The sequence below is a fragment of the Bombina bombina genome, chromosome 1 (assembly GCF_027579735.1).
Source record: "Bombina bombina isolate aBomBom1 chromosome 1, aBomBom1.pri, whole genome shotgun sequence".
In the NCBI taxonomy this organism is placed as follows: Eukaryota; Metazoa; Chordata; class Amphibia; order Anura; family Bombinatoridae; genus Bombina; species Bombina bombina.
The window spans coordinates 130,176,408-130,248,496 of record NC_069499.1 but is presented as its reverse complement, the minus strand read 5'-3'; positions in this window follow the sequence as shown (position 1 = coordinate 130,248,496).

Genomic DNA, 72,089 nt, shown 5'->3' with positions numbered 1-72,089 from the left:
GTGTTATTGAGGGTCTTGAATGTTAAGGTCAGGATTATGGCTAGAGGAAGAGAGTGAAGGGATTTGCAGAGAGGTGCAGCTGATGAAGGGCGACTTGTAAGGAAGATCAGACTGGCAGAGACATTCATTATGGATTGTAAAACAGCTAGATGCAAGCTAGGGAGACCAGAGAGAATGTGACTGTCAAGGTGATGAGAGAGTTGATTAAAAGCTTTGTTGGAGAAAAATTTTAAGATGTTTTTTAGGTGGAAACGGCGGGAATAGATCCCAAGACATCAGACATGCAGAGTTAGGTTAAGGGTTGAAAAAACTATAGCAGCAAACAAGTAGTTATTTTATTTTAAAAATGTCTTAACTTGGCTGATATGATGTTACACTATCACAAGACAACATAAAGGTCTTGTAATTTCAAAGTGTACCTTTCAATAGTAACCTTTTTTACTGAGACAGTACATAAATAATAATAATATAATAATAATGAGCTTGTTTACTCGACAAGTAGTAAGATCTAACATTAAGGGCCAGATTGCGAGTGGGGAGCTAACCTTTACGCACAAGTGATAAAGGGTTTATCGCAGGTGTTTGCGCATGTCAGGTTGCTCACTCATATTATAAGTTAAAAGTAAACACAATCGCTTGAGTGCAATTGAACTTAAAACGCGTAGGGTTAGCTCAACCTCAGAGCTCTGGTTATCTGAAAACAAAAAAGTGTCACAAATACATAAAAAATACATTACAAAGTACACTTACATTCATAATAGCACTAATAAAAATTATTTAAAAAAATATTGCACAAAAAAGTTATAAGGGCTCAAAGATATGAGGTATCAGGTGTTAGAAAAAAAAAGGCAGGCAAAGGGCATTAACATAGTGATATATACATATACATGCCTAAATGTGTATATGTTTGTGTATGTATATATATATATATACAGTATATATATATATATATATATATATATATGTGTGTGTGTGTGTATATATTTACAGACATATATACACATATAAACACATAAATACATATGTAGACATATATAGAAGTGCATTGAAGCTCTTTGTAGTTAAGTATTGTAGATGAAAACATGTAAAAGCATATTTATGCAATATTCATGTTTAATAATGGTTTTAATTATGCATTTACTGTAAAGATTTCACATTCCAATGTTCTGCACATAGGGGAATATGTTCTAAGTATTTATAAATAGATAATCCTATATACATCTGTATATATCTATACCTATATATCTAATCTAATATATATATACTGTATATTTTACCAAAAATACATCAGATATATGTAGACATATGTATTTATGAATAAATAGAACATATTCTTCTATGTGAAGAACATTGGAATGTGAAATATTCATATATTCATGTTGGGTTAGCGTACTTGAGAATATGCGATCGGGTTTGCGTGCGTGTAGGATGTTTGCTCCATTGATTTCTATGGGCTAATAGGTTATTTTGTGTGATATTGTAAGTTCCACTTTTTACACTTGTCTGATTAGCATGTGAGCGAAAACAGTTTACTTTCATCTTGTAATACGAGCGCAACCTGATGCACGCAAAAAAGCTTACTTTAAGCACAGTTAACACTAGAGCGGGAGCGTAAAATAAAGCTCCGCTTGTAATCTAGTCCTAAGTATTTATTTTCCCTCTAAGGTAATGTTTAAATAGAAACAATCTGGATTTTAAATTTAAAAAAATGTATATAAAATATATGATATAAAAGTGAAAGACCCCCACCAAAATGAATACTTAATTAAAACTCTCTTATAAATCCATTGAAACTGTTATTAAAAATTTCTGTTGACTATTTTGCGTTTCATATTTTTAATGTTGGCTTTTGTAGGCATAGGAGAGTTAATTTTTACTTTTTAAACCATTCTTTTATAAAGCTAACACCTTACACTTTCCTGCTCCTAGACAGGGGTGCAAAAAGAGTAGCCTAGGAAATGTTCTAGTAGCATCCATATCCTAGGCTCATCTATCTGAAGTAACATGGTAATACAAACATGTCCTTCTTTAATTTGACAAAGCATGATTTTTGCACTACAGTGTTCCCTTAAAGGGAGAGTAAAGTCAAATTAAACTTTTGTGACTCAGATAGATCATGCAATTTTAACTAGCTTCCAATGTACTTTTATTATTAAATTTACTTTGTTCTCTTGGTATTTTTTGTTCAAGAGTGAACCAAGATAGCCTCAGGAGTAGCAAGACATTACTGGAAGCTAGCTGAACACATCTGGTGAGCTAACGACAAAAGGCATATCTGTTCAGCCACAAATCACCAGCTAGCTCCCAGTAGAGTGTGTTTTCTCCTGAGCTCTCCTAGGTAGGCTCCTATTATAATTATATATCTTTGTGCAAATCTGTATACAATTAGTTGAAGAGATACTATTGAGTTGTAGCTCAAAATCTTACAGACCTATACAAATATTTTTTAATTTATATTTTTTCATTTCTTTATATACTTTTGTGTATAAGGCCCCATATAGTTTCATTTTACTGTATAATCAAATGATTTAATGACTCCATGAGCAGACTGTTTCTGCCCTACGCTTCAGCTGAGTTTTGCATGGTCCATAGCATAAGATTTGCAGTGTAATGTTACTTAGAAAATAAAAGGCACAAAACTCATATCTGTTCACTCCAAATACAAGCCATGCCATTGTTTTTATGTCCAATTTATGCAGGAAATGTACAAGTGAAAATAGTTTCAGCTTTGTGCTGATTAAATGCACATTCATAAATGTCATACATTTATATAATTGCATACAGACGCAGGAAGAAGCTTTTGTCAAGTAGCTATCATTGAATTTACAGCACTTCTTTTGTTTATATCATGTGCACTTGGCCTGAATCACAGAATGCCTTTCGATTAGCACCAATCAAGACACTGAATATGGCACAGATATGCTTACATTAGCTTGGATTACAAAAGGAACACAAAAATGTTAGTGCTATGGTACATTAATATCCCTCAAGCACAATTCATACTGTTTCCATTTTTGTGCTTACATTACAAGTCCAATTTTTATCATTCGAGCGCCTCTGCATGTTGTATAGAGCAGGTGCGTTAATTCTATCACGTGATAGACTTCTATGGGGTGTAAAGTAAAATTCATGTCATATATATATATATATATATATATATATATATACACACACACACACACAGAGACTACAATAAAACAATCGCTTTTTCGTGGATTTCAATGAGGTGATCCTTTGGTAACACTTTACAGGATTACTTGGTGGAAATTCAAGAAAAAGGGATGTTTTCAATGTGGAGACTGCATCACTTATGACAGTATGATAAAAGGAATTTCTTTACAGCATCCACACCAAAACAAAAGGTTCAAAATCTATCACAGGTTAACATGCACAAGTGACCATGTTGTTTACATTTTTGATCGGCCCATGCTCCTTGGTCTATGTTGGAAAGACGGTGACCACATTCAGGGAGAGGATGGCTAACCAAAGGTATGCTATCAGAGAGGCCATTAAACGTGGTGACTGAGCAACCTGTGGCAGGCCACTTTGCCCAATGTAAACATAGTAGCTAGATTTCAAGTGTAACACTAATTTATCTCACGCCTGAAAACTGGCAAATTGGCCCGTTAGCGGGTGCTCGATAAATAACCAGCAATTACAAGTGGCTGGTTATTGTTACTGCGAGCTCGCGGTAGCAATTAGCGCTCAAAAAAACTTTAAAAAAAATAGCTATTTTTTTTAATAACAAAAATACTGCATGTAGCAGTTTCTAGGGGTGAAAAGTGGCGGCTGAGGGGTGTTAGGGAAAAAAGTGCCCCATATACCCCCAATATATAGTATTTTTTTTAAAAATTCAAAACAACTGCACTAGGCAGTTTTTGGGGTCAAAAGTTGGTGGGAGTGGGGTGTTATAAAAAAGTGCTTTTCCAGTGAATTATATTGGATAGCTTATTAGCACCCTGGTAGTTGCTATTGGAATATGGAGTGCATTCTACACGGATAACAAAATTATTGCAAATCAGGTTTTTATTGTAAAATTTTACAGACTTTCAGCTGTTTGCAATGAAAAAATGAAACAAAAGCAAATTAAATAACTTAACACCACAATTGCTTCAAGTGGTGCCCCCAAATTCAACTGAATAAGCAACTTTTAATTATTCAACCCCTTGAATAGAATCCCTCACAACAGCACAAATATGCAAAACAGGTGTTGTGTCAAGCACACCTGATGCAACTAATCAAGGGCTTCATTAGTTGCACCAGCTAGAATACATGAAATACCTAAACTGGTTAGGGGTTTGTTGAGTGTCACATTTGACTGCATGTTAGAAATATAGCTAAGTCAAAAGAATGTTTCAAAAAGTTAAGAGAAGAGATCATCGTCCTTCACAAACAAGGAACAGGATACAAAAGATAACACTGAATGTTCCTAGAGATAATGTTGGAAGCATAAATCGAAAGTTCAAAGTTAAAGTTACACTACCTAGACAGCGCATAAAAAGGAAGCTTTCAATGGCTGCAACCAGATTTCTGTAAAGGCAGGTTGAGAAAAAACCTCAAGTGACTGCAAAAGAACTGCAGCAGGACATGGTGGCAAAAGGTACTGAGGTTTCAGTTTGCACAGTAAGACTCAGAAGGTTTCCATGGCAAAACTCCAAGACGTACACCCCTACTAACCCTAAAGCACCAAAAAAGTTGGTTCTAATATGTTCAAAATCATATAAATAAGCCACAGAAGTTTTGAGATTCTGTTATGTGGAGCGATAAAACAAAACTGGAACTTTTCGGCCCAATGGATCAGCGGTATGTCTGGAGGAAGAAGAATGAAGCATATGCTGAAAAGAACATTCTGCCTACATTTAAGCATGGTGGTGCCTTGTTGATGTTCTGGGTCTGCTTTGCATCTTCTGGCACTGGAAACCTGCAGCAATTGAAAGGCAAGATGGATTCATTGAAGTTTTAGGAAATCCTAGGAGAAAATGTCATGCTGTCTGTGAGTAAAGTAAATCTTGGACGTCATTGGACCTTCCAACAGGACAATGATCCCAAACATACCACAAATTCCACAAAGGCTTGGTTGCAGAAGAAGTCCTGGAAGATTCTACAGTGGCAATTACAGTCACCTGACTTGAACCCCATAGAAAATCTCTGATGGGATTTGAAGAAGGCGGTTGTAGCTCGCAAACCCAAGAATATTACTGAACTGGAGACTTTTGCTCATGAGGAATGGGTTGAGATTCCTCCGGAACTTTGCCAGAAGCTGGTGTCTCACTTGCAGCAGGTCATAACAGCAAAAGGGGACTCTACTAAGTACTAAAGATGCTTGCCATGAAGGGGTTAAATAATTTTGAGACTGCAGAATTCATTAAAAGTTGCATTTTTTTAGTTGAATTTGGGGGAACCAATTGAAGCATTCATTGTGTTGACCTATTTCAATTGCTTTTGTTTGATTTGTTCATTGCAAACAGCTGAAAGTCTGTTTGACAATAAACCTGATTTACAATGGGGGTTAAACAATTTTGCTTACAACTGTGTGTGTATATATATATATATATATATATATATATATATATATATATTTATATATACACACATACAGACACACACACACACACACATATATATATATATATTATTATCATTTATTTGTAAAGCGCCAACAAATTCCGTAGCACTTGGTACAATGATAGGGGTATACAATGACAAAGATTTGTGATAAAATACAAAACATAACAAAACTAAACTAATCTAGTACAGGAGGAAGAGGGCCCTGCTCCAGAGAGCTCACAATCTATAGGTTAAGGGTGCAGAGACATAAGGTTAGGGTAGCTTGTTACATCGGTTGTATTTGCAGCAGTGAGTCAGGCAGTTCATGTATTAGTTTGGTTCCGATGAGGGATGGAGGAGAGATGGTGCGCCTCTCTGAATAGGTGAGTTTTCAAGGAGCGTCTGAAGCTGTACAAGGTTGGAGATAGTCTTATGAAGCGTGGTAGAGAGTTCCAGAGGACAGGAGCAGCACGTGAGATGTCTGGTGTTATATACATATACATACATGCACACACACAGATATATACATACATACTACACACACAAACACACACACAGATATATACATACATACTACACACACAAACACACACACAGATATATACATACATACTACACACACAAACACACACACAGATATATACATACATACTACACACACAAACACACACACAGATATATACATTCATACTACACACACAAACACACACACAGATATATACATACATACTACACACACAAACACACACACAGATATATACATTTATATACACACACAAACACACACACAGATATATACATACATACTACACACACAAACACACACACACATATATATACATTTATATACACACACACACACACACACACACACAGATATATACATAGATACTACACACACAAACACACACACAGATATATAAATACATACTACACACACAAACACACACACAGATATATACATATATACTACACACACAAACACACACACAGATATATACATACATACTACACACACAAACACACACACAGATATATACATACATACTACACACACAAACACACACACAGATATATACATTTATATACACACACAAACACACACACAGATATATACATTTATATACACACACAAACACACACACACACAGATATATACATACATACTACACACACAAACACACACACAGATATATACATACATACTACACACACAAACACACACACAGATATATACATTTATATACACACACAAACACACACACAGATATATACATTTATATACACACACAAACACACACACAGATATATACATACATACTACACACACAAACACACACACAGATATATACATTTATATACACACACAAACACACACACAGATATATACATACATACTACACACACAAACACACACACAGATATATACATACATACTACACACACAAACACACACACAGATATATACATTTATATACACACACAAACACACACACAGATATATACATACATACTACACACACAAACACACACACAGATATATACATACATACTACACACACAAACACACACACAGATATATACATACATACTACACACAAAAACTGTAGCAAAAACTGTTGCTAAAGACACATGCATGCTACTGAGGTCCTATGAGCCCACCTAGTTTTACTTTTTAACAAAAAATACCAAGAGAATGAAGCAAATTTGATAATATAATAAACTAAAAAAGTGTTTAAAATGGTATGCTCTATCTAGACAGTCCCTCTGTCCCTCTAATTCAGTCATATGTCCCTATTTGCAGAATTTCCCTTAGAGAAGCCTATAGACTACCCACATATGCCCACAAACCCCCCAGACACACCCACTGGCCACCCAGACATGCCACAATCACATTTACTATCCACCCGTGACCTTGTCCACTTCTAATACGCTCCCACTTACAAAAGGATGACAGCCCCCCTTAACCTCTTGAGTCCCTAATATCTAGCGACAAATTTTAGGAGATATGCAATAGTAAAATTTTTACTTTACTATGCCTTTAAAAGGACATAAAACTTATATTCTAAATCACTTTAAAATGATGCAGCATAACTGTAAAAAGCTGACATGAAAATATCTCTATGTAAAAAGGGAAGATATTTTACCTCAAAATTTGTTTAGCTCACTAGAGTTAGTGCTCTCAAGCTCCAAGTTGAAAAAAACAACAAAAAATCCCAAAAAAACAATAGCCAATCAGCTTTAGCAGTGCTGAGGTCATGCATTGCTTTGCTATGATCTCATGAGATGTCACTGAAATCTTGTTAGATTTCATAGTAAACTTCCTTAAACTGAATAGGAAAATAACATGGTTGTGCCTGCACATGCCAGATGCACACTCCCTTGCAAGTCCTGTGAATAGCATCCTATTTGGCTGCTTAAAATCCCTTTACAGTGGGGTGTGAATACTTAATAAATATTGATGTAAAATATTTCCATTTTTACATAGAGATGTTTTGTTTTTTTTTTTTGTTTTTTTTAATTTTCATCTTTTATTGAGATAATTCCAAGATATACAATTTCAAACATGAAAGAAAAACAGTCTTAAATCTAAAGAACAATACTCATTACAGTAATAATGCAATGATGCAACAACTCGAGATTGACAAATATTGTTGGTTTGGATTATGAGTACAAAACATATGCTTTAGAAAATAACAATTTATAGTACTTGAAATGCATTGACACCTTCTCGACAGTCTCCACCTTCCTATTTGATCAGTATTTGTTAAGTGTGTTAGGTACAGAGAAGGTGGGCATAGCGTTGCAAAAGATCATGCCAGCATGTAGAGTGTATGATAAGATATGTTATGATTAACTATTTAAGTATTCTTCAAATAAAAAAATTATATCATGATATTCTTCTATCCGTTTGGTATGTGCATAGTGGTATTTCTCTAGGTAAAGAGAATGAGGCACCTTGGTTTTCCATAATATGGGAGATGGTAGCCTTGCTTTTTTCCAATTCAGTGAAATTCATTTTTTTGCTGAATTAATCATGATGGTAAGGAGTGTTTGCTTCAGTTTGCATGTAATTTCGGGAATTTATTAAAAAGAAATACCCAGGGTGTTAAAGGAATGGTTGTAACTTTTTAGTACTTTTTCAGTCTCGGGTTTAAGGGAGAACCAGTAAGATTGGACTATTGGGCAGGTCCACCATATATGTGTGAAAGTTGCAACCTCTCCAGCATGTGGCAGATGAATTAGGAAACAGTTGGTTTAATCTGGCAGGTGTGTAGTACCATCTACTTAATAGTTTGGTGTTCATCTCCATCACCGAAATAGAGGATGAGGCCTTAGTCATTTGTTTAAAAATGAAAATAAATTCGGATGGGTCTAGATGGGTTTCAAGTTCGGATTCCCATTTAGTCACATATGTGGGGAGGGAAAAGTGAAGTATGTTTAATAATAGTCTGTATGTTAAAGATAAAATTCCTTTTTGAGGTTAAGGGTAAAGACACATTGTTTCAAAGTTTGTGAGCGGTCATTTAATTGAGATTTGAAAGGATGTATCGACAGGTAATGTGTTAATTGCATGTAAGTGTACCAGATTTGAAATTTCGTCCCTAATATGTTGCAAATAGCGTGTTGAGACTGTATTTCACCATCTTTATATAGAAGGTGATGCGGGATTGAGCTTTGTATAGAAGGAGTAGGGTGGGAGTGGGGAGGGGCATTTTTTGATAGTGAAAAAGGGGAGTTTTTCCCCATCGGTGTCAGAGGTGAGTGTATGGTGGAAAGTGAGGGGTATTTCTTAATCAGTTTGTCCCATAGTTTGAAGGTTTCAATTGCTATCCTAGGTGTCGTGTTTAGGAGTTTTCGGTGGGCTTGCTCTAACAAAATCCATTCTTTATTTGGTGCCTGTTTGCACCAATCTACTATCCTTGTCAAGAAGACGACGTATCTATAGTTTAATAAGTTGGGGGCTCCGACCCCTCCTATTTCCCTAGGACGATATAAGGTATTAGTGGCAATACGGGGTCGTTTATGCGACCATATAAAGCTATGTTTTTGTAAGGAGAATATCATGTGGTCTGGTAAGGGTACAGGAAGGGTTTGTAAAAAATATAGTATTTTAGGGAGAATGATCATTTTGACAGCGTTAATTTTGCCAAACCATGAGAGAGGTTTTAGGTTCCAGGAACGGAGAATTTCTTGATTTGTGGTTCTAAGGGCTGTGTAATTCAGGGAGATTATGTCTTCCAGATATGGTGAGACATAAACACCTAGGTATTTAATAGCCTTGGGTTGCGTTTGAAAGCTAAATTGTTGTATTACATATAGATGTTCTAGTAATATTTTCTAGTCAGCTTTTTACAGATATGTTGCATTACATTCAAGTCAGATTCTGTGGCTCCTTCTGTATTATGCTGGTGTGACAAGCGAAAGATATTCTGTTGTGCTTTTTAACCACTTACCTCTAGTATGTACGTTTTTAACTGTTTTGTGTGTCACTGTGCCTAATAAACTTAACTTGAATCTATTTCCCCTCTGTTTTCTCCTTATCTTTATTTGCATCACTGACCCTAGGATGAGGAAGCCAGGCTATAAGAGAGCAGCATTTCTTAGGATCTATTCCTGGAGGAATTATCTGGACTAATTCCATACAGATTGATATATTATTACCAAAGGCACTGGTGTTCTGATTTTGTGTGATTCAATTTTGGCCATTCATCAGGATTTCCTGCCTTTCTGCCAACCCAGACTTTTTGTTGGTGTACATCTCAGCTGACTTTTTTGTTTTTGTTGTTGCCTTGTTACAGTGTATATTTATGAATTAAGATATTTTACAATTTGATTCTTTGAGCAACACAAACATCATTGTGTTCTGTTATCTTATACCGATTTCTAAACTATTCACTCACTTTCAAGTGCTTCAACATTTGGGTATCATGTCCCTTTAAGCAAAGCTAAAATTAATAAAAAAACAAATGCAAATAAGACACACTCACCAATGCTGCGATAAATGGTAATTTAGTTTTCATTTGATAAATACTTTCTCTACATTTTTTTTATTATTATTCAGGCACTTGTGTTTAGTCTCAGGAGCGCCATTATTTTAAAATAAAATATACTACATATGTAAAAAATCTAATGAAAATCATACAAATACCATTGAATATTTATTTTAATGACATTTCCTTCAGATCAGAGGAAGAGCTAAATCTGTTAAACAGGAAACATAATTTCAAGACTACTTAAATCATTTTATTGCCCTTTGTTTTTGTTAGCTGATATTTATTGTAAAGGGAACTCAAATGAGCAGTAAAATATTAATTTACTGCTGTATTTGAATATTCCAAATCACCACACAAAGGTTGTTTCATCTCCAAAAACAATACATCTAAAAATTAAAATAAAAATAAAAATGGTGGAACAAACTTGTATTGGAAACAAAACATTAGCAATATGGTAAAAGGATTAATGTTTTTAAAGATCCCTTTGGACTTCAGGGTTAGGTGTTTAAAGAAAGTGTTGTCCTCAGAGAACCTCAGCCAAACCATATTTTGTGAATAAGCAACCAAAATTGCGTTCATATGTAAATTATTCACATTTGCAAGATTGGGTATCCCTAAAATTTGGTGTGGCTGAGGTTAGATAATTACATGTTAGAGATCCACTCTTCTAGTGGAATCAAATGTTTATTTAAGCAAAAATATAGCATGGAAAGAAGAAAGATAAAAGAAGAGAATTTAGATCAGTCAGTCTCCTACAAACTGGGCTACCACAGTCTGTTTACCTGGTTAGTGGTCCACACACTAACACATAGTTAACTTCAAGCAGAAAGCCAAGGGTGGGTGATTATCTGACCAGTGGCATTTCAAGCTCACTTAAATATTGGCCTAGAAAGTGTACACCAAAGGTCAGCAATGAAAACATGAATTTAATGTGACCCATAAGACAGGCTTGTATTAAAAATATTCTCATCTGCTTTATTGTGATTCTGATTGTGCACAAAAATATAACCTAATCTAATAAGATCCATATGGTTGCATGGGATGTTTTAAAGGGACAGTCTAGTATAAATTAAACTTTCATTAATCAGAAAGGACTTTTAATCAACTTTCCAATTTACTTTTATCATCAAATTTGCTTTTTTCTCTTAGTAATCTTAGTTTAAACTAAACATAGGTAGGCTCATTTGCTAATTTCTAAGCCTTTGAGGACTGCCTCTTATCACATGCTTTTGAAATCTCTTTTCAACACAAAGAGACAGAAAATACACGTGGGCCATATAGATAACACTGTGTTCAGGCACAGGGGGTTATTTAAGATCTAGCACAATACAATGCTAAATTTAAGACAATAGATAATAAACAGTCACAGTCATGTGATCAGGGGGCTGGAAGAATGTTCCTAGATACAAGGTAATCAAAGAGGTAAAAAGTATATTAATATAACTGTGTTGGTTATGCAAAACTGGGGAATGGGTAATAAAGGGATTATCTATCTTTTAAAACAATAACAATTCTATGGTAGACTGTCCCTTTAAAGCAGGTACAATAACTGCATCCCATATTTTTTTTATCTATCTATCATCTATCTATCTATCTATCTATCTATCTATCTATCTATCTTCTATCTATCTATCTATCTATCTATCTATCTATCTATCTATCTATCTATCATCTATCTATCTATCTATCTATCTAGCTATCTATCTATCTGTCTGTCTGTCTGTCTGTCTGTCTATCTAAAGTTACACATGTTTTTTTTTGTGGTAGGCACCAATAGCATGTGATAAAATAAAAAAATAAAAAAAAGAATGCTTGCGCACAAAGGTGGGTATTGTGAGAAGGTATCTGAAAACACTGTCTTGAGAAGGTGACACCATGGTCTAAATAGAACAGCACCCATGATGATAAAGGACTTTACTAAGGGGGACACTGGGTTTTAGCCACTCTCTGGCACATAATCATTACCAAGAAAATTGTATCTGTATTGAAATCCCCACAGGGTCAGTTATTATGATACATTCTAGTAGATGCCACATGTAACACGTTCCACCAACCTTCTATTCTTAACACTGATATTCCATAAGCCCCACTAAGAAAATTAACATTGCCTTTAAGCTGAACATACATCATAACCATGTTCCCTCTTTAAAGGCTTAATGCCAGAAGCATGCTTTAGTGAGCCCCGCCGATTACGCTGATTTTCTCCTTGTATTAAATTGTTTGTGATTCAGATAGAGCATAAAATTTTAAACAGTTTTCCAATTTACTTTTATTATCTAATTTGTTTCTTTCTCTTTGTATCCTTTGTTGAAAAGCATACCTAGGTAGGCTCAGTAGTAACAATGCCCTACTGGGTGATAACAGCTGATTGGTGGCTGCACATATATGCTTATTGTTATTAACTATCTGATGTATTTAGCTAGCTCCCAATAATGCATTGCTTCTTCTTCAACAAAGGATATAAAGAGAATGAAGCAAATTTGATAAGAGAAGCAAATTGGAAAGAAGTTTAAAATTGAACCATTGAAGAAAAGGGTTTTGTTTCATGTTATTTTAGAGAAAAGGAAAGCTGAGTGTAACCAGCTGGGATTTTTGATAATATATAAAAAACAATGGGATATTTTTTACTTTTATTCAGTAGCCAATGCATCACTTCCTTGTCGCTCAAATTTGAGACTCTTTTCAAGTTCTTAAAACTGACCTGATTTTTTCAGGCTTTAAACCCATTAATATTCGGTTTTCTTGGTTTCCAGTACTGACAATATTTTTGTGAAGCCTGTTATCTTAGTAAATGTGTTGGTCTGACCAGGACCTATTTTAACATACCTGTAAGCACAAACATGTAGTGAGAGATCCACACCAGAATAGTCACTGAGTTCATAGTAGATCTGTCACAGTATGATTGTTCTATACTCCTCTCCCTGCATGTTTTAAGTATTTTGACTGGATCAGTCAGCACATAGCAGGGATATGTTAGGGAGGGGTATGAACTCCTTGACCTGTAGTATCATGTGAGGTCAAAAGGTTGGGTGTACCTGGCATGGATCCCACCCTAACCACAGACTGCCTAGTGTAACTGCAATGCAATGAGGTGGTGCATACCCCAGGACTTAATTTATTTTATATCAAGCAGCTGGGTAGGCAGGGAATGAAACCAGTGCAGAGCACTCAGATGCCACTAGAGTGAGAGTTCTCAAGTCAGGGAATACTCTGTCCACAAGTCAGTGAATACTCTGTTCACAGTATATAATCTCTTTTTCCTGGCGTAATTACTGGCAGCAGTGATGTCATATGATGTTGCATCACATGACAATATCCTCAGCATGGGAACAAAGTGCAGCAATGGCAGAGGTCAACCCCAGGCTAAAGGTTATCTTTTGCTGCTCAAGCTAACTGCAAGAGACTGATGAATCATTTAAGAGGCATGAAGAGGTGGTGTATATCAGAAAAATGTGAAACCGCAAGAACATGATGCGAGAGGGCATATGACAGGTAACAGAAGAAGAAAGCTGTGTGAATAATTCTGATATTAAATTCTGATTATAAAAGGACATGAAACCCATTTTTTTCTTTTTAGATACAGATAGAACATGCCTATTTCCAATTTTCTTCTATTATCCAATGTGTTTCATTCTCTAGGTTTTCTTTTGTTGAAAAGCATACTTAGGTGCTGAATTAAAAATAATATGCATGCTCCTGCTGAATTATTTAGCCGCCAGTGGTCTGTGTCTTGGGTGGCTGATTTTTTGGTGCTACAAGCCATATCTTGTACCCCCACATGCAGATTGCGTTTCTGGTATGTAGGTTATGTTTGCTCACTTATACACTATTTTCCTCCACCTGGTACAGACATCCATTTGCCATGCACTGGCACAATAAGGAATCATGTGTTTCTTTAAATATCAGGAATCATATGATGCTAGATGAGCAGAGGTGAAAAGTATATTCCTTTGGTGGTGTTAACATTGATCACACGGGAAGGTCGTTTTTAGGAGAGTGGCTATAACTGAGTTTGTGTCTGCCCCAATGGCTTTATCAATGAATCATTTATCATTCCCTTACTGTAGAAATAGATCATAAAACCCTTTATTTGAAGACATAGGGGCCAATTTATCAAGGACCGTTGCTCCTTAACTCCTCTGCCACCTCTGAGGCTGCGGACAGCAATCAGCCCGATCAGATACGATCGGGTTGATTAACACCCCCTGCTAGCGGCCGATTGGCTGAGAATGTGCAGGGGGCGTATGTGTAGGGGGCGTATGCTGTCGGCATTTATCGATGTGCAGCAAACAGGATCCACTGTAGCGGATTATGTCCACTCGCACTATGATAATTCGGCCCCATAACTTTGTGCTTCATGTCCATATTGCTTTCAAGTGATCCTCATAACAATATAGTAACCTGTCAGCAACCTCTAGTCTTTAACAAAAGGGGCCCAAAGGCACTACTGAGGATGAGAAAGGGAATATCGTATTGAGAATTACAACTTGGCAGGGGAATGAATTAGATTCCCTCGCAATAAATAACTAATAATATAGTGATATGGTGCTATGTACATTAACTGAACTAGAAAAACATATTGGAGGTATGACCTCCAAAAAAAAAACCCATTAATAAAGGGAATTTGAGTGCAACCTCTAGTCTTTGTTGTGTTTCTGATTTCAGGACATATACAGTACATCTTTATTTCTCTGAGCTAATAAACATGTTAGGTAAATGAGAGAACTAGTTGCAATTAGAAATAAACAATGTTTTGTTAATTTTTACACTGAATGTTACACTTAGGGCTAGATTTATGAAGCCCCTACGGCAGCAAGTTCTCACTAGAACTTGCTCGCCGTGATTTATCAAGCAGCGGTCACAAGACCGCTGCTTCCCTAAGCTGTTCGCCACCTCTAAACTGGCGAAATTCAATCTCCTCGGTCGAGTTGACCGAGGAGATTGACAGCTCCTGCCCGCGCGTGGTTGGCTGTGCGCGGGCAGGGGGCGGGATTGCACGCAAGCGCAAAATTGCGCTCGTGTGCAATGCCAAATACCTGCGGGTAATTTTGCCCCACCACAGGTGAGCGTATATGTGCCCCTGTACGATTCAGATATAATAAATCTAGCCCTTAGGCAGGGGTAAAAGCATGCAAACATTGTCAAAATGGGTTAGGTTTCTTTTTTTTTAAAATCCTAAATTTTGGGGGTTTAGGAAGGTGAACTAATACTTAAAGGGACATTAAACACTTTGAGATGGTAAAATAAAATGATAAATCGTATAAATAAAAAAAAATTACAATATAATTTAATTATTTATTTTATCCGCCTTTCCTGTATTTCCATTCTGAGCTTTTCAGTTGCTGTTAGAAATGGAAGTGCAGAACACTGTTATATTCCACACAGCCATTGGCTGCAGACTCTAGTGACCTATTTATAACTGTCCCTTATTGGTCACAGCAGAGAAGGTACCCTAAGTTACAACATGGCAGCTTCCATTGTTTTATAGACACTAAAACTTTACACTTATTTTGTCAATATTTAAACAGCTAATGAAACTTTAAAAAATCATGTTGCATGTTGTTCTCAGACTAATATTTTCTTTGAATGCATCATTCTGTCTAGCCTTTATTTAGTGTTTAATGTCCCTTTAAGGGATCATTAAAAACTAAATACATTTATTATGCACTTGCCTCTAATTATAGCTACTGCCATTTTGGAACCTAGTTTTTACTGTAGGTATCTGAAAGAAAATGTGCAGACATATCAGCACAGGAATGCAGTAAAAGCTAGATTTCAACATGACAGAACCCATAACTAGAGGTAGGTAGGGAATTACCTCAATAGTATTCTCATTAAATGTATTTAGTGTTTAATGTCCCTTTAATTCTCAGATTATTAAATATGTGTTGTAGTTTTTTCTAAAAGTGTGTGATTAGATGGAAAAAGAAGGTAGGATTTGTGTGGGTACCTCAAAGAAAAAAATTAATACAGGGGCCTCTAGTTATCAAGCCGTCAACCGCAAATACGCTGGAATTCCGCAGTGTATTTGTGGTGAGGCTGATTTGCCTTAGTTATCAAGCCCTACAGCCCGGCAAAAGTAGAATATATTGACATAACATACGATCCGCCGGACTCAGTCCAACACAGATCGATGGTTACGTCACTACAGATGTTCCGAACGCAAGTTCAGCACAATCTGACTACTTTTGCTAGTTATCAAACTACTACCAGGTCTGCTCGCCACTATTCCGGGCCAGCGTACCTGGATTCCATTCCGCTGCCCTGTAGGCAGCGGATCCCATAGGAATCAATGGGAGTCTGACAGCAGCGAGAGCTCATGTTCGCTGCTACCCGATATCCCATTGATTCCTATGGGAGATGTCTGCACCTAACACCCTAACATGTACCCCGAGTCTAAACACCCCTAATCTGTCCCCCCTACACCGCCGCCACCTACTTTATAAATATTAACCCCTAAACCGCCACTCCCGGACCCCGCTGCAACTATAATAAATATATTAACCCCTAAACCGCCGCTCCCGGACCCCGCCGCCACCTACATAATACCTATTAACCCCTAATCTGCCGCCCCCTATACCGCCGCCACCTATATTAAATTTATTAACCCCTATCCTGCCCCCCCCTATACCACCGCCACTATATTAAACTTATTAACCCCTAAACCTAAGTCTAACCCTAACACCCCCCTAACTTTAATATTATTTTAATAAATCTAAATAAAACTTACTATTATTAACTAAATTATTCCTATTTAAAACTAAATACTTACCTGTAAAATGAACCCTAAGATTGCTACAAAATAACTAATAATTATATTGTAGCTATTTTAGGATTTATTTTTATTTTACTGACAACTTTGTATTTATTTTAACTTGGTAGAATAGTTATTAAATAGTAATTAACTATTTAATAGCTATCTAGATAAAATACTTACAAAATTACCTGTAAAATAAATCCTAACTTAAGTTACAAATAAACCTAACACTACACTATCATTAAATTAATTAAATAAATGAACTACAATTCCCTAAAATTAAATACAATTAAATAAACTAAACTATAGTACAAAAAAAACCAAACACTAAATTACAGAAGATAAAAAAAATTACAAGAAGTTTAAACTAATTACACCTAATCTAAGCCCCCTAATAAAATAATAAAGCCCCCCAAAATAAAAAAATGCCCTACCCTATTCTAAATTACAAAGTAATCAGCTCTTTTACCAGCCCTTAAAAGGGCTTTTTGTGGGGCATTGCCCCAAAGTAATCAGCTCTTTTACCTGTAAAAAAAAAATACAACCCCCCCAACATTAAAACCCACCACCCACATACCCCTACTCTAACCCACCCAAACCCCCCCTTAAAAAAACCTAACACTAACCCCCTGAAGATCTCCCTACCTTGAGTCGTCTTCACCAAGCCGAGCCGAATTCTTCATCCAAGCGGAGCAAGAAGAGGTCCTCCATCCGGTAGAAGTCTTCATCCAAGCGGGGCAGAAGAAGTCCTCCATCCGGTAGAAGTCTTCATCCAAGCGGTGTCTTCTATCTTCATCCAACCGCGGCTCCATCTTCCAGACCTCCGACGCGGAACATCCTTCTGGCCCGATGGACTAACGACGAATGAAGGTTCCTTTAAGGGGCGTTAGGGGTTAATAAGTTTAATATAGGTGGCAGCGGTATAGGGGGGCAAGATAGGGGTTAATAAGTTTAATTTAGGTTGCGGCGGGGTCCGGGAGCGGCGGTTTAGAGGTTAATGAGTTTAATGTAGGTGGCGGCGGTGTAGTGGGGGCAGGATAGGGGTTATTAAATGTAATGTAGGTGGCGGTGGGCTCCGGGTGCGGCGGTTTAGGGGTTAAACAATTTATTTAGTTGCGGCGGGATCCGGGATCCGCAGGATAGGGGTTAATAACTTTAATATAGGTGGCGGCGGTATAGGGGGCAGTAGATTAGGGGTTAATAGGTATAATGTAGGTGGTGGCGGGGTCTGGGAGCGGCGGTTTGGGGTTTAATACATTTATTATAGTTGCGGCGGGGTCCAGGAGCGGTGGTTTAGGGGGTAATAACTTTATTTAGGTGCGGGGAGCTCTGGGAGCGGCGGTTTAGGGGGTAAAACAGTGTAGTTTAGTGTGGGTGCTTAGTGACAGGGTAGCAAGGAAGCTGCGAAGAAGCCGATGAGAAGCGAGATTGATGACTGTCAGTTAACAACAGTCCGCTGCTCATTGCACCGTACTTGGTGCGCGGCTTCTTGACAGCTTTCTTGATAACTTTGGCGAACGTATTCAGGTCCGCGGCAGCGATGGTAGGCGAGATTAGGCGAGCATATTGGGGCGGCGAATGCAGGAAAGTAGACGGCTTCATACATAGAGGCCAGTGGGTGCCAAATGACTAAAAACAACTCACTCAGCAAAAGTGGGTGAAATGATTTTACACACTCAAAATCCCCAACTAAGCTTATCAAGACCAAATCGCAACTTGATAACGTTATTAACCATAATGATACTAGTGGTTATTCCAATATATAGGGGTCAATTTTTCAAAGGCTTTCGCCAGCCTTCGACCCCAACTGCAGGTTTTCACAAGAGAACCTGCAGTCCGTATTTAACAAGCAGCGGTCATCAGACCGCTGCTTCCCTAACCTTTTGCAACCTCTTAGGTCGTGCGACCAGGAAGATTGCACAGTCAATCACGGGCAGGCAGGGGCCAGCATTGCACAAGAGCGCAAAATTGCGTATGTGCACCCCTGTCCGCCGCAGCTTGATAAATCGACCCTAGTATTTTTTTTTCTAGTGTTTCCCTTTTGTGGTATTGTTTAAAGTCATCCTTATGACTGGATTACATCCATCCCGTCATCATGGTGGATCTAAATATACAGTCGAGGGCTTTGATATGCTTGTGCAAACAAAGCTGAGTAAGTCACTGAATCACACACTTTGATCTGCTCGATAGATATCTTTAAAATCTGTTTTTTCTCTTGCACTAAACCCCTAGAGTGCCAAGATCATGAAATTAATGTGCTCTTAGAAGTGGTCTTCCAGGCCCAAATGTGTGAAATGAATATGCAGCACTAATAAACTGATCACTTCCTTGCAAATTTTCAGTAAACTTCTATAAATGTGATGCTAATTTATTAGCAGTTGGATATAGTAGGTTTATATATGTTGTTATCTATTGCTAAATGTGTGTAAATATTTTTATGGGATAAATTAGGTCTGTGTAGTAGTTTTCAATTCTTTTTATTGTACAAATATAGAAAATTATTATGGACTCTGTACCCCTTATAGTTAAGAATGATTAATGCCTATATGTAATTAGTACGGGTACACTCAGTGTGCAAAATATATCAAGCATTGTAGATAACTTTGTCCCAAACCAATAATCAGTGAGTACTGGCACCTTTATTTTTTTTTTTTTACAAAAAAGCAGTGTGTAAATATACAGTATATATATATATATATGTTACGGGAAAAGTCAGATAGAATTACCCGGGTAAAACGGATATTACCCAAGCGGTTGTGGGTAAAGCCCGATGTAATGTAATTCCCCCTTTATTGCAAAAAAGAAAGTTAAGATGGGGGAATTACAGTGCATTGTATGCAGTGACTTGATCAGTATGAGGGGCTTTATGATCTTACATCGGGCTTTACCCACAGCCACTTTTGTAATGTCCGTTTTACACGGGTAATGCTAATATCTGACTTTACCCGCAACATGTATATACAGGGAGTGCAGAATTATTAGGCAAATGAGTATTTTGACCACATCATCCTCTTTATGCATGTTGTCTTACTCCAAGCTGTATAGGCTCGAAAGCCTACTACCAATTAAGCATATTAGGTGATGTGCATCTCTGTAATGAGAAGGGGTGTGGTCTAATGACATCAACACCCTATATCAGGTGTGCATAATTATTAGGCAACTTCCTTTCCTTTGGCAAAATGGGTCAAAAGAAGGACTTGACAGGCTCAGAAAAGTCAAAAATAGTGAGATATCTTGCAGAGGGATGCAGCACTCTTAAAATTGCAAAGCTTCTGAAGCGTGATCATCGAACAATCAAGCGTTTCATTCAAAATAGTCAACAGGGTCGCAAGAAGCGTGTGGAAAAACCAAGGCGCAAAATAACTGGTCATGAACTGAGAAAAGTCAAACGTGCAGCTGCCAAGATGCCCCTTGCCACCAGTTTGGCCATATTTCAGAGCTGCAACATCACTGGAGTGCCCAAAAGCACAAGGTGTGCAATACTCAGAGACATGGCCAAGGTAAGAAAGGCTGAAAGACGACCAGCACTGGACAAGACACACAAGCTGAAACGTCAAGACTGGGCCAAGAAATATCTCAAGACTGATTTTTCTAAGGTTTTATGGACTGATGAAATGAGAGTGAGTCTTGATGGGCCAGATGGATGGGCCCGTGGCTGGATTGGTAAAGGGCAGAGAGCTCCAGTCCGACTCAGACGCCAGCAAGGTGGAGGTGGAGTACTGGTTTGGGCTGGTATCATCAAAGATGAGCTTGTGGGGCCTTTTCGGGTTGAGGATGGAGTCAAGCTCAACTCCCAGTCCTACTGCCAGTTTCTGGAAGACACCTTCTTCAAGCAGTAGTACAGGAAGAAGTCTGCATCCTTCAAGAAAAACATGATTTTCATGCAGGACAATGCTCCATCACACGCGTCCAAGTACTCCACAGCGTGGCTGGCAAGAAAGGGTATAAAAGAAGAAAATCTAATGACATGGGCTCCTTGTTCACCTGATCTGAACCCCATTGAGAACCTGTGGTCCATCATCAAATGTGAGATTTACAAGGAGGGAAAACAGTACACCTCTCTGAACAGTGTCTGGGAGGCTGTGGTTGCTGCTGCACGCAATGTTGATGGTGAACAGATCAAAACACTGACAGAATCCATGGATGGCAGGCTTTTGAGTGTCCTTGCAAAGAAAGGTGGCTATATTGGTCACTGATTTGTTTTTGTTTTGTTTTTGAATGTCAGAAATGTATATTTGTGAATGTTGAGATGTTATATTGGTTTCACTGGTAAAAATAAATAATTGAAATGGGTATATATTTGTTTTTTGTTAAGTTGCCTAATAATTATGCACAGTAATAGTCACCTGCACACACAGATATCCCCCTAAAATAGCTAAAACTAAAAACAAACTAAAAACTACTTCCAAAAATATTCAGCTTTGATATTAATGAGTTTTTTGGGTTCATTGAGAACATGGTTGTTGTTCAATAATAAAATTAATCCTCAAAAATACAACTTGCCTAATAATTCTGCACTCCCTGTATATATATATATATATATATATATATATATATATATATATATATATATACTCTAACATTTTCAATACCATTTTCACATAGTGTAATCCACTATTCTGACTTACTCTGAAGGAATCTTTTAGATTAAAATGATTTAACATACTATCTTCAATAATAGAAATTAAATGATATATATATATATATATATATATATATATATATATATATATATATATATATATATATATATATTATATATATATATATATATATATAAAATTATATGTACTTTATATTTCCTTTAAAAAATAAGGGTACGTGGAACAAATTAAAATAACCTGGTCCTTTTTCTTAACTGCGTGAGCAATAAGGGGTTTAATCATGGCTCTTTGAAAGTAAATGCCTTCACTTGAGAACAATTGAATTTAACATGTGTCTGGATAGAGCAGCTTTAGAGCTCAACTAAAAAGTTGCACAATAGGGGCGGAGCTTGGCCGTACAGGAGAATGGCCGCGCCTTGCTAAAGCTCTCGAGCTGACAGTTGGCCCTAATGCACTCATTGCTACTATAAAGGCTTAAATCCTACCTCAATTTACCCCATGAACCGAGGGGACCCTTAAGCAAGCCAGAACTGGAAGTCTCAGCTACCCAGCGCTGCATACTATCATCGCAGCAGCCGACCATCCGAGTAGGCTGCAGGCCGTGTTGCAGTTGAGATCTCAACGCTGGAACAGCATTACCACACTGGAGGAGACATAAATCCTCAGACCGGACCACACTTGAACCCTGATGCCGGAAAGTACACCCTGTGGAGGCATCTGACAGTGATCGGCCCCTCTGTAAAATGGAACTCGGCCCAACATCTGATTGACCTGGTTGTGCCTGTCAGACCCACGCATCCACTTTCGTTTGCATGGTAAGTGCCTGTAACTATAGAATTGGGCACAATTATAAGCAAGGAGGCCAATACATACTTTAATGAACTTGCATTGATAGAACTAAGGCCACCAACTGCAATAGGCCTAAACCGCATCGCAGATTATATTTAATTTAGGGGCCATAAGTGGCGCACACAGTATTTGAGAAGCACATTGAGACAATATAATCCCTTATGTGGAGAACACTCTGGCATCACTACTGCAGTATCGTTCTACATAGAATCCCACTTGATGATCTCTGCTTACTCTGCAGCGTATACAGCTGAAATACTACATTACTGGTGGAAAGTCTGCATACAGGTTTCTCCTCTTTTCCCGCTATAGCCTGAAATATACAAACCATGGCGCAGAAAAAGCCTAGTATCCCTAACAAGGGAACTAAAACCAGGAATATGAGCCACTATCTAAAGGGTGCAGACACACATACAACAGAAGAAAATCCTATGCCATATGATCCTAAACCAGATGATGCAGTGCATGCACCCATGTTCGCTATGGTACCTCCATGCTATGTCACCAAAGAGGATTTAAAAACCCTTTCCTCAAAAGAAGACATCAAAGACATTGTAACTGAAATTAAAACCTTGTTTAGTGAATTACGCAAGGATGTCTCTGATCTGTCACAAAGAGTCACAAATATTGAACACTCTCAGGATACACTGCAAGAGAAGATGAAAGAATCCCCTTCACAAGTACAACACAATGCAAACATGGTACAAAGCCTATTAGATCGCATAGAAGATCTGATTAACCTCAGCAGGCGGAACAACCTTTGCATACGGGGTATCCCCGAATCTATCAATCCTACTGCCCTGCCGGGATATCTCCAAGATCTCTTTCGACTGCTCAAAGGAACCCCTATATCACTTGAAGTTACCGTTGACAGAGCCCATAGGGCTTTACGCCCGAAACCATCTTCAAAAGCACCTCCGAGAGATGTTATTCTTTGGCTGCTGAATTACAAGGATAAGGAGGAGATTCTACGGCACAGTAGAAACAAGCATCCTATCCAACACGCTGGCATCACACTTCAAGTTTTCTCGGACCTTTGTCCTGCAACCCTTCAAAAGCGTAGGGACTTAAAATTTCTTACCACAACTCTGCAGGACAACAAAATCCCATATTGTTAGGGGTTCCCAACATGTTTAATAGCAACTACGGAAGACAAACCTGCACTGTACAGATCTTTGGATGACCTGGGTTCTTTTTGTTCCACACTGGGCATTACAACCCCGATCCCCAGACAACCTACCTTCCTCAGAAGCAGCCCAGGAGGATAACCTTAATCAAACCTGAATTTCTTCACAGGATTAACAGCTACTCTTACCGTGGGACATTCTCTTAATGAGGTGTTCCACCTTTGACTTTATCCTGGAGAATATGGACAACTGAAGCCACCCAGGTCTGTAACCAAGGTAAATGTCGGAACTGTTTAATGTTACCAACATTTTTATCTGTAGTTTGTATGCTAAGTTGCATAAAGAAATTGTTCTAGTTTATCTACTCCCCAGTGTAGCCCCATCCCCTTGGTTCAATCATTACTATTGTAATTTAATCTTTTACGTTTTAAATTTTTGCATATAACAATGATGTAAATTGTCTTACTGTTTAGCCTCATATGTGTCTTTTCTAATGGTCCAACCACAGGCACATACCCTCTAGAGTAACTTTAAAAGTTTGAACTATTGTTTTAGGGGAAAAAAACTACTAAAAGTATCTATTGATTTTCTAGATATATTATTAATATACTTGCATACACAGCATCTATTACTTGTTTGTGGGCAATATCTGTATTATATTTGGACATAGTCACTGAGAGTTTTTTTTTGTTTGTTTTTTTCTCCCTTCCTTCCCCCCCTCCCAAACCCCATGGAACAATGATACCTACACAAAACAAACCGAAAATTCACCCTCTTAAAATTATCACGGTTAATGTTAAAGGGCTGAACAGTCCAGGAAAATGTTCCATAGTCTGCCGAGAACTGCATAAATTGCAGGGCGACATAATCTTCCTGCAAGAGTCCCATTTTATGAAACATAAAGAACCTAAATGGCATAATCATAGATATCACACAGCATTTTTCTTATCCGGGCCGCGTAAACAGAACGGAGTGGGTATCCTTATACACCACAAGATCCTTTTCCAGCTGCAGAGGATTGAAAGAGAAAAAGATGGTAGATTTCTAGTAGTGGTGGGATTACTATATGGCACGCTTATTACACTTGCCAATGTATACGCCACCAACACGGCTCAGCATACCTTTTTTAAAACCCTATCGGGCAAACTTTTTGAATTAACTAAAGGTGTGTTGATTCTCGGAGGAGACTTTAATGCACCGCTACACCCGAGAATAGACACCTCCAACGGTTTTTCTAGTGTTTCACATCACATTCTAAAGCAAATAACCGCTACATTAAAAACTCTCCTACTTCATGACATTTGGCGTACAATGCACCCAACAGACTCTGACTTTACATACTATTCCAGTCCGCACAAAAAATACTCACATATAGACTACTTCTTCACCGACTCTCATGGCATTGAATACATTGCCCGAAGTGACATATCCCCATTACATGGTCTGTCCATGCACCGGTCACATTTGAGATGATGTGGCCGGATAAACCTAGCACCCCCTAATAGTCAAAAAAGATACAGCCCTGTTGTTAACAGAATATTTTGATCTGAACATGACAAAAGACTTAGCCTTACCTATTATATGGGAAGCGCACAAAAGTGTCATTAGGGGTCATTTTATAAAACATAAAGCCAAAATTCTGAAACAAAACAAGGAAAAATACACTCTTATCCTACATAACATTTTGACCCTGGAGGAACAACATAAAAAAATATCCTCTTGACACTAACCTAGAATCCTTGCTAGCCCAAGCCAGGGTAGATTTTAAACAGCTATTACAGGAGGACAACCAACATAAAGCCTTACTGCTAAAACAAAAATACTACGAGGCAGGTGACAAGGCTGTTAAGCTACTAGCCAGAGCGATATGTCGCTCACAACTAAAATCACATGTGTTCACCATTAAGGAGGGGGAAGATACAATTTATAAAGATAGTCCCAAAATAGCAGATGCTTTCAAGTCATACTAATGCAAATTATACAATCTTAAATCCACCTTGCACCCATCATCTCCTGAGAAGGCATCCGAACATTATTTGACACAGGAGTATCTAGCAAATACACAGTTACCAACATTGGAGCAAGACTCGATAGACTACCTTGAATCTCCCCTCACCCATGAGGGAATACAAATGGCCTTGAAGGATCTGCCCAATGGAAAAGCCCCAGGCTGGACGGGCTTGGGGCTAAATATTACAAAACATTTCTGACTATTCTGTTGCCTCATTTACAAAATTTGTTTAATGAATTACCTGACTCGGGAGCTTTGCCACCTTCTATGATAGCTGCCTACATTATGGTAATACCGAAACCGGGTAAACCGGCAAACAAAACACAAAGCTATAGGCCGATATCGCTATTTAATACTGACATGAAGATCTTAGCAAAGGTTCTAGCTAACAGGGTCAATAGGTTTCTCCCCATATTGATTTCTTTGAACCAGGTTGGGTGGGAGGCGAGGGATAACAGTCTTAAATTCTACAGCTAATTACATATTCCAAAACAAACCAAGTGCCACTCGCTCTGTTATCTGCAGACGCCGAAAAGGCATTTGACAGAGTGAATTGGCAGTTCCTTAAAGGGACAGTAAAGTAAAAAAAAATATGTCATGATTTAAATAGGGCATGTAATTTTAAACAACTTTCCAATTTACTTTTATTACCAATTTTGCTTTGTTCTCTTGGTATTCTTAGTTGAAAGCTAAATCTGTGAGGTTCATGGGCTAATTTCTTAGACCTTGAAGACTGCCTCTAATCTGAAAGCATTTTGATAGTTTTTCACCACTAGAGGGTGTTAGTTCATGTGTTTCATATAGATAACATTGAGCTCAGGCACGTGAAGCTCCTAGGAGTCAGCACTGATTGACTAAAAATGTAAGTCTGTCAAAAGAACTGAAATAAGGGGGCAGTTTGCAGAGGCTTAGATACAAGGTAATCACAGAGGTAAAACGTGTATTATTATAACTGTGTTGGTTATGCAAAACTGGGGAATGGGTAATAAAGAGATTATCTACCTTTTTAAACAATACAAATTCTGGTGTTTATTGTCCCTTTAAGAACACCTTGGAAAAAATGAAATTTGGGTACAGGTTTATAAAAACGTTTTTTGTCCAATACTTAACACCCAATGCACAAATCAAAGTAAATAATATTCTTTCAGACTCTTTTAATATCACTAATGGGACTAGGCAGGGGTGTCCGTTATCACACCTGTTATTTGCTATCTCAATAGAGGCATTAACAAGCAATATTCAAGCTAACTAATCAATAAAGGGGTTACAGCTAGGTTAGGAATACAAAATAACAATGTATGTGGATGACCTGTTATTTACACTTACAGATGTTGAAGCATCTATTCCTGCCCTTTTAGACAAATTTAATAAATACAGTGAGGTCTCCCACTTCCTTCTCAATAACACTTCTGGGCATTGCCTTGCCACCCTCTACAAAGACTTGGCTTAAAGAACATAGCCTTTTTGTGCTAAACACTAAATTCCTGAAATACCTAGGTAGGCATCAACATCGCCGCTTCTGTGGCGGATATTTTTGAAGCTTATTACTTATCTCTTAAGAGAGAAATTGCTAATAACCTCTCGGCCTGGAGACACAAAACAATCTCCTGATTGGGAAGGATCAGTGTAATCAAAATTAATGTCCTCCCTAGGATACTATATCTCTTTCAAACTGTCCCACTCCCCCTTCTCCACTTGTTCCTCCCCTCACTGCAACAACTAAGACCTAGGGTAAGCAGGAAAATTATGTACCTCCCTAGAGAGGAGGGTGAGCTGGGAGTCCCTAATTTCTACATGTATAGAAGGGCTATTCTGTTCCAAAGGATGGTTGAGTGGTGCCAGGGGGTGTCCAGAAAGATTGGATAGCCTTGGATTCTTCCATTCTCCATATGGACGATCTTGACCTCTTGTGGATGAATAAAAAAAACAGGCCACATGACATACCACTTTTTCCTCTATAAGAGGAGTTACTTAACGAATGGGATAAAACAGTCCGCACTGACTCACACATTTCAACCACTTATTCCCCCGACTCCAATATATGGAAACCCAGAAATTCCACTACAGATTAAAATATCTCCTGCACAAACATCTCTACACAATAACCATGTAGGCTGCTTTATCACATGTGGGAGAATGAAGACAAGAGAGGAAATTCTAGGGTCATATCCTGACTCCCCACTCCCATGGTTTGTTTACTTACAAATAGGTCATTACATCTTTGCCCATAAACACAAACAACAATTTTACAGGTATGCCTGAGGAAACGGTTGTATAACCGAGAAACGCGTTGCATTTTTAAGGAGGTTATTGTCAATACCCCTCATCCACTCTTTTTAACACTATTGTGTTGTTTTATAAATTTTGTTTTTAATAAATATAATCTTTTATCTTACAAAAACCTATTGTATTGAGTGGACATATCTTACCTACCTGACGTTTTTGACTAACAAATGAGAGATAACTTTCTCGGAACTGATATTTTTCTGATACACAGTCGATCTGGGTGTTCTGGGGCTGAGCTGAATACCTCTCCAGAAATTGCCAGCTTGTTCCTACCAGCACATTGGTGTGCTCATCTGAAATGTGAGTACCCATTTGGGAATTTATCAGAGTGATTGTAACTGTACCCTGGATGATCTGCACATGTAGTGCCTGTATCTTTGTGTTCCAGCTTCTCCAGTATTCCAGCACAAAGAAACTGCCCTTGATTGTGGGTGAGCTGTCACACCTGTGTAAATCTGCAGCCTGCAACTACCAGCACATTAGTGTGCTTCTGGAGTTTGTGAGTACACATTTGGCTTATTTGTGATTTGAAGTTACATATATTTTAACGATACTACACATGAGGCGCCCCTCTGTTCTTTTTCACCTTCTATAGCAAACCCGGACCTGTCAGCGAGGAAGAGGCAGCCAACACAGATTTTTATCTGCTCTTTATGGAAAGAGGACTCTTTTTTTTCATATAAAAAAATCTTAATCTTAATTTTAGTAATATAATATTGCCTTATTCAGTATATGTTGTATATTTGATATTGCATTGTGATTTATACTAATATTCTGTTGTTATTTTGAAAACACATACATATTATATCCTTATACTAAGGCACATTCTTATTAATTTTATAGGGACCCAACTCTGTTTGAGAAACTATGCACCCATCGTACTGTTCTTCGACATTTAACCTCTGAATTATATAAACTCCTCCTCCTACCCAAAGATAATGCTCTCCCAACCTACACGAGACTGTGGCATAGAGAGCTAGGCACTGAATTGACTACAGAAGAGTGGCAATTGATATTCCGAGCCGCCAAGAGTGTCTCGGTCTCTGCTCACACATCAGAATCCCATTATAAGCTACTGAGTATCTTCCCCCGTCTTGACTTAAAACAATATACCCGAATATATCAGATAGACATGCAAACAGGTGTATAATATGTATTAATACTTTCCCCTTCTGGTGAACCGCAGCCGTCCCACAGTCTCTCCCAAGGTCTGTGTGAATATATCAGGTGTGCTAGCTGGAGGCGCTGGTTCAGCTTGTATCAGTCGTTGGTATCTTCCTTTCCTTTCCTTCCTCAGTTGTATAAGTCTAGGTGCAAAATAATGGTGCTGAAATATCAGACAATACACCATACAAAGGTGAATATCTACTCACAGTGTATATTGCAGGTTACCGGCTCCTTCCCAATATGAAAAGACAATATCACAGATTCAGTAAAAAGTTTGTCTTTATTTGGCTCAACGCAAAAGCGTTTCAACGGTCCCAGCGTCTTTCTCAAGAGCAATAAAAGTGCTTTACAAACCAAAGCATACCTTTCCGCCTGCACAGGCGGCCTTTAAATACATGTCATTTACGCTACCTGCTTCCCCATTGGAGGAGAGCAGGTTTACACCCGATTCAAAATTTCAATTGTAAATTTAAAATAAACATCTAAAAAAACATAAAAAACAATATTAATTATATTAGAAACTATAAGTTTGTTTTATAAAATATAAAATTTCTGTAGATATCATCATTTTTGCCGGTTTTGTAGTTCCCCTTTCAGGTAGTTTTCTGTTTTCAAGTTCCCTTTCAGGTCCGGTATGTCAGTGAAGATCACATGTTATAGGTTGTCCAATGAAATTCAGTTTCTGGTATAGTGATGTTTTGTAGTTCCCTTTCAGGTAGTTCTCTATTTTAGGTTCCCATTCAGGTCTGATATGTCAGTGGGTATCACATGTTATCGAATGGTCCAATGAAAAACAGTTTCTGATTTTCTCAAAATAAAAAGACATAAGTGTTATTCACAGATACAAAGTTTCTTATATGAATTCTGCTTATCCAAATATTTAGAGGAGGTAGAATAAATTGCCACTTAGAAGTATATTACAAGTTGGAATAGATACTTTTCATAATTAAACATTCATATTATAAATAGACTTCTATATTTATTGAATGTTAGATATTGACTCAGCGACTTGTGTGTTGCATATAATTTCTTGAAATTAAGTGTGAGAATTATATTCTTTTGTACAATATGTGTATATATAAACATTAAGTGTGATGATTATGACATGAACTGTCTGTATAAATACATATTTATTTTGCCCCCCCTTTTTTTCTTTTCTTTTTTTTTTTCTGTGTGTGTCCTTATAATCGTATTCACCTCAACAGGAACAAAAAATGTTACTGATTTATTTAGGCCCCATATTTTCATCTTTTGAATTTATCATTTATTTTGTCCCCCCCTTTCCTATGTTAAGAGTTTTTTAGACAAAGGCAAGCAATTTTTGTGTCCTTTATTTAGACCCCATTGGGCATATGTTCTAAGTGTATGTATCCATTTTAATTCTCTTTGGTCTAGTTGTTTTGCCAGATTACCACCCCTCCAATGAAGTTCAACCTTCTCAATTCCTATCCATAGAAAGGATTCTTTTGTGAAATGTTACAATGTTGCAGTGTAGCGGCACTCCGTGGTCATCATGATTCTTTTCTATTTTATTTTGATGTTCCATGATTCTTGTTTTTAAAAATCTGGACGTTTGTCCTAAATACTGGATTTTGCAGCCACATTGCAACAAATATATCACATTTTTACTTTTGCAAGTAATGAATTCTTTTATTTCAATTTTTTTCCCGTAACTGTGGAGTCAAATGTTTTGTGTGTTCTTCTGGTGTAGTTACAACCTTTGCATTTGCCGCAAGTGAAGAAACCTGTCATGTTTACTTATTTGTAAAGGTTTTTTGGGGGGCTATGCCTTTTATGAGTGAGGGAGCTAATTTTTGTTTCAAATTTTGTCCTTTTCTGAAGATAACTGTGGGCTAGCTGGAATTATAGGTCCTTGATATTCATCCTCTTTTATAATGTGCCAGTGCTTTTGTATAATTTTTTGATTGTATGATGTTCTACATTAAATGTGGTCACAAATTTAGGGAAATTATTGTTAAATGAGGTCTCATTTTTGTGTTTGTTTTCTAACAGGGTTGATCTTATTTTATTTCCAACTTCATTTCTTTCTTTTTCTCTAAAGCTTCCCTATGGTCATATCCCTTTTGTATGAATCTTTCTTTGAGTATTCTTGATTGTTGTTCGTAATCATCTATATTGCTGCAGTTCCTGCGTATTCGTAGGAATTGGCTTTTTGGTACTGACTTAGCCAGTTAGGATGGTGGCAGCTATCATGTCTAATGTAGGTGTTAGTGTCACACTTCTTAAAGTATGTTTTGCTGTGGATTTTTTCATCTATAGTGTAAAGAGGTTACATCTAAAAATGTATTTCTTTTTTGTCATATTCTACTGATAATGTGACTTGCTGATTATTGTTATTAAGTGTTTGTACAAATTCTATGAGTTTGGACTCACCCCCCTTCCATATGCACAGAATGTCATCTATATATCTATGCCAGGACACCAGGTCTGCCACCAAATTCTTGATTATGCCATACATGAGTCGTCTCAAAATAGTCCATGTAAATATTGCATAACTTGGTGCAAACCTGGTGCCCATGGCATTCCCACAAATCTGTAAATAGTAGTTCCCATTGAACCAAAAAAAGTTTGTGATATAGAATAAATTCTATGGCTCTAAGTATGAAATCTAGTAATTTTGGTGATAAATCTTTATCTTCTGATAGTTTCCATTTAACTGCCTCAATCCCTTTTTTGTGATCAATTATGGTATACAAAGAAGTCACGTCCATGGTGACCCAAAAGTAATTTTCTTGCCAGGGTAAATTTTGTATGATTTGTAAAACATGTTTGGTATCTTTTAAATGAGATTTTGCCTTCTGTGCATAGGGTTGGAGAAAAAAAATCTATGAATGCTGACAAGTTTGAACTTAAAGAATCTATCCACTGATAATCGGCCTTCCTGGTGGCCTTGTTGCATGCTTATGTAATTTGGGTAAAAATAAAAGATTGGGGTCTTAGATCTGTTTTATAAAGAAAATCAAATTCCTCTTCTGTTATTATATTTTGGTTAAATGCTTCCATAAGTAGTTTTTGAAGAGTGGAGGTGTATTCTTTTTTAGGATTCTTTGTTAAAATAATATATGTATTAGAGTCTCCTAGGATTCTGTTAGCTTCTTCCATATAATGTTCTTTATCTAGAATGACCACACCTCCACCCTTGTCCGCCTCCTTTATCACTATATCTTCTCTCTTGTTTAGATTTGTAAGAATATCCTTTTCTTGTTTTGTAAGATTGTGATAACTCTTATTTACTTTGTTGGTTAAATTGTCTATATCTTTCATTATCAATTTATTAAATACCTCTATATTGGGACCCTTTATGTGACTTGGGTAAAATCTGAGGGGTTTTTTAAATTTACTTCTTAGACTATCTTGAGGTGATATATATTGTACAGATGGCTGTTTGGCAAAGAATCTTTTTACCGTTAAATTTCTCACAAATTTTTGTGCATCTACAAAGAGTTGAAAAGAATTAACTTTTTGTGTGGGGATAAATTTTAATCCCCTGGATAAAACTGATTTTTCATTGTCACTTATGGTTTTGGATGAAAGATTAAAGATCCCCTGTGTTACTGTCTCCTCTTTTCTTTGATTTCCCTCTTTCCTCTATGTTTGGAGTTCTTCCCCTCTTTTTTCTGAGGATGATCTATCCTGATTGGTGAATATTTGTTTTGATGTGTCCAATTTTCCCTGTGTGAATGTTTCTCTCTCTCCTCATATGATCCTCTTTCTGGTATGTGTAATGGTGAGGGGGTCTTGAAAAACTTTCCCTTATTTCTGTTTTGTGTTTCTCTTTTGTTTCTCCCTTCATAAAAGGAGATTGTGGTCTTTTATAATCTTGGTTGATGTGCACGTGGTGTTTTTGGTGTATAGTGATAATTATGTGTATCCTTTTTGATAATAATCTTTTTGTTTTTTATATTGGTTTTGAGCATAGTATGGAGAATCATAGTTCCTATGATCATTTCTTTGTGTGTATTCTCTGTGTTGTGAGCTGTGTCTTTGATTTCTTTCATTGTAAATAACATTTTCATTTATCAGTTCTTTATTGTGCGATCTTGGTCTCTGATTTCTTTCTTGATGTGTGTACTGATTTCTACTAGTGTCCGTGCTATAATTTCTGTGCATGTGACCGTGATTTAGATCTTTTCTATCTCTAGAATATTCATTACTGTGATATACATTTTTTCTGTTGTGATGTGAATAATTATTACCATTATTGTTTTTTGTTCTCCCCCTTTCATCAAGTGATTTGTTTTGCTGTGTAGGCTTTTTTTGTACATATTGTAGATGTTGGAGGGGATGCAGTGAGTTAGGCTCCATCCTACATGTTTGGTGGGACTGCCCCTTGTTGGAGAACTTCTGGACCACAGTGGGTCGAGGTAGACATTCCAAAGACACCTGAGACTTTACTTTTCTATTTATCGTTCAAATTACAAAACCCTATTAAAAAAACACTTCTTATGCTGATGCTGACGGGGGCGAAGACCCTGATCCCTATCCCTACGCAAAATTCCTATGATTGACAATTGGAAACAAAAGTCTGTGGTCTTTTGCAGCTGGAAAAATACCATTACATCCGTATATCTAAGGCAGACACATACAAAATGCTGCTCTAATTATGGAATGGAGGTAATTCTGTGACTTAACAGCTATGCTCTGGTGGGGGGGGTGGTTATGGCAGGATGCTATGCGTCGAGGCCTGCTATGTACTATGCCCCTCTTATGCTATCATTTGACCTGTTTAACTTCTCTCTCCCTAGAATCCACTTCCTTTTTTTTCTTTTTTTGGTTACTATTATTTTATTTTATTTATTTTCTGACTGTGTCCTACTTGATGATAGATTCCGCAACCAAAGCTAATGTTCCAAATATTTTTCGTTAAATATACCTTTATGACCTTTGTGAAGTTACTGTTAATTCCTTATTTACTGACATCTATTGTACAAGGAATATCGCAAGGAAAAGTAAGAAAACTGGAAAATGTAGAGCTTGATTTGCTTTGAAGTATATAATTGTCATGCACCTATGCTGGACTTTCATTATTGTTGTGCTGCGGGCAGCTGGATCTGCCCTGAAACCATAGCTTCGGAGCCCCACCTGTTTCTTATCCTACCCATATACTGTATTGTTTTTGTTCTTCTCTTTTTATTGATTGTACGGGTGACCTCTGTAACCCTAAAACTGCATTTGAGATGTATGAGTATTGTTTTTTTTCTTCAAATAAAGCTCTTTGAAAAAAAAAAAAGTTGCACAATAAACTTTAAAATTATATTTAAACGTGCAGTTAAACTCATAATAATGCTATCTAATAAAAACAATAAAAAAAGAATTGCAATAAAAAATTATAAGGGCTCAAAGATATGAAGTCTCCAGGTTGTAAGAAAAGCTTGCAAAGGGCTTTATCATAGAGATACATACATAAACATTTTATGAGGTAGATTTATCTATCTACCCCCCATATTTTCAAGTTCCCCATAAACATAAGTTAGGAAGTAGCGGTCTTTAAGACCGCCTGCTCCTTAACTCGTCAGCCACCTCTGAGGTGGCGGACAGCAATCATCACGATCGGATACGCTCAGGATGATTGACACCCCTGCTAGCGGCCAATGTGCAAGGGGCCGGTATTGCACAAGCATTTTATATGAAAATTCTTGAGCAATGATAAATGTCGACAGCGTATGCTGTCGGCATTTATCGATGTTGAGCGGACATGATCCATGTCCCCTGACACATGATAAATCGTCCCCTATATGTGTATTTATGTATATATATATATGTAGTTCTGGTATCCAAGCACTCACTGTAAATGTGAATTGCCTGGGTGCACTCTATGGTAAATAGGTAGAACTTCAAAGAAAGAAGAGGCACTCACAGGACCCTTATTGATGAAATACAAATAACATTTATGTTAACTAAGTCCTGTGAGTGGCCCTCTTCTTTCCTTGAAGTATATAATATACAGTATACATATATATATATATATATATATATATATATATATATATATATATATATATATTAATATATAAATATATATATATTATATATAATATATATATATATATATATATATATATATATATATATATATATATATATATATATATATATTATATATATATAGTAGGGCAAAAAAGTATTTAGTCAGCCACCAATTGTGCAAGTTCTCCCACTTAAGAATATGAGAGAGGCCTGTAATTTTCATCATAGGTATACCTCAACTATGAAAGACAAAATGTGGAAACAAATTCAGGCAATCACATTGTCTGATTTAGAAAGAATTTATTTGCATATTATGGTTGAAAATAAGTATTTGGTCACCTACAAACAAGCAAGATTTCTGGCTCTCACAGACCTGTATATTCTTCTTTAAGAGGCTCCTCTGTCCTCCACTCATTACCTGTATTAATGGCACCTGTTTGAACTTGTTATCAGTATAAAAGACACCTGTACACAACCTCAAACAGTCACACTCCAAACTCCACTATGGTGAAGACCAAAGAGCTGTCGAAGGACACCAGAAACAAAATTGTAGACCTGCACCAGGCTGGGAAGACTGAATCTGCAATAGGCAAGCAGCTTGGTGTGAAGAAAATCAACTAATTGAAAATTGAAGACATACACGACCACTGATAATCTCCCTCGATCTGGGGGCTCCACACAAGATCTCACCCCGTGGGGTCAAATGATCAAAAGAATGGTGAGCAAAACATCCCAGAACCACACGGGGGGACCTAGTGAATGACCTGCAGAGAGCTGGGACCAATGTAACAAAGGCTACCATCAGTAACACACTACGCCGCCAGGGACTCGATCCTGCAGTGCCAGACGTGTCCCCGCTGCTTAAGCCAGTACATGTCGGCCCGTCTGAAGTATGCTAGAGAGCATTTGGATGATCCAGAAGCGGATTGGGAGAATGTCATATGGTCAGATGAAACCAAAGTAGAACTGTTTGGTAGAAACACAACTCGTCGTGTTTGAAGGAAAGAGAATGCTGAGTTGCAACAAAAGAACACCATACCGACTGTGAAGCATGGGGGTGGCAGCATCATGCTTTGGGGCTGTTTCTCTGCAAAGGGAACAGGACGACTGATCCGTGTACATGAAAGAATGAATGGGGCCATGTATTTTGAGATTTTGAGTGCAAACCTCCTTCCATCAGCAAGGGCATTGAAGATGAAACATGGCTGGATCTATCTGCATGACAATGATCCCAAAAACACTGCCCGGGCAATGAAGGAGTGGCTTCGTAAGAAGCATTTCAAGGTCCTGGAGTGGCCTAGCCAGTCTCCAGATCTCAGCCCCATAGAAAACCTTTGGAGGGAGTTGAAAGTCCATGTTGCCCAGCGACAGCCCCAAAACATCACTGCTCTAGAGGAGATCTGCATGCAGGAATGGGCCAACATACCAGCAACAGTGTGTGACAACCTTGTGAAGACTTACAGAAAATGTTTGACCTCTGTCATTGCCAACAAAGGATATATAACAAAGTATTGAGATTAACTTTTGATATTGACCAAATACTTATTTTCCACCATAATTTGCAAATAAATTCTTTCCAAATCAGACAATGTGATTGTCTGGATTTGTTTCCACATTTTGTCTCTCATAGTTGAGGTATACCTATGATGAAAATTACAGGCCTCTCTCATCTTCTTAAGTGGGAGAACTTGCACAATTGGTGGCTGACTAAATACTTTTTTGCCCCACTGTATGTGTGTGTGTGTGTGTGCGTGCGTGCAAACATATATACACACACACTTACCAAATTGCTAGTCAGCAAATCACATGGCAGCAACTCAATGCATTTAGGCATCTAGAAGTGGTGAAAACGATTTGCTGAAGTTCAAACTGAGCATCAGAATGGGGAAGAAAGAGGATTTAAGTGACTTTGAACGTGGCATGGTTGTTGGTACCAGACAGGCTGGTCTGAGTATTTAAAAAACTGCTGATCTACTGGTATTTTCACGCACAACCATCTCTAGGGTTTACAGAGAATGGTCCGAAAGAAAGAAAATATCCAGTGAGCGGCAGTTATGTGGACGAAAATGCCTTGTTGATTTCAGAGGTCAGAGGAGAATGGGTAGACTAGTTCGAGATGATAGAAAGGCAACAGTAACTCAAATAACCACTCGTTACAACCAAGGTATGCAGAATACCATCTCTGAAAGCACAACACATTGAACCTTGAAGCAGATGGGCTACAGCAGCAGAAGACCACCAGGTGCCACTCCTGTCAGCTAAGAACAGGAAACTGAGGCTACAATTTGAAATGGGTTAACCAAAATTGGACAAGAGAAAATAGGAAAAACGCTGTCTGGTTTTATGAGTCTCGATTTCAGCTGCAACATTCAGATGGTAGGGTCAGAATTTGGTGTAAACAACATGAAAACATGGATCCATCCTGTCTTGTATCAACGGTTCAGGCTGGTGGTGGTGGTGTAATGGCGTGGGGGATATTTTCTTGGCACACTTTGGACCCCTTAGTATCAATTGAGCATCGTTTAAATGCCACGGCCTACCTGATTATTGTTGCTAACCTTGTCCATCTCTTTATGACTACAGTGTACCCATCTTCTGATAGCTACTTCCAGCAAGATAATGCACCATGTCACAAATCTCAAATAATTTCCAACTGGTTTCTTGAACATGACAATGAGTTCACTGTACTTTAATGGCCTCCACAGTAACCAGATCTCAATCCAATAGAGCACCTTTGGGATGTGGTGGAACGGGAGATCATGGATGTGCAGCCGACAAATCTGCAGCAACTGCGTGATGCTATCATGTCAATATGGACCAAATCTCTGAGGAATATTTCCAACACCTTGTTAAAGCTATGCCACAAAGAATTAAGGCAGTTCTGAAGGCAAAATGGGGTTCGATCCAGTATTAGCAAGGTGTACCCAATAAAGTCTCTGGTGTATATATATATATATATATATATATATATATATATATATATGTGCATTAGAGCCCTTTGCAGTCAAGTAGCTGAAAACATGTAAAATTATATTGATGCAATATTCATATTTAAGTGTTAAACTATGTAGGTACTGTGAATATTTCACATTCCAATGTTCTTCACAGAGGGGAAAATGTTCTAAGTATTTTAAAATGGATATTCCTATATATATATATGAATATATCTATACCTATTTATAATCATATAATTATATATATATATATAAGGTGGCCCTCGGTTTACAATGGTTCAATTTGCACCGTTTCAGAATAACAACCTTTTTTTTCAGTCATGTGACTGCTATTGAAAAGCATTGAGAAGCAGTGCATTGATTAAAAAAGCCAGTAGGTGGAGCTGTCCGCTTGTGTTGCAGCAAAGATATGCAAGCCAAGCAAGCTGAAATTAATCAGTTTAACCAGACCTGAGGTATCGAGCAGATTTTAAAGGAACAAGATCTTCCTGTCTATAAATCAGTCCAGATTGGAATGCATAGAAAGAACTGTTTGCAGAAAAATGCAAGTAAAGTTTGTGTTGTGCTATTATTTTATTAGGTTTATAATGCTGTTTAGCAAATGTTTTTGTTCATTTAACTTAGTTTAATTATATATTCTGTGTTGTGTGATTATTTTATTAGGTTTTTAATGCTGTTTAGCATGTAAAGTCTTCATTTCAAAGCTTTAAAAAAACACGCCTAGATTTAGAGTTCTGCATTAGCCATCAAAACCAGCGTTAGGGGGTCCTAACGCTGGTTTTGGCCTACCGCTGGTATTTAGAGTCTTGTAGGTAAGGGTCTAACGCTCACTTTCCAGCCGCGACTTTTCCATACCGCAGATCCCCTTACGCCAATTGCGTATCCTATCTTTTCAATGGGATCTTTCTAACGCCGGTATTTAGAGTCTTGGCTGAAGTGTGCATTAGAACTCTAACGACAAGACTCCAGCCGCAGAAAAAAGTTAGGAGTTAAGAGCTTTCTGGGCTAACGCCGGTTCATAAAGATCTTAACTACTGTGCTCTAAAGTACACTAACACCCATAAACTACCTATGTACCCCTAAACTGAGGCCCCCCACATCGCCGCCACTCTATTAAAAAATTTTAACCCCTAATCTGCCGACAGCACATCGCCGCCACCTATATTATCCCTATGTACCTCTAATCTGCTGCCCCTAACATCGCCGACCCCTATATTATATTTATTAACCCCTAATCTGCCCCCACCAATGTCGCCGCTACCTACCTACACTTTTTAACCCCTATCTGCCGAACCGGACCTCACTGCTACTATAATAAATGTATTAACCCCTAAACCGCCTCACTCCCGACTCAAAAACCCTATAATAAATTTAATAAACCCCTAATCTACCCTCCCTAACATCGCTCGACACCTAACTTCAAGTATTAACCCCTAATCTGCCGACCGGACCTCGCCGCTACTCTAATAAATGTATTAACCCCTAAAGCTAAGTCTAACCCTAACACTAACACCTCCTAAATTAAATATAATTTAAATCTAATGAAATAAAATAAATCTTATTAAATAAATTAATCCTATTTAAAACTAAATACTTACCTGTAAAATAAACCCTAATATAGCTACAATATAAATAATAATTATATTGTAGCTATTTTAGGATTTATATTTATTTTACAGGCAACTTTGTATTTATTTTAACTAGGTACAATAGCTATTAAATAGTTATTAACTATTTAATAGCTACCTAGTTAAAATAATTACAAAATTACCTGTAAAATAAATCCTAACCTAAGTTACAATTAAACCTAACACTACACTATCAATAAATTAATTAATTAAATAAACTACTTACAATTATCTACAATTAAATCAACTAAACTAAATTACAAAAAACAAACAAACACTAAATTACAAAAAATAGAAAAAAGATTACATGAATTTTAAACTAATTACACCTAATCTAAGCCCCCTAAAAAAATAACAAAGCCCCCCAAAATAAAAAAATGCCCTACCCTATTCTAAAATAAAAAGTTAACAGCTCTTTTACCTTACCAGCCCTTAAAAGGGCCTTTTGCGGGGCATGCCCCAAGAAAACAGCTCTTTTGCATTTAAATAAACATACAATACCCTCCCCAACATTACAACCCACCACCCACATACCCCTAATCTAACCCAAACCCCCTTAAAAAACCTAACAATAAGCCCCTGAAGATCTCCCTACCTTATCTTCACCATGCTGGGTATCACCGATCCGTCCAGAAGAGGCTCCGAAGTCTTCATTCTATCCGGCAAGAAGAGGTCCAGAAGAGGGTCCGAAGTCTTCATCCTATCCGGCAAGAAGAGGGCATCTGGACCGGTAGACATCTTCATCCAGGTGGCATCTTCTATCTTCTTCCATCCGGCGCGGAGCGGGACCATCTTGAAGCAGCCGACGCGGATCCATTCCTCTCTTCCGGAGACTCCCGACGAATGAAGGTTCCTTTAAGGGACGTCATCCAAGATGGCGTCCCTCGAATTCCGATTGGCTGATAGGATTCTATCAGCCAATCGGAATTAAGGTAGGAAAAATCTGATTGGCTGATTGAATTAGCCAATCAGATTCAAGTTCAATCCGATTGACTGATTGGATCAGCCAATCAGATTGAGCTTGCATTCTATTGGCTGATTGGAACAGCCAATAGAATGCGAGCTCAATCTGATTGGTTGATTGGATCAGCCAATCCAATTGAACTTGAATCTGATTGGCTGATTTAATCAGCCAATCAGATTTTTCCTACTTTAATTCCAATTGGCTGATAGAATCCTATCAGCCAATCGGAATTCGAGGGACGCCATCTTGGATGACGTCACTTAAAGGAACCTTCATTCGTCGGGAGTCGCCGGAAGAAGAGGATTGATCCGCGTCGGCTGCTTCAAGATGGTCCCGCTCCGTGCCGGATGGAAGAAGAAAGAAGATGCCGCCAGGATGAAGATGTCTACCGGTCCGGATGCCCTCTTCTTGCCGGATAGGATGAAGACTTCGGACCCTCTTCTGGACCTCTTCTTGCCGTATAGGATGAAGACTTCGGAGCCTCTTCTGGACGGATCGGTGATACCTGGCGTGGTGAAGATAAGGTAGGAAGATCTTCAGGGGCTTAGTGTTAGGTTTTTTTAAGGGGGGTTTGGGTTAGATTAGGGGTATGTGGGTGGTGGGTTGTAATGTTGGGGGGGGGGTATTGTATGTTTATTTAAATGCAAAAGAGCTGTTTTCTTTGGGGCATGCCCTGCAAAAGGCCCTTTTAAGGGCTGGTAAGGTAAAAGAGCTGTTAACTTTTTATTTTAGAATAGGGTAGGGCATTTTTTTATTTCGGGGGGCTTTGTTATTTTTTTAGGGGGCTTAGAGTAGGTGTAATTAGTTTAAAATTTATGTAATCTTTTTTTATTTTTTGTAATTTAGTGTTTTTTTTTTTTTTGTAATTTAGTTTAGTTGATTTAATTGTAGGTAATTGTAGGTAGTTTAGTTAGTTAATTTATTGACAGTGTAGTGTTAGGTTTAATTGTAACTTAGGTTAGGATTTATTTTACAGGTAATTTTGTTATTATTTTAACTAGGTAGCTATTAAATAGTAAATAACTATTTAATAGCTATTGTACCTAGTTAAAATAAATACAAAGTTGCCTTTAAAATAAATCTAAATGCTAAAATAGCTGCAATATAATTATTCGTTATATTGTAGCTATATTAGGGTTTATTTTACAGGTAAGTATTTCGTTTTAAATAGGATTAATTTATTTAATAAGATTTATTTTATTTTGTTAGATTTAAATTATATTTAATTTAGGGGGTGTTAGGGTTAGACTTAGCTTTAGGGGTTAATACATTTATTAGAGTAGCGGCGAGGTCCGGTATGCAGATTAGGGGTTAAAAAGTGTAGGTAGGTAGCGGCGACGTTGGGGGGGCAGATTAGGGGGTAATAAATATAATATAGGGGTCAGCGATGTTAGGGGCAGCAGATTAGGGGTACATAGGGATAATGTAGGTTGCGGCAGTGTACGGATTGGAAGATTAGGGGTTAATAATAAAATGCAGATGTCAGCGATAGCGGGGGCGGCAGATTAGGGGTTAATAAGTGTAAGGTTAGGGGTGTTTAGACTCGGGTTCATGTTAGGGTGTTAGGTGCAGACTTAGGAAGTGTTTCCCCATAGGAAACAATGGGGCTGCGTTAGGAGCTGAACGCTGGGTTTTTTTTGAGCTCAAACTGCCCCATTGTTTCCTATGGGGAAATCGTGCACGAGCACGTTTTTGAAGCTGGCCGCGTCTGTAAGCAACGCTGGTATTGAGAGTTGAAGTGGCGGTAAATATGCCTGTACGCTCCCTTTTTGGAGCCTAACGCAGCCCTTCTGAGAACTCTAAATACCAGCGTTGTTTAAAAGGTGCGGGGGAAAAAAAACACGCGTAGCTAACGCACCCCTTCTATAGCAAAACTCTAAATCTAGGCAACAGTATTAGGTGTTACTTATGACAATTTTGAGAGAGGCCTGGAACCTAACTCCCTCAATTCCCATTGACTTACATTATAAACTGGGTTTCAATTTACAACGGTTTGGATTTACAACCATTCCTTCTGGAACCTAACCCCGGCGTAAAGGGCTACCTGTATATATATATATATATATAAAAGGTATAGAATCCTATAATATAAAAGGCCAAGTGCGTTTGTCTGAAGCTGTCATGCGCAGTAGAGACAGCAGGAGGACAAACACACCTGGCCTTTGAGTCCCTAACTGATCTTCGGCAGAAGTGGGCGTGGTCGACGTGAAGGGGGCGTGGTCTGGCGTGAATGGTCGTGAAGGGGGCATGTCCAGGCGTGAAGGGGGCGTGGCCATGCACAGTCACACGATGGAGGGGATAGAGAGGGGGGGAGAGATAGAGAGGGGAGAGAGAGAGGGGACGGAGATAGAGAGGGGAGAGAGATAGAGAGGGGGGAGAGTTAGAGAGGGGGGAGAGAGAGGGGGAGAGAGAGGGGGAGAAAGAGGAGGGGAGAGAGAGAGGGGGGAGAGAGGGGGAGAGAGGGGGGAGAGAGGACGGGGAGAGAGGGGGGAGATAGAGAGAGCAAAAGAGAGGGGGGAGAGAGAGCGCAAAATAGAGGGGTGGAAAAAGAGCGCAAAAGAGGGGGGAGAGAGAGAGCGCAAAAGAGAGGGGGAAGAGTGCAAAAGAGAGGGGGGAGAGAGAGCGCAAAAGAGAGGGGGAGAGAGAGCACAAAAGAGAGGGGGAGAGAGCGCAAAAAGAGAGGGGGGGAGAGAGAGTGCAAAAGAGAGAGGGGGAGAGAGAGCGCACAAGATAGGGGAGAGATAGAGCACAAAAGAGAGGGGGAGAGAGAGATCGCAAAAGAGAGGGGGGAGAGAGAGCGCAAAAGAGAGGGGGGAGAGAGTGCAAAAGAGAGGGGGAGAGAGAGCAAAAGAGAGGGGGAGAAAGAGTGCAAAAGAGAGAGGGAGAGAGAGAGCGCAAAAGAGAGGGGGGAGAGAGAGAGCACAAAATAGAGGGGGAGAGAGAGAGCGCAAAAGAGAGGGGGGGGAGAGCACAAAAGAGAGGGGGAGAGAGCGCAAAAGAGAGGGGGGGAGAGAGAGTGCAAAAGAGAGAGGGGAGAGAGAGGAGGGGAGAGAGCACAAAAGAGATGGGGGAGAGAGAGAACAAAAGAAATGGGGGCGAGAGAGTGCACAAAAGAGAGGGGGGAGAGAGAGGGGGAGGAGAGAGAGAGTGCAAAAGAGAGAGGGGGAGAGAGAGCGCAAAAGAGAGGGGGGGAGAGAGAGCGCACAAGAGAGGGGAGAGAGAGAGAGAGTGCAAAAGAGAGGGGTGAGAGAGAGCGCAAAGGAGAGGGGGGAGAGAGAGCGCAAAATAGAGAGGGAGAGAGCGCAAAAGAGAGGGGGGAGAGAGAGCGCAAAAGAGAGGGGGGAGAGAGCACAAACGAGAGGGGGAGAGAGCGCAAAAGAGAGGGGAGGAGAGAGAGCGCAAAAGAGAGGGGGGAGAGAGAGCGCAAAAGAGAGGGGGGAGAGAGAGGGGGGGGGGAGAGAGCGCAAAAGAGATGGGGAGAGAGAGAACAAAAGAAATGGGGGAGAGAGAGAGCGCAAAAGAGAGGGGGGAGAGAGAGCGCAAAAGAGAGGGGGGAGAGAGAGTGCAAAAGAGAGGGGAGAGAGAGCGCAAAAGAGAGGGGGAAGAGCGCAAAAGAGGGGGGGGAGAGAGAGCACAAAAGAGAGGGGGGAGAGAGCGCAAAAGAGAGGGGGGAGAGAGAGCGCAAAAGAGAGGGGGGAGAGAGAATGCAAAAGATAGGGTGGGAGAGAGAGAGCTCAAAAGAGAGGGGGAGAGAGAGAGAGCACAAAAGAAATGGGGGGAGAGAGCGCAAAAGAGAGGGGGAGAGAGAGAGAGAACAAAAGAAATGGGGGAGAGAGCGCAAAAGAGAGGGGGAGAGAGAGAGCGCAAAAGAGAGGGGGAGAGAGCGCAAAATAGAGAGGGAGAGAGAGAGCGCAAAAGAGAGGGGGAGAGAGAGAGCAAAAGAAAGGGGGGAGAGAGAGCAAAAGAGAGGGGGGAGAGAGAGCGCAAAAGAGAGGGGGGAAGAGTGCAAAAGAGAGGGGGAGAGAGAGCGCAAAAGAAAGGGGGGAGAGAGAGTGCAAAAGAGAGGGGGAGAGAGTGCAAAAGAGAGGGGGAGAGAGAGAGTGCAAAAGAGAGGGGGGAGAGAGAGCGCAAAAGAGAGGGGGAAAAAAAGCACAAAAGAGGGGGAGTGAGAAAGTGCAAAAGAGAGGGGGGAGAGAGAGCGCAAAGAGAGGGGGAGAGAGCACAAAGGAGAGGGGAGACAGAGCGCAAAAGAAAGGGGGGAGAGAGCACAAAAGAGGGGGGGAGAGAGCACAAAAGAGGGGGGGAGAGAGCGAAAAAGAGAGGGGGAAGAGCGCAAAAGAGAGGGGGGAGAGAGCGCAAAAGAGGGGGGAGAGAGAGCGCAAAAGAGAGGGGAGAGAGAGAGCGCAAAAGAGAGGGGAGAGAGAGAGCGCAAAGAGAGGGGGAAGAGCGCAAAAGAGAGGGGGGAGAGAGAGCGCAAAAGAGAGGGGGGAGAGAGAGTGCAAAAGAGAGGGGGAAGAGCGCAAAAGAGGGGGGGAGAGAGAGCGCAAAAGAGAGGGGGGAGAAAGCGCAAAAGAGAGGGGGGAGAGAGAGCGCAAAAGAGAGGGGGGAGAGAGAGTGCAAAAGATAGGGTGGGAGAGAGAGAGCTCAAAAGAGAGGGGGAGAGAGAGAGAGCACAAAAGAGAGGGGGAGAGGAAGAGCGTAAAAAAAAGGGGAGAAAGAGAGGGGGGAGAGCGCAAAAGAGATGGGTGAGAGAGAGAGAGAGAGAACAAAAGAAATGGGGGAGAGAGCGCAAAAGAGAGGGGGAGAGAGAGAGCGCAAAAGAGAGGGGGAGAGAGAGAGCACAAAAGAGAGGGGGAGAGAGCGCAAAATAGAGAGGGAGAGAGAGAGCGCAAAAGAGAGGGGGAGAGAGAGAGCAAAAGAAAGGGGGGAGAGAGCGCAAAAGAGAGGGGGGAGAGAGAGCGCAAAAGAGAGGGGGGAAGAGTGCAAAAGAGAGGGGGAGAGAGAGCGCAAAAGAGAGGGGGGGAGAGAGAGTGCAAAAGAGAGGGGGAGAGAGTGCAAAAGAGAGGGGGGAGAGAGAGCACAAAAGAGAGGGGGAAAAAAGCACAAAAGAGGGGGGAGTGAGAGAGTGCAAAAGAGAGGGGGGAGAGAGAGCGCAAAAGAGAGGGGGGAGAGAGCACAAATGAGAGGGGAGAGAGAGCGCAAAAGAAAGGGGGTAGAGAGCACAAAAGAGGGTGGGTAAAGATAAGCAAGGTCTCCAGCACTTTATCAAATAGACTTTATTTAAACACAAATAGCGACGTTTCGGTGTCACAGCACCTTATTCAAGCATGAATAAGGTGCTGTGACACCGAAACGTCACTATTTGTGTTTAAATAAAGTCTATTTGATAAAGTGCTGGAGACCTTGCTTATCTTTACTCATGTGTTTAGGGCTTGGCAGCGCCCTAGGTCTACCGTGCACACTCTTCACTCCCAAGTGCTGTTCCCCTGTTGGACTTTTGTTACAAAAGAGGGTGGGAGAGAGCACAAAAGAGGGGGGGAGAGAGCGCAAAAGAAAGGGGGGAGAGAGAGTGCAAAAGAGAGGGGGAGAGAGTGCAAAAGAGAGGGGGAGAGAGAGAGTGCAAAAGAGAGGGGGGAGAGAGAGCGCAAAAGAGAGGGGGAAAAAAAGCACAAAAGAGGGGGAGTGAGAAAGTGCAAAAGAGAGGGGGGAGAGAGAGCGCAAAAGAGAGGGGGAGAGAGCACAAAGGAGAGGGGAGACAGAGCGCAAAAGAAAGGGGGGAGAGAGCACAAAAGAGGGGGGGAGAGAGCACAAAAGAGGGGGGGAGAGAGAGCGAAAAAGAGAGGGGGAAGAGCGCAAAAGAGAGGGGGGAGAGAGCGCAAAAGAGGGGGGAGAGAGAGCGCAAAAGAGAGGGGAGAGAGAGAGCGCAAAGAGAGGGAGAGAGAGAGAGCGCAAAAGAGAGGGGGAAGAGCGCAAAAGAGAGGGGGGAGAGAGAGCGCAAAAGAGAGGGGGGAGAGAGAGTGCAAAAGAGAGGGGGAAGAGCGCAAAAGAGGGGGGGAGAGAGAGCGCAAAAGAGAGGGGGGAGAAAGCGCAAAAGAGAGGGGGGAGAGAGAGCGCAAAAGAGAGGGGGGAGAGAGAGTGCAAAAGAGAGGGGGTGAGAGAGAGAGCTCAAAAGAGAGGGGGAGAGAGAGAGAGCACAAAAGAGAGGGGGAGAGGAAGAGCGTAAAAAAAAGGGGAGAAAGAGAGGGGGGAGAGCGCAAAAGAGATGGGTGAGAGAGAGAGAGAGAGAACAAAAGAAATGGGGGAGAGAGCGCAAAAGAGAGGGGGAGAGAGAGAGCGCAAAAGAGAGGGGGAGAGAGAGAGCACAAAAGAGAGGGGGAGAGAGCGCAAAATAGAGAGGGAGAGAGAGAGCGCAAAAGAGAGGGGGAGAGAGAGAGCAAAAGAAAGGGGGGAGAGAGAGCAAAAGAGAGGGGGGAGAGAGAGCGCAAAAGAGAGGGGGGAAGAGTGCAAAAGAGAGGGGGAGAGAGAGCGCAAAAGAGAGGGGGGAGAGAGAGTGCAAAAGAGAGGGGGAGAGAGTGCAAAAGAGAGGGGGGAGAGAGAGCACAAAAGAGAGGGGGAAAAAAGCACAAAAGAGGGGGGAGTGAGAGAGTGCAAAAGAGAGGGGGGAGAGAGAGCGCAAAAGAGAGGGGGGAGAGAGCACAAATGAGAGGGGAGAGAGAGCGCAAAAGAAAGGGGGTAGAGAGCACAAAAGAGGGTGGGTAAAGATAAGCAAGGTCTCCAGCACTTTATCAAATAGACTTTATTTAAACACAAATAGCGACGTTTCGGTGTCACAGCACCTTATTCAAGCATGAATAAGGTGCTGTGACACCGAAACGTCACTATTTGTGTTTAAATAAAGTCTATTTGATAAAGTGCTGGAGACCTTGCTTATCTTTACTCATGTGTTTAGGGCTTGGCAGCGCCCTAGGTCTACCGTGCACACTCTTCACTCCCAAGTGCTGTTCCCCTGTTGGACTTTTGTTACAAAAGAGGGTGGGAGAGAGCACAAAAGAGGGGGGGAGAGAGCGCAAAAGAGAGGGGGAAGAGCGCAAAAGAGAGGGGGGAGAGAGCGCAAAAGAGAGGGGGGAGAGAGCGCAAAAGAGGGGGGAGAGAGAGCGCAAAAGAAAGGGGGGAGAGAGCACAAAGGAGAGGGGGGAGAGAGCGCAAAAGAGAGGGGGAAGAGCACAAAAGAGAGGGGGGAGAGAGCGCAAAAGAGGGGGGGGGGGAGAGCGCAAAAGAGAGGGGGGAGAGAGTGCAAAAGAGAGGGGAGGAGAGAGAGCCCAAAAGAGAGGGGGAGAGAGAGCGCAAAAGAGAGGAGAGAGAGCACAAAAGAGAGGGGGCAAGAACATAAAAGAGAGGGGGGAGAGAGCGCAAAAGAGGGGGGAGAGAGAGCGCAAAAGAGAGGGGAGAGAGAGAACGCAAAAGAGAGGGGGAAGAGCGCAAAAGAGAGGGGGGAGAGAGAGCGCAAAAGAGAGGGGGGAGAGAGCGCAAAAGAGAGGGGGAGAGAGAGTGCAAAAGATAGGTGGGGGAAGAACACAAAAGAGCGGGGGGAGAGAGCGCAAAAGAGGGGGGGAGAGAGAGCGCAAAAGAGAGGGGAGAGAGAGAGCACAAAAGAGAGGGGGAAAGAGCGCAAAAGAGAGGGGGGAGAGAGAGCGCAAAAGAGAGGGGGGAGAGAGCGCAAAAGAAAGGGGGGAGAGAGAGTGCAGAAGATAGGTGGGGAGAGAGCTCAAAAGAGAGGGGGAGAGAGAAAGAGCACAAAAGAGAGGGGGAGAGAGAGAGCGTTAAAGAGGAGGGGAGTGCAAAAGAGAGGGGAGAGAGAGAGGGGGGAGAGAGCGCAAAAGAGATGGGGGAGAGAGAGAGCACAAAAGAGATGGGGGAGAGAGAGAGTGCAAAAGAGAGGGAGAGAGAGAGAGCGCAAAAGAGAGGGGGAGAGAGAGAGCACAAAATAGAGGGGGATAGAGCGCAAAAGAGAGAGGGAGAGAGAGAGCGCAAAAGAGAGGGGGAGAGAGAGAGCTCAAAAGAGAGGGGGAGAGAGAGAGCGAGAGCTCAAAAGAGAGGGGGAGAGAGCGCAAAAGAGAGGGGGGAGAGCGCAAATGAGCGCAAAAGAGAGGGGGAGAGAGAGCGCAAAAGAGAGGGGGAGAGAGCACAAAAGAGAGGGGGGAGAGAGAGAGCTCAAAAAAGATGGGGGGAGAGAGAGAGATCAAAAGAGAGGGGGGGAGAGAGAGAGCAAAAGAGAGGGGGAGAGAGAGAGAGCAAAAGAGAGGGGGGAAGAGCGCAAAAGAGAGGGGGGAGGAAAAGCGCAAAAGAGAGGGGGGAGAGAGCGCAAAAGAGAGGGGAGGAGAGAGAGCACAAAAGAGAGGGGGGAAAGAGAGAGCGCAAAAGAGAGGGGGGAGAGAGAGCACAAAAGAGAGGGAAGAGAGAGAGCGCAAAAGAGAGGGGGGGGGAGAAAGAGCGCAAAAGAGAGGGGGGGAGAGAGCGCGCAAAAGAGAGGGGGGAGAGAGAGCGCAAAAGAGAGGGGGGAGAGAGAGCGCAAAAGAGAGGGGAGAGAGAGCACAAAAGAGAGGGGGAGAGAGAGAGCGCAAAAGAGAGGGGGAGAGAGAGCGCAAAAGAGGGGGGAGTGAGAGAGAGCAAAAGAGAGGGGGGAGAGAGAGCGCAAAAGAGAGGGGGGAGAGAGCGCAAAAGAGAGGGGAGGAGAGAGAGCGCAAAAGAGAGGGGGTGAGAGAGAGCGCAAAATAGAGGGGGAGAGAGAGCGCAAAAGAGAGGAGAGAGAGAGCGCAGAAGAGAGGGGAGAGAGAGCGCAAAAGAGAGGGGGAGAGAGAGCACAAAAGAGGGAGGGAGAGAGAGCGCAAAAGAGAGGTGGAGAGAGCGCAAAAGAGAGGGGGGAGAGAGAGCACAAAAGAGAGGGGGGAGAGAGAGTGCAAAAGAGAGGGGTGAGAGAGCGCAAAAGAGAGTGGGGAGAGAGAGAGAGCACAAAAGAGGGGGGGAGAGAGAGCGTAAAAGAGAGGGAGGAGAGAGAGTGCAAAAGAGAGGGAAGAGAGAGGGGGGGAGAGAGCGCAAAAGAGATGGGGGAGAGAGAGAGCGCAAAAGAGAGGGAAGAGAGAGAGCGCAAAAGAGAGGGGGGGGAGAGAGAGCGCAAAATAGAGGGGGGAGAGAGTGCGCAAAAGAGAGGGGGGGGAGAGAGAGCGCAAAAGAGAGGGGGAGAGAGAGCGCAAAGAGAGGGGAGAGAGAGCACAAAAGAGAGGGGGAGAGAGAGAGCGCAAAAGAGAGGGGGGGGAGAGAGAGCGCAAAAGAGAGGGGGGAGAGAGCGCGCAAAAGAGAGGGGGGAGAGAGAGCGCAAAAGAGAGGGGGGAGAGAGAGCGCAAAAGAGAGGGGAGAGAGAGCACAAAAGAGAGGGGGGAGAGAGAGAGCGCAAAAGAGAGGGGGGAAAGAGAGAGCGCAAAAGAGAGGGGGGAGAGAGAGCACAAAAGAGAGGGGTGAAAGAGAGAGCAAAAGAGAGGGGGGAGAGAGAGCACAAAAGAGAGGGAAGAGAGAGAGCGCAAAAGAGAGGGGGGGGAGAGAGAGCGCAAAAGAGAGGGGGGAGAGAGCTGGCAAAAGAGAGGGGGGAGAGAGAGCGCAAAAGAGAGGGGGGAGAGAGAGCGCAAAAGAGAGGGGAGAGAGAGCACAAAAGAGAGGGGGAGAGAGAGAGCGCAAAAGAGAGGGGGGAGAGAGAGCGCAAAAGAGGGGGGGAGTGAGAGAGAGCAAAAGAGAGGGGGGAGAGAGAGCGCAAAAGAGAGGGGGGAGAGAGCGCAAAAGAGAGGGGAGGAGAGAGAGAGCAAAAGAGAGGGGGTGAGAGAGAGCGCAAAAGAGAGGGGGGAGAGAGAGCGCAAAAGAGAGGGGAGAGAGTGCGCAGAAGAGAGGGGGGAAGAGCGCAAAAGAGAGGGGGAGAGAGAGCACAAAAGAGGGAGGGAGAGAGAGCGCAAAAGAGAGGTGGAGAGAGCGCAAAAGAGAGGGGGGAGAGAGAGCACAAAAGAGAGGGGGGAGAGAGAGTGCAAAAGAGAGGGGGTGAGAGAGCGCAAAAGAGAGTGGGGAGAGAGAGAGAGCACAAAAGAGGGGGGAGAGAGAGCGTAAAAGAGAGGGAGGAGAGAGAGTGCAAAAGAGAGGGGAGAGAGAGGGGGGAGAGAGCGCAAAAGAGATGGAGGAGAGAGAGAGCGCAAAAGAGATGGGGGAGAGAGAGAGCGCAAAAGAGTGGGGGAGAGAGAGAGAGCAAAAGAGAGGGGGAGAGAGCGCAAAAGAGAGGGGGAGAGAGAGGGCGCAAAAGAGAGGGGGAGAGAGCTCAAAAGAGAGGGGGGAGAGAGAGAGCGAGAGCTCAAAAGAGAGGGGGAGAGAGAGAGCAAAAGAGAGGGGGAGAGAGAGAGTGCAAAAGAGAGGGGGGAGAGAGAGTGCAAAAGAGAGGGGGAGAGAGAGAGCGCAAAAGATAGGGGGGAGAGAGAGAGCTCAAAAGAGAGGGGGGAGAGAGAGAGCTCAAAAGAGAGGGGGAGAGAGAGAGCAAAAGAAGGGGGGGAGAGAGAGAGAGCAAAAGAGAGGGGGAGGGAGAAAGCGCAAGGGGTGGGACCGCTGTACTGCAAAAAATGGCCCGTGTGAACGGGCTTTAGGACTAGTAGATATATATTTTACAAGAAAATCCATCAGATATATGTAGGAATATGTATTTAAGAATAAATAGAACATATTCTTCTATGTGAAGAACGTTGAAATGTGAAATATTTAAGTCGGGATAGCGCACTTGAGAAAACGCGATCGAGTTTGCATGTGAGTATTAAACCTCCTTTGAAGTCTATGGGGGAATATACAGGGAGTGCAGAATTATTAGGCAAATTGTATTTTTGAGGATTAATTTTATTATTGAACAACAACCATGTTCTCAATGAACCCAAAAAACTCATTAATATCAAAGCTGAATAGTTTTGGAAGTAGTTTTTAGTTTGTTTTTAGTTATAGCTATTTTAGGGGGGATATCTGTGTGTGCAGGTGACTATTACTGTGCATAATTATTAGGCAACTTAACAAAAAACAAATATATACCCATTTCAATTATTTATTTTTACCAGTGAAACCAATATAACATCTCAACATTCACAAATATACATTTCTGACATTCAAAAACAAAACAAAAACAAATCAGTGACCAATATAGCCACCTTTCTTTGCAAGGACACTCAAAAGCCTGCCATCCATGGATTCTGTCAGTGTTTTGATCTGTTCACCATCAACATTGCGTGCAGCAGCAACCACAGCCTCCCAGACACTGTTTAGAGAGGTGTACTGTTTTCCCTCCTTGTAAATCTCACATTTGATGATGGACCACAGGTTCTCAATGGGGTTCAGATCAGGTGAACAAGGAGGCCATGTCATTAGATTTTCTTCTTTTATACCCTTTCTTGCCAGCCACGCTGTGGAGTACTTGGACGCGTGTGATGGAGCATTGTCCTGCATGAAAATCATGTTTTTCTTGAAGGATGCAGACTTCTTCCTGTACCACTGCTTGAAGAAGGTGTCTTCCAGAAACTGGCAGTAGGACTGGGAGTTGAGCTTGACTCCATCCTCAACCCGAAAAGGCCCCACAAGCTCATCTTTGATGATAACAGCCCAAACCAGTACTCCACCTCCACCTTGCTGGCGTCTGAGTCGGACTGGAGCTCTCTGCCCTTTACCAATCCAGCCACGGGCCCATCCATCTGGCCCATCAAGACTCACTCTCATTTCATCAGTCCATAAAACCTTAGAAAAATCAGTCTTGAGATATTTCTTGGCCCAGTCTTGACGTTTCAGCTTGTGTGTCTTGTTCAGTGGTGGTCGTCTTTCAGCCTTTCTTACCTTGGCATGTCTCTGAGTATTGCACACCTTGTGCTTTTGGGCACTCCAGTGATGTTGCAGCTCTGAAATATGGCCAAACTGGTGGCAAGTGGCATCTTGGCAGCTGCAAGCTTGACTTTTCTCAGTTCATGGGCAGTTATTTTGCGCCTTGGTTTTTCCACACGCTTCTTGCGACCCTGTTGACTATTTTGAATGAAACGCTTGATTGTTCGATGATCACGCTTCAGAAGCTTTGCCATTTTAAGAGTGCTGCATCCCTCTGCAAGATATCTCACTATTTTTGACTTTTCTGAGCCTGTCAAGTCCTTCTTTTGACCCATTTTGCCAAAGGAAAGGAAGTTGCCTAATAATTATGCACACCTGATATAGGGTGTTGATGTCATTAGACCACACCCCTTCTCATTACAGAGATGCACATCACCTAATATGCTTAATTGGTAGTAGGCTTTCGAGCCTATACAGCTTGGAGTAAGACAACATGCATAAAGAGGATGATGTGGTCAAAATACTCATTTGCCTAATAATTCTGCACTCCCTGTATTAATGCTGTTGCGGTATTCGGACTTCAGCTTTCTGCATGCGTCGGGTTAGCGCTCTTTTAGTTTCAACTTGTAATAGGAGCACAAAGCCAAAGCAAATTACCGCTTCACTTGTAATGTAGCCCTAAGATGGTTTACATTCTTCAGGTGGCACAATGTGCTATACTGGCCCTGGTATCTGTTCACTAAGAATGGAGATAAGATAGATGATGTGCCAAAGTTTCTTATGTTCGGTGAGATCGGCAAGATGTATAGCTTCACTTAAAAAGTGAGGGATCACTTCCTGACAACTTTAAGAGTGTTTTACGTGGCATTTGTATAACCTTTTAGCTGGAAGCAAATGCAAAGCATGTAATTAACTTAAATCTCCTGTAGTTGCTATGACGTAGGTGCATTTTGAAAAAAAAAAAATTGTTCAAAGAGTATTTTCAAAATCTTTAGATGGTGATCTGAAATGATTATTTTTGCCACATTCTGTGGTTTGCAAAACTAGTGAATGTAGAAATAATACATTAATAAATAGTGACTGACAACACTGAGATATTGTAATGGTTTTCACTAAAGATTCTGCTTACTATATGGTCCCGAACCACTAAAGCTTGAGAATGTTTTCTAAAACTCAAGGGACGGTAAATGTAAAAAAAACCTATGAACATCTGCCGGTATTGTCAATCTGGTTTTCCAGTGATCACAATTCTATAATGCTTCTGCTGTTAATACACCTCCAGCTGGAAGGTGTTATCGTGAGATTAACAACAAAGAAGTTATCTTCACGATGTTGTAACCCATAAACCGAATGTGTTTTGGGGTTTACGATTACATTGCAGTGTGAAGGACCTATATGTAATTGACTCCTTTTATGTGTGTATGTTCACTCTATGAGGCCGATTTATCAAATGTCTGTCGGACCTGATCCGACAGTGCGGATCAGGTCCGACAGACATCGCTGAATGCGGCGAGCAATACGCTCTCCATATTCAGCATTGCACCAGCAGCTCACAAGAGCTGCTGGTGCAACGCCGCCCCCTGCAGACTCGCGGCCAATCGGTCGCCAGCAGAGGGTTTTCAATCATACTCGATCGGGTTGAATTGTGGTGATTCCTGTCCACCTGTTCAGAGCATGAACAGGGTTATGGAGTCTTTAGACCGCTGTTTCATAACTGCTGTTTCTGGCGAGTATGAAGACTCGTCAGAAACACAGGCCCACAAGCTCCGTACGGAGCTTGATAAATGGGCATCAATATGCCAGTACCTATACAAAGAAAAGCTGCTTACATTTCATTTATGTAGTATAATATACAATTTTAGACGACTATTCCCCTTTACTGCTATTATTACATTTGCTTCATTCTCTTGTTATCCTTTGCTGAAGGAGCAGCACTGCACCTCTGGAACCTAGTTGAACACATCTAGTCACACACGTTCTTCATGCGCACGTGCAGAGAAAAATGTTAACATTTTTAATATTTGCTGTACTTTAATGAATCATATTTTATATTTAATTTAACCTGTACCTGATTAATACTGTACAAAAACAATCAGAAATCGAAGTTTTGCCTTGTGACAAACGTTATACAAAGAATATATTATGAGTAGGGTTGAATGTTGTTTTGGTGAATTATGATATAAACTTATTTTTGTCCGTTTTTAGCTGCTTTGCACGTTCTAGTTTTTCTTGGGCTGTGCTTGGAATAACCTGGGTGTGGATGTTAATGCAAATAGCCATTCTCTCAAATACATTTTGGCAACACACTAGAATGAGTAAGTTTCTATATTTCTTTCCAAATTTATTATAAATTACAGCTTAAAGAAAAAAAAAAATTAGAATATGACTGAAAATATTCAAATACAACAAGCAATTTTAGAAAAATACAAGACTTCAGTATTTCAGAAGTAGGGATGTTCCTAACAAGAGGTCATGCTTTGATTTTAAATAAAATATCTGGCTGAAGAAAAACGTGATTATGCATTACTTTAAGGAAATATAATGTGGCATTGTATGTTTAAAATCTACTAGAGATTTCGTAGCTTTAACTTCTTTTTAAAGAACAAGATTACATGGAACACCCTTCTGGCATGGGTAGAGTTTTAATTTCCTTGACTTCTAGGATGTTCCCCTCCTGCCAACTACCATGTTTAAAAGGATAAAAGGGACATAGTCAAAACTGAAATATGCATGAGTGCATTTCTGTTTTGTATAGAATAATTTTTCAGTTAAGTTCAGTTATAAAAAATACTTCTAGTAAAAGCTATCAGTGGCTAAGCAGCATACCCACATATGCTGTATATGGCCTATGTCTGTCCCGGGACAGCTAAAAGGATGAGCCTCGTTCACTCTCATATTATTTCCCTATTCAGCTTACTATGAAATCTCATGAGAGTTAAGTGAAATCTCATGACATTACAGTAAAAGAGTTCATGACCTCAGCACTGCTGATGCTGATTGGCTGATGTTCATTTCTTCATTTTTTTTTTTTTACCTGTAGCTGAGAGCAGCTGAGTATAACTTTTTACTCAGAACTTACTCTGCTGAGCTGAGGAGATTGTGAGGTAAAATATCTTCCTTTTTTACATAGAGATGCTCAGGTGATATTTTCCTGTCAGCTTTTTGCAGTTATACTGCATCAGTTTCAAGTAATATAGCATATGAGTATTATGTCCCTTTAAGTAGCAAGTCACTTACATATTACACAACAATTGTAGGTAAAATCCCTTGTGCTTACTACGTACATGTATTCATAGGTAGCGACTGCTTGCTATATAATACAAAGATGTAGAGATTTGTAGTTTCAAGGAACTTCAGACACATACGGCTAGATTTAGAGTTCTGCGGCCAAAGGGGTGCGTTAGCTACGCGTGTATTTTTCCCCCCGCACCTTTTAAATACCGCTGGTATTTAGAGTTCACAGAAGGGCTGCGTTAGGCTCCAAAAAGGGAGCGTAGAGCATAATTTACCGCCACTGCAACACTCAATACCAGCGGTGCTTACGGACGCGGCCAGCTTCAAAAATGTGCTCGTGCACGATTCCCCCATAGGAAACAATGGGGCAGTTTGGACTGAAAAAAAACCTAACACCTGCAAAAAAGCAGCGTTCAGCTCCTAACGCAGCCCCATTGTTTCCTATGGGAAAACACTTCCTATGTTTGCACCTAACACAGTAACATGTACCCCGAGTCTAAACACCCCTAACCTTACACTTATTAACCTCTTATCTGCCGTCCCCGCTATCGCTGACCCCTGCATTTTATTATTAACCCCTAATCTGCCGCTCCGTACACCGCCGCAACCTACATTATACCTATGTACCCCTAATCTGCTGCCCCTAACACCGCCGACCCCTATATTATATTTATTAACCCCTAATCTGCCCCCTCAACGTCGCCACCACCTAACTACAAGTATTAACCCCTAATCTGCCGATCGGACCTCGCCGCTACTATAATAAATGTATTAACCCCTAAAGCTAAGTCTAACTCTAACCCTAACACCCCCCTAAGTTAAATATAATTTTATTCTAACAAAATAAAATAATTCTTATTAACTAAAGTATTCCTATTTAAATCTAAATGCTTACCTGTAAAATAAACCCTAATATAGCTACAATATAAATAATAATTATATTGTAGCTATTTTAGGATTAATATTTATTTTACAGGCAACTTGGTATTTATTTTAACCAGGTACAATAGCTATTAAATAGTTAATAATAACTATTTAATAGCTACCTAGATAAAATAATTATAAAATTACCTGTAAAATAAATCCTAACCTAAGTTACAATTAAACCTAACACTACACTATCAATAAATAAATTAAATCAACTATCTACAATTATATCAACTAAACTAAATTACAAAAACAAACAAACAATAAATTACAAAAAAAACAAACACTAAATTACAAAAAATAAAAAAAGATTACAAGAATTTTGAACTTGAAAAAGTCTGGTGGAGACCAGAGGAAACGCGTTGAGGCATCTGTATTCACCCCCGTTAAGGCTTTCAGAACAGCTGACCGGCTGCAACACGAATGGATTTCATGCATTTGGCTTGAGGAACAGCGGACTGACTGACTAAAGATCCCAGTGTTTCCGGCAGCTCTGCATACACCTTAACTGTGGGGGAGTCTCATTACGGTGATATAATCACACACTGCATCTAATTGTTTTTATCCTGTACGTTTATGTTTATGCGCTTTTATCTTTTAGTAAAGACTTTTACTCTTAGATTGGGCTGTGCACTCTTGTTCCTTTTGTATTTCACAGCACTCATACGTCTATTTCCCAAAGAAAACCTCTGGTTATGACGCTGCGCACAAGCCCTCAACTTCTTTGGTCGACCATGGTGAAGCCTGTTCTGAGTGGAACCTGTCCTGTGAAACCACTGTATGGTCTTGCCCACCGTGCTGCACCTCAGTTTCAGGGTCTTGGCAATCTTCTTATAGCCTAGGTCATCTTTATGTAGAGCAACAATTATTTTTTTCAGATCCTCAGAGAGTTCTTTGCCATGAGGTGCCATGTTGAACTTCCAGTGACCAGTATGATAGAGTGTAAGAGCGATAACAATAAATTTAACACATCTGCTCCCCATTCACACCTGAAACCTTGTAACACTAACGAATCACATTACACCGGGGAGGGAAAATGACTAATTTAGCCCAATTTGCATATTTCCATTTAGGGGTGTACTCACGTTTGTTGTCAATGGTTTAGACATTAATGGCTGTGAGTTGAGTAATTTTTAGGGGACAGCAAATTTACACTGTTATACAGGCTGTACACTCACTACTTTACATTGTTGCAAAGTGTCATTTCTTCAGTGGAAGCCTGTTCTAAGTGGAACCTGTCCTATGAAACTGCTGTATTGTCTTGCCCACCGTGCTGCACCTCAGTTTCAGGGTCTTGGCAATCTTCTTATAGCCTAGGTCATCTTTATTTCGAGCAACAATTCTTTTCTTCAGATCCTCAGAGAGTTCTTTGCCATGAGGTGCCATGCTGAACTTCCAGTGACCAGTATGATAAAGTGTGAGAGCAATAACACCAAATTTAACACATCTGCTCCCCATTCATACCTGAGACCTTGTAACACTAACGAGTCACATGACACTGGGGAGGGAAAATGGCTAATTTAGCCCAATTTGGACATTTCCATTTAGGGGTGTACTCACTTTTGTTGCCAATGGTTTAGACATTAATGGCTGTGTGTTGAGTTATTTTTAGGAGACAGCAAATTTACATTGTTGTACAGGCTGTACACTCACTACTTTACATTGTAGCAAAGTGTCATTTATTCAGTGTTGTCACATGAAAAGATATAATAAAATATTAACAAAAATGTGAGGACTGTACACACTTTTGTGGGATACTGTATGTATAGATATATATTTTACCAAAATACCATCAGGTATATGTAGAAATATTTATTTATGAATAAATAGAACATATTCTGTTCTGTGCAGAACATGGGAATGTGAAATATTTATATATTCATGTCGGGTTAGCGCACTTGAGAATATGCGATAGTGTTTGCTTGAGAGCAGGGTGTTATTTTTTTCCCACTTAACTTCTATGGGGACTACGTGAACGCGCATGCAATATTCTAACTTCTAATGCAATTAACACTCAAGCGGGAGCGTAAATTTGCACTCCACTTAAACAAGTTTCCAATGTACTTCTATTATCAAATTGTCTTTGTTCTCTTAATATCATTTCTCTTGTAAGGTGTATCCAGTCCACGGATCATCCATTACTTGTGGGATATTCTCATTCCCAACAGGAAGTTGCAAGAGGACACCCACAGCAGATCTGTAATATAGCTCCTCCCCTAACTGTCATAGCCAGTCATTCTCTTGCAACTCTCAACAAGCTAGGACGTTGTAGGAGAGAGTGGTTAAATATAGCTAGTTTATTTTCTTCAATCAAAAGTTTGTTATTTTTAAATAGTACCGGAGTTGTGCTATTTTATCTCAGGCAGTAAATAGAAGAAGAATCTGCCTGAGGTTTCTATGATCTTAGCAGGTTGTAACTAAGATCCATTGCTATTCTCACATATGTCTGAGGGGATTACACAGATGAGGTAACTTCAGCGAGAGAATGGCGTGCAGTTTATTCTGCTATCAGGTATGTGCAGTTATAATTTTTTCTAGAGATGGAAAACACTAGGAAATGCTGCTGATACCGGATTAATGTAAGTTAAGCCTGAATACAGTGATTTAATAACGACTGGTATCATGCTTACTCCCAGGGGTAATACCCTTATGATATTTACAATATAAAACGTTTGCTGGCATGTTTAATCGTTTTTATATATGCTTTGGTGATAAAACTTTATTGGGGCCTAGTTTTTTCCACATGGCTGGCTTAAATTTTGACTAGAAACAATTTCCACTGTTGTAGTATAAAAGTTACAGTTGGTGCAGTTAAAATTGCAAACTGTGACATCCAGCTTCCCTCAAAGGCCCTCTGAATGCTATAGGACATCTCTAAAGGGCCCAAAGGCTTTCCAAAGTCGTTTATTGGGGAAGGTAGGGCCACAGCTTGCTGTGGCAGTTGGTTGTGACTGTTAAAAAACGTCTATTTCGTTTTTTTGATCCGTTTTTTGAACTAAGGGGTTAATCATCAATTTGCAAGTGGGTGCAATGCTCTGTTAGCCTATTATACACACTGTAAAAATTTCGTTTGATTTACTGCATTTTTTCACTGTTTTTCAAATTCTGACAAAATGTGTTTCTCTTAAAGGCACAGTACCGTTTTTTATATTTGCTTGTTAACTTGATTTAAAGTGTTTTCCAAGCTTGCTAGTCTCATTGCTATTCTGTATAAACATGTCTGACATAGAAGAAACTCCTTGTTTATTATGTTTAAAAGCCATGGTGGAACCCCCTCTTAGAATGTGTATGTACTGATTTCATTTTATGCAATAAAGATCATTTTCTGTCTTTAAAAAATGTATCACCAGAGGAATCTGACGAGGGGGAAGTTATGCCGACTAACTTTCCCCACGTGTCAGACCCTTTGACTCCCGCTTAAGGGACTCATGCTCAAATGGCGCCAAGTACATCTAGGGCGCCCATAGCGTTTACTTTACAAGACATGGCGGCAGTCATGGATAATACACTGTCAGCGGTATTAGCCAGACTACCTGAACTTAGAGGTAAGCGAGATAGCTCTGGGGTGAGACAAAATGCAGAGCATACTGACGCTTTAAGAACCATGTCTGATACTGCCTCACAATATGCAGAAGCTGAGGAAAGAGAGCTTCAGTCAGTGGGTGATGTTAATGACTCAGGAAAGATACCTGATTCTAATATTTCTACATTTAAATTTAAGCTTGAACACCTCCGCGTGTTGCTTAGGGTGGTTTTAGCTGCTCTGAATGACTGTGATACCATTGCAGTACCAGAGAAATTGTGTAGACTGGATAAATACTTTGCAGTGCCGGTGTGTACTGATGTTTTTCCAAATACCTAAAAGGTTTACAGAAATTATTAATAAGGAATGGGATAGACCAGGTGTGCCGTTCTCTTCCCCTCCTATTTTTAGAAAAATGTTTCCAATAGACGCCACCACATGGGACTTATGGCAGACAGTCCCTAAGGTGGAGGGAGCAGTTTCTACTCTAGTAAAGCGTACTACTATCCCTGTCGAGGACAGTTGTGTTTTTTTTTTAGATCCAATGGATAAAAATTAGAGGTTACCTTAAGAAAATATTTATTCAACAAGGTTTTATCCTACAGCCCCTTGCATGCATTGCCCCTGTCACTGCTGCTGCGGCGTACTGGTTTGAGTCTCTGGAAGAGGCTTTACAGGTAGCGACTCCATTGGATGACATACTTGGCAAACTTAGAGCACTTAAGCTAGCCAATTCTTTTATTCTGATGCCATTGTTCATTTGACTAAACTAACGGCTAAGAATTCTGGTTTTGCTATACAGGCGCGCAGAGCGCTATGGCTTAGATCATGGTCAGCTGACGTGACTTCAAAATCTAAGCTACTTAACATTCCCTTCAAGGGGCAGACCCTATTCGGGCCTGGTTGAAGGAGATTATTGCTGATATCACTGGAGGAAAAGGTCATGCCCTTCCTCAGGACAGGTCCAAATCTAGGGCCAAACAGTCTAATTTTCGTGCCTTTCAAAACTTCAAGGCAGGTGCGGCATCAACTTCCTCTAATAATAAACAAGAGGGAATTTTTGCTCAATCCAAGACGGTCTGGAGACCAAACCAGACATGGAAAAAAGGTAAGCAGGTAAAAAAGCCTGCTGCTGCCTCTAAGACAGCATGAAGGAACGGCCCCCTATCCGGGAACGGATCTAGTAGGGGGCAGACTTTCACTCTTTGCCCAGGCATGGGCAAGAGATGTTCAGGATCCCTGGGCGTTGGAAATTATATCCCAGGGATATCTTCTGGACTTCAAAGCTTCCCCCCCAAAAGGGAGATTTCACCTTTCACAATTATCTGCACACCAGATAAAGAGAGAGGCATTCTTACACTGTGTACGAGTCCTCCTAGTTATGGGAGTGATCCATTCAGTTCCAAAGGAGGAACAGGGACAGGGTTTTTACTCAAATCTGTTTGTGGTTCCCAAAAAAGAGGGAACCTTTAGACCAATTTTGGATCTAAAGATCTTAAACAAATTCCTCAAAGTTCCGTAGTTCAAGATGGAAACTATTCGTACCATCCTACCACTGATCCAGGAGGGTCAATATATGACTACAGTGGATCTAAAGGATGCTTATCTTCACATTCCGATACACAAAGATCATCATCGGTTTCTCAGGTTTGCCTTTTAAGACAGGCATTACCAGTTGTAGCTCTTCCCTTGGGATTAGCTACAGCCCCAAGAATCTTTACAAAGGTTCTAGGGTCACTTATGGCGGTCCTAAGGCCGCGGGGCATAGCAGTAGCCCCTTATTTAGACGACATCCTGATACAGGCAACAAACTTCCAAATTGCCAAGTCTCATACGGACGTAGTACTGGCATTTCTGTGGTCGCATGTGTGGAAAGTGAACGAGGAAAAGAGTTCTCTATCCCCACTCACAAGAGTTTCCTTTCTAGGGACTCTGATAGATTCTGCAGAAATGAAAATTCACCTGACGGAGTCCAGGTTATCAAAGCTTCTAAATTCCTGCCGGGTTCTTCATTCCATTCCGCGCCCTTCGGTGGTTCAGTGTATGGAAGTAATCGGCTTAATGGTAGCGGCAATGGACATAGTGCCGTTTGCACGCTTACATCTCAGACCGCTGCCACTATGCATGCTCAGTCAGTGGAGCGGGGATTACACAGATTTGTCCCCTCAACTGAATCTGGACCAAGAGACCAGGGATTCTCTTCTCTGGTGGCTATCTCGGGTCCATCTGTCCAAAGGTATGACCTTTCGCAGGCCAGATTGGACAATTGTTACGACAGATGCCAGCCTTCTAGGTTGGGGTGCAGTCTGGAACTCCCTGAAGGCTCAGGGATCGTGGACTCAGGAGGAGTCTCTCCTTCCATTAAATATTCTGGAACTAAGAGCGATATTCAAGGCTCTTCAGGCTTGGCCTCAGTTAGCAACTCTGAGGTACATCAGATTTCAGTCGGACAACATCACGACTGTAGCTTACATCAACCATCAAGGGGGAACGAGAAGTTCCCTAGAGATGTTAGAAGTTTCAAAAATAATTCGCTGGGCAGAGATTCACTCTTGTCACCTATCAGCTATCCATATCCCAGGTGTAGAGCACTGGGAGGCGGATTTTCTAAGTCGTCAGACTTTTCATCCGGGAGAGTGGGAACTCCATCCGGAGGCATTTGCACAACTGATTCATCATTGGGGCAAACCAGAACTGGATCTCATGGCGTCTCGCCAGAACGCCAAGCTTCCGTGTTACGGATCCAGGTCCAGGGATCCCAAGGCGACACTGATAGATGCTCTAGCAGCGCCCTGGTCTTTCCACCTGGCTTATGTGTTTCCACCGTTTCCTCTGCTCCCTCGACTGATTGCCAAGATCAAGCAGGAGAGAGCATCGGTGATTCTGATAGCACCTGCGTAGCCACGCAAGACCTGGTATGCAGATCTAGTGGACATGTCATCCTTTCCACCATGGTCTCTGCCTCTGAAATAGGACCTTCTACTTCAGGGTCCTTTCAACCATCCAAATCTAATTTCTATGAGGCTGACTGCCTGGAGATTGAACGCTTGATTTTATCAAAGCGTGGCTTCTCCGAGTCAGTTATTGATACCTTAAGACAGGCACGAAAGCCTGTCACCAGGAAAATTTACCATAAGGTATGGCGTAGATATCTTTATTGGTGTGAATCCAAGGGTTACTCATGTAGTAAGGTCAGGATTGCTAGGATATTATCTTTTCTCCAAGAAGGTTTGGAAAAAGGATTGTCAGCTAGTTAAGCGTCTGGCAGATGTTCCAGACGTTCAGGCATTTTGTCAGGCTTTAGTTAGAATCAAGCCTGTGTTTAAACCTGTTGCTCCACCATGGAGCTTAAACTTGGTTCTTAAGGTTCTTCAAGGAGTTCCGTTTGAACCTCTTCATTCCATAGATATCAAGCTTTTATCTTGGAAAGTTCTTTTTTTTTGGTAGCTATTTCCTCGGCTCGTAGAGTCTCTGAGCTATCTGCCTTACAATGTGATTCTCCTGATCTGATTTTTCAATAGAATAAGGTAGTCCTGCGTACCAAACCTGGGTTCTTACCTAAGGTGGTATCTAACAAGAATATCAATCAAGAGATTGTTGTTCCATCCTTGTGTTACACAATTTGGACGTGGTCCGTGCTTTAAAGTTTTACTTACAAGCTACTAAAGATTTTCGTCAAACATCTGCTTTGTTTGTTGTCTACTCTGGACAGAGGAGAGGTCAAAAGGCTTCGGCAACCTCATTTTCTTTTTGACTAAGAAGCTTAATCCGCTTAGCCTATGAGACTGCTGGACAGCAACCTCCTGAAAGGATTACAGCTCATTCCACTAGAGCTGTGGCTTCCACTTGGGCCTTTAAAAATGAGGCTTCTTTTGATCAGATTTGCAAGGCGACGACTTGGTCTTCGCTTCATATTTTTTCAAAATTTTACAAATGTTATACTTTTGCTTCTTCGGAGGCTATATTTGGGAGAAAGGTTTTACGGGCAGTGGTTCCTTCCATTTAAGTTCCTGCCTTGTCCCTCCCTTCATCCGTGTACTTTAGCTTTGGTATTGGTATCCCACAAGTAATGGATGATCCGTGGACTGGATACACCTTACAAGAGAAAACACAATTTATGCTTACCTGATAAATTTATTTCTCTTGTGGTGTATCCAGTCCACGGCCCGCCCTGTCATTTTAAGGCAGGTAATTTTTAAATTTAAACTACAGTAACCACTGCACCCTATGGTTCCTCCTTTCTTGGCTTGTTTTCGGTCGAATGACTGGCTATGACAGTTAGGGGAGGAGCTATATTACAGCTCTGCTGTGGGTGTCCTCTTGCAACTTCCTGTTGGGAATGAGAATATCCCACAAGTAATGGATGATCCGTGGACTGGATACACCACAAGAGAAATAAATTTATCAGGTAAGCATAAATTGTGTTTTGTTTAAGAGTAAATATAGGTGGGTTGATAGGAGCTTAGGCTCAAGCACATGTATTTAGCAATCTACGGCAGCAGTGTTTGCAACTATAAATATTGTTGCAAATACTGCTGTCAGATAGCTAAAGGCACATGCACGCTCCTAAGCTCACCTAGGATTACTCTTTAACGAAGGATACAAATGCCTAGATTACAAGTTTTGCGTTAGAGGATATGCGGTGCTAACGAGCAGTTTATGCTCACCGCTCACTTACAGACAGCGCTGGCATTACAGGTTTTTACAACCCAGACAAGAAGTAAGCGTTGAGCAAAATTGTTCTCCTTACCGCACTCCAATACCAGCGCTGCTTACGTTAGCGGTGAGCTGGTGTAACGTGCTCGTGCACGATTTCCCCATAGGAATCAACGGGGAGAGCTGGCTGAAAAAAAGTCTAACACCTGCCAAAAAGCAGCATAAAGCTCCTTAACGCAGCCCCATTGATTCCTATGGGAAAATACATTTTTTGTCTACACCTAACACCCTAAATAATTTCAAATAATAGTATAGAAGACAGCACCTTTATATCATGTCTTGGGGCACGGAAAAGGACCAGCCAAGTCCCAATGCAATATTCCAATGAACAAATAGATTTCCAGCCTCCAAGTAATAATTAAAAGACCTTTATTTTATTTCACAGGGTCCATTAAGAAAATCCAACAACGTTTCAAACCACCAACTGATTCTTAGACATGTCTCAACATGACTAAGAAACAGTTGGTGGTTTGAAACGTTGTTGGATTTTCTCTATGGACCCTGTGAAAAGAAAATAAAGGTCTTTTAATTATTACTTGGAGGCTGGAAATCTATTTGTTCATTGGAATACACCTAACACCCTAACATGAACCCCGAGTCTAAACACCCCTAATCTTACACTTATTAACCCCTAATCTGCCGCCCCCGACATCGCCGCAACCTACATTATATTATTAACCCCTAATCTGCCGCTCCGGACACCGCCACTACCTACATTATACTTATGAACCCCTAATCTGCTGCCCCCAACATCGCCGACACCTACATTATATTTATTAACTCCTAATCTGCCGCTCCCAATGTCACCGCCACCTACCTACATTTATGAACCCCTAATCTCCTGCCCCAACGTCGCCACCACTATAATAAACATATTAACCCCTAAACCGCCGCACTCCCACCTCGCAAACATTAGTTAAATATTATTAACCCCTAATCTACCGGCCCCTAACATCGACGCCACCTGCCTACATTTATTAACCCCTAATTGGCCGCCGCCAACGTCGCCGACACTATATTAAAGTTATTAACCCCTAAACCTAAGTCTAACCCTAAACCTAACACCCCCTAACTTAAATATAATTAAAAGAAATCAAAATAAAATTACTATAATTAACTAAATTATTCCTATTTAAAACTAAATACTTACCCGTAAAATAAAACCTAAGCTAGCTACAATATAACTAATAGTTACATTGTATTTAGCTTAGGGTTTATTATTATTTTACAGGCAAGTTTATATTTATTTTAGCTAGGTACAATAGTTATTAAATAGTTATTAACTATTTAATAACCACCTAGCTAAAATAAATACAAAAGTACCTGTAAAATAAAACCTAACCTAAGTTACAATTACACCTAACACTACACTATCAGCCAATAGGATTGAGCTTGCATTCTATTGGCTGATTGGATCAGCCAATAGGATTGAACTTCAATTCTATTGGCTGATTGCATCAGCCAATAGGATTTTTTCTACCTTAATTCCGATTGGCTGATAGAATTCTATCAGCCAATCGGAAATGAAGGGACGACATCTTGGATGACGTCACTTAAAGGTACCTATATTCTGTGTTATCCGTTGATTGAAGAGGATGCTCCTCGTCGGATGTCTTGAAGATGGACCCGCTCCGCGCCGGATGGATGAAGATAGAAGATGCCGTCTGGATGAAGACTTCTGCCCGTCTGGAGGACCTCTTCGCCCGGCTTGGATGAAGACTTCTCCCGGCTTCGTTGAGGACTTCGGCCCGGTTGGGTGAAGACTTCTCCCGGTAAGTTGATCTTCAAGGGGTTAGTGTTAGGTTTTTTTAAGGGGGTATTGGGTAGGTTTTAGAGTAGGGTTGGTTGTGTGGGTGGTGGGTTTTAATGTTGGGGGGGAATTTGTCATTTTTTTTACAGTTAAGAGAGCTGATTACTTTGGGGCAATGCCCCGCAAAAGGCCCTTTTAAGGGCTATTTGTAATTTAGTGTAGGGTAGGGCTTTTTTTATTTGGGGGGGGGGCTTTTTTATTTTGTTAGGGGGATTAGATTAGGTGTAATTTTATATAATTGTATTTAATTGTATTTAATTTAGGGAATTAATTTAATTTTAGTGTAGTGTTAGGTGTAATTGTAACTTAGGTTAGGTTTTATTTTTCAGGTAACTTTGTATTTATTTTAGCTAGGTAGTTATTAAATAGTTAATAACTATTTAGTAACTATTATACCTAGTTAAAATAAATACAAACTTGCCTGTAAAATAAAAATAAACCCTAAGCTAGCTACAATGTAACTATTAGTTATATTGTAGCTAGCTTAGGGTTTATTTTATAGGTAAATATTTAGTTTTAAATAGGAATTATTTAGTTAATGATAGTAATTTTATTTAGATTTATTTAAATTATATTTAATTTAGGGGGGGTTAGGGTTAGACTTAGATTTAGGGGTTAATAACTTTAGTATAGTGGCGGCGATGTCCGGTTCGGCAGATTAGGGGTTAAAAATTTAATTTTAGTGTTTGCGATGCGGGTGGGCCTCGGTTTAGAGGTTAATAGGTAGTTTATGGGTGTTAGTGTACTTTTTAGCACTTTAGTTAAGAGTTTTATGCTACAGCATTGTTCCATAAAACTCTTAACTACTGACTTTAAAATGCGGTACCAGTGTTGACAGGAGAGGGTCTACCGCTCACTTTTTGGCAGACTCGTAAGACCGGCGCTATGCAAGTCCCATTGAAAAAAAGAGGATACGCAATTGACATAAGTGGATTTGCGGTATTTCCAAGTCTGGCCAAAAAAGTGAGCGGTACACCTGTACTTTCAAGAATTGTAATACCAGCGGGCGTTAAAAAGCAGCGTTAGGACCGGCCAACGCTGCTTTTTAAGCCTAACGCAAGACTCGTAATCTAGCTGAAAGAGAATTAACCAAAATAATAATAATGCAAATAAAATATAAAGTTGCTTAAAGGGACATAATAATGCAAATAAAATGGAAAGTCGCTTAAAGGGACATTCCAGCCAAAATTGAAATCCACATGGATGCATTTCAGTTTTGAATGGAATAATCTTTGCATGTATTAGCAAAAATGTTTCTAATAAAAGCAGTAGCTGTTAAAAATGTGTATTTAAGTATGCACAGTGCACCAGCATTTTAAGCACAGCACTTGCTCGGAGAGCCTATGATGTTTGTACCATCTGGTAATGACTCACTTTGTTAATTGCTGACATGATATAAGCCCCACTTATGCTCTAAGCAGCTGCAGTATTTAAAATGTTAGTGCACTAAGAATATCTAGCTGTTCTTCACATGCACGTGTATAGAAAAATGAAACACTAAAACAGTGATAACTTTTACTAGAAGCATTTTTTGCAATACATGTGTATTGCAAATATGGTTCTATTCAAAGATGTCATTCATTTATGTGCATTTCAATTTTGACCGGAATGTTCCTTTAACGTTTCATGCTCTATCCAAATTTAAAGGGACATGAAACCCAAAAAAATGTGTTTCATTATTCAGAGAATACAATTTGAAAAAAGTTCCCAATTTACTTATATTATCAAATGTGCCTCTTTCTCTCTGTTGAAACCTAGCCCCTTTCCATGGAAGCATATCTAGGAAGACTTAGCATTGTATGAATACCTTTTTTGCACTGCTACCACAAAGCACATGTCCCTAAGCCTACCTAATGTCTCTTGAAAAGTGGCTTTGTTTCAACAAAGAGAAAAAATGTAAATTTGACAATAGAAGTAAATTGTATTTTTTTTTTAATTGTACACTACAGCTATTAATGAACATTTAATTCTGAAATCCATGTCCCTTTAAGTACACCCAATAGTTCTACTGTACGGTTTTTATATATTTGATAAATATAATTTTAGTAAGAACACCCCCGTGAGGCAGAGGTTTCCTTAAAGAAGACCATTTCCGAGTTATTCCAATATCCTCAAACCACTTTTGTGTAATTGGCAATAGAGAAGAACAGGGTGGAGAGATTCCACAATAATGATTCAGCCTTTTTAAATTGTGGATCACTGTTAAAAATAAAACATCAGACCAATGCCTGGTTACAAAATAGTGCGTTTATAGAGAAACAATATACAAAACATTTAGAAGTGGAATCTTTGTGCTGCTGTCAGTATACAATGAGTTTATACCAACATGTGTTGTACAGTATATTGTTTAAAGGGTAGAATTACCTCAGGTTTGACTTTTTGTTGTGGTACAACAAAACACCTCCTCATTGTTTATACTGCTTGCTGGATGATTATTTCAAAGCAGCAATAATTAATTCATAGATTCATTTTCACAGAACTATTTCTAGCTCTGAGCACTCCCAGGTTTTGGAAGAATCACTGTGGCACCATATCCTTTTATATTCTGATGTCTTAGTTTAAATATGATACCCAAATGTTGAAACAATTGAAAGTGATGCAGCATAGCTGTAAAAAGCTGACTAGAAAATATCACCTGAACAGCTCTATGTAAAAAAGAAATATATTTTACCTCAAAATGTCCTAAATACTCACACCCCATTGTTAAAAGACTTTAAACAGCAAATCATTATGCTAGTCCTGGGACTTGCAAGGGGGCGTGCCTCATGCACACTCATGTTATTTCCCTATTCAGTTTAAGGAAGTTTACTATGAAATCTCATGAGAGTTAAGTGAAATCTCATGAGATCACAGTAAAACAGTTGATGACCTCAGCACTGCTGATGCTAATTGGCTGCTGTTCATTTCTCCCTTCTTTTTTTTTTACCTGCAGCTGGGCATTAACTGAAGTATAACTTTTTACAGAGCACTTACTCTGGTGAGCTGAGGAAATTGTGAGGCAAAATATCTTCCTCTTTACATAGAGATGTTCAGGTGGTATTTTCTTGTCAGCTTTTACAGTTATGCTGCATCACTCTCAAGTGATTTAGCATATGAGTATTATGTCCCTTTTTAAAGTTATCTTTTCAATATGATGTAATTAAAATGACAATAATAAACATAACAGATGTGATAGTTAAAGCAGACTAAGGGCCTCTAAGGATCTAAAGGTCTCTGGGCTGGCGAGATTATTAAAGAATGCACCCCAGTACTTCTATTTCCCTGGTGGAATGATCTAAAGCCACTTTTTAACCTGAAAACAGGGAGTCTCGCTAAGGGGCGTATACTGCATTTTTGTATGGAGAGGAGATGGAGACATTACAGAAGTGCACAATAAAATTCGTATTTTAAACATCCTATAAACTTTTTAGACTTCTTATATTGCAGGCTGAGTGGCTCTGTGCCTCACAGGGATAGCGGAAATGCACACAGCCGCTGTTGGAGAAGTGCTGGTTCAGTTGGTAATAAGGGGTGCATCAGCCCTCAATTTGTAAAAAGTTTTTTTTTGCACATCTAGTGATATACTGTACATAAAGACAAGAGGGAGATAAAACAGAGAGAAGAGGGAGCTTAATAAAAAAGTTCCGACTTGATATTTGGCTATTCTAGTTGTTTTATTTTTTGTCAAGTTGTGCAGACTATACTCACATACAGCAATTTGCAAAAAACAAACAAACAACCAAACAAAAAAAAAAAACATACACAGTTTAAAAACATCAAGTTTATAAAAAAATGCTTTAAAAATGTCTAACAAGAGGATATGCTGAGCTCTAACAAGAGGATATGCTGAGTTCTACAGCCAGCTATGTCCCACCTTATGTTCCCACAGCCTGCTATGCCCCACACTTTGTTATCTACAGCCTGCTATGTCCCACCCTTTGTCACTTACAGCCTGCTATGCCCCACACTTTGTCACATACAGCCTGCTATGCCCCACACTTTGTCACATACAGCCTGCTATGCCCCACACTTTGTCACCTACAGCCTGCTATGCCCCACACTTTGTCACCTACAGCCTGCTATGCCCCACACTTTGTTATCTACAGTCTGCTATGTCCCACCCTTTGTCACCTACAGCCTGCTATGTCCCACCCTTTGTTATCTACAGCCTGCTATGCCCCACCCTTTGTCACCTACAGCCTGCTATGCCCCACCCTTTGTTATCTACAGCCTGCTATGCCCCACCCTTTGTCACCTACAGCCTGCTATGCCCCACCCTTTGTCACCTACAGCCTGCTGTGCCTCACCATTTGTCACCTACAGCCTGCTATGCCCCACAATTTGTCACCTACAGCTAGCTATGCCCAACACTTTGTCAACTACAGCCTGCTATGCCCCACAATTTGTCACCTACAGCCAGCTATGCCCCACACTTTGTCACCTACAGCCTGCTATGCCTCACCCTTTGTCACCTACAGCCTGCCTATGATGAGCTCTACAGCCTGCTATGCCTCACCTGTTGTCACCTACAGCATACTATGCCCAACACTTTGTCACCTACCGCCTGCTATGCCCCACCCTTTGTCACCTACCGCCTGCTATGCCCCACCCTTTGTCACCTACCGCCTGCTATGCCCCACCCTTTGTTATCTACAGCCTGCTATGCCCCACCCTTTGTCACCTACAGCCTGCTGTGCCTCACCATTTGTCACCTCCAGCCTGCTATGCCTCACCATTTGTCACCTACAGCCTGCTATGCCCCACAATTTGTTACCTACAGCCAGCTATGCCCAACACTTTGTCAACTACAGCCTGCTATGCCCCACAATTTGTCACCTACAGCCAGCTATGCCCCACACTTTGTCACCTACAGCCTGCTATGCCTCACCCTTTGTCACCTACAGCCTGCTGTGCCCCACACTTTGTCACCTACAGCCTGCCTATGCTGAGCTCTACAGCCTGCTATGCCTCACCCGTTGTCACCTACAGCATACTATGCCCAACACTTTGTCACCTACCGCCTGCTATGCCCCACCCTTTGTCACCTACAGCCTGCTATACCCCACCCTTTGTCACCTACAGCCAGCTATGCCCCACCCTTTGTCACCTACAGCCAGCTATGCCCACACTTTGTCAAATACAGC